Here is a 69920-nt window from a genome sequence, read left to right as displayed (position 1 = left end):
TATGTTCCTCAGTGACAGCATGGGAGGGGTGATAAGAAAGGTCGGTCAGTAGGAGCAGGTGAAGAACTTCAGACACAGGCCTCCTTAGATGGGCTTGTAGTCCCCTAGGTAGCTGTCTGAAATTCCACTATTAGAAATTCATTCCTTTGGGCTGAGCCATTGGAAGCTCCAGTCCAAATAAAGAAATTATCCAAGGTTTCCTAGAGATGATGAGCTTTTGTGAGCAGTGTGACTGGCCAGAGACACTCCTTGGGAGGTTAGGGGATCAAGGGAACACAGAGGTGCCTGGAGAGGTCTTGATTTCCCATCATCCTCTCACTGTGGATAGGAGTCACTGACTTCCCTTCCCCAGGATTCAAGCTCCCTGAAGACATTCTAGTAATGTCCATTCTGAGCCAAAAAGTCAACCGAGTTTTAGGACCTACTACGTGCAGAGCACTCTGGCAGGCTCCGGGGACGTACAGAGTGGAGAGGAGCCCTTGGTGCTGCCTTCACCTCAGCATTCCAACAGCAGACAGCAATGCCTGCTCATTTTCCTGTTCTCTGCTGGGCTTTCTGTGTCTCCCCCACACCGAGGGCACTTGGTTTCTCTGCCAAGATGCACCATCTGTGACCAATTTCCCGGTGATGGGAAATCCCAAAGCAATTTCCCATTAAAGATCACATCTGCTCTGAAAGCCATGCCATAAGTGTTCCATTCTTGGAGAAGTGTTTTGGTAAAATGCATGTGGGCCAGCGATGGTGGGAGAGCCACATGGTCTGAGGTGGGAAGAACCATTAGCAGATGCTTGAGTAGCATGGATTCCCCTTCCCAGGGCCACTCCTCTAAGAGCCATGGAAGGGTCATTGGGAGGGTCAGAGCTTCCCCCAGGATGGGGACTTCATCCCCTCAGCAGCATTCTCAACCTCTGCTTGCACACTGCCAGGGCTGGGAAGCTCACTACCTATCATGACCTCTCAGCTCTGGCATCTTTGGATATTGGCAGTCTTTCCAAGACTCCCGGAGACTTGGAGCTGAGGGCGCCTGGGAACAGTGATACGGGGGCTAAGGCCCCACCCATTCTCCTATCTCCCCAGCCAGGTGCCCGAGGTGTCACCCCACCTCTTCCTCAGCCAGCAGCCGGTGCCAATTCAAGTTCTCACTTGGCCCCCAAGAGGAAATACGAGGATGAGCCTCCCCTTCTCCTCTGAGGAGATGGCAGCTGTGGGTGTGGACTGTGGTGTGCTCATTTGGCTGAATCGTTTTCTCCTCTTTTCTGTTTGTTATAGGCGACAGCTCCCTGGGAAGGGCGGGGGGAGGGACACATTGGCAAATGGAGGGGTTGGAAAACAAAAGGCATCAATAAGAAATGAAGAAAAAGCCCTGCTTGGGGAAGGTCCACGGGCTTCGTGGGAGTCGTTCAGGAGCGTCTGGGAACGCGCGCGCGGCTTTGCCTCCTCTGAGGGAGGAGAGGCGCCCCTCAAAACCACGAAGGCTGTTGGTCCATCCGGGAGCTGCCAGCTTAGAAGACATTTCGGGGTCTCCTGGCCACTGAGCTCGAAGATCTGACGTTGCGGTAGACAGCTTCCTTGTGAAAAGCTCCCTGTTTTTGGTGGGATGGTGGGGAGGAAGGGTGTCAGAAGTGTGGTGTGTGCTTGCGCGTGCACACATGTGTCTGGGTGTGCGAGCGCATGTGTGCACGTGCGCGTGCCCTGGCAAGGTGGTCACCGGGGAGTCAGCGGGAGAGGGAGGGAAAGCTTATTGTCCCTGTCACCACCAGCGGCAGGGAACATCGAGTCCAACCTTCTCATTTTACAGATGGAGAAACTGAGGCCAGTGACTTGTCCGAGGACAGAGAGGCAGAAAGTGGCGGGGGCCAGGTCTTCGCATCCCTCCTGCACACTGCGCTGGGCCTTCAGGGGACGCAGAGATGAAGACCCTTCGCTCAGGGACTCAGGAAGGAAGAGAAGCCGTCGCGCGTCGTTCCGACACCAAGGACGGGCTTGGCTGCGCGTACACGTCTTTCATGCCCTCCGTGCTGCCACCGAGCTGGCTGGAGCTAATTCTGCCCACTTGGCCTTCATTCCCAGCTCCCCTGCCTTTGTGCCTCCCTCCTTCGCCCCCCCCCCCCCGAGCGCACCGAGCCTCACATCTGCCTCCCAGAGCACCCAACCCCTCGCCAAGCTCTGCTCCGCTCCGCTGTCATCGTCCAGGCTGCAGACGCTTACCGGCTGTGTGACTCTGGGCGGGTCATTGAACAGCTGTCTGCCTTGGTTTCCTTATCTGTGAAGTGGGGATAATAATAGCACCTACTTCCCTGAGTTGTTGTGAGGATCAAACACTAGTGACATTAAATAATAATAAGGTAAAGCTCTTAGCGCGGAGCTTGGCATATAGTAGGTGCTTAATAAATGCACATTCCCTTCTTCCCCCGTCTAGTGCCTCGCTCTGAAATTATTCTGCAGATAGTTTGTGTTTAATTTTTCTTTGAACTCTGTGGTTCTCCCATGACAGAGTATACAGACAAAGGCCAGGGACTGCCTTGTTTCCTGTCCTTTGTCACTAGCCCAGTGCACAGGGTCTGGCCCACAACAGGCACTTAAAAGATGCTTATTGAAGGACCCAGTGAATGTAGACAAACTGGCCGTGACTGGTCGGATGGGACTGGGTAGGGGAAGAAAGGGAAGGGCCAAAGATGGTTCCATTCGGTGACTGGGAGAATGGAGGCCCCCGATCTTGGACCACGGCCATCCAGAGAGAACCAGACCTGGGGGTTGGTCCAGGCTGCTCCAGGGGCCCTGGGGGAGAGTCCTAGCAGGCAGCTGGAGATGCGTGGGGAGCTCAGGAGAGGGTGGGGGTGATGGGCTAGAGATGGGAACTCACAGTGGTGAGAGCCGGTTCTTTGGTAATGGTCTAATCCGGTGCAAGGAGGCCAGGCCTGGTGGCCGGCTTCAGGCCCAAGCCCACCTGACTGGGCTTCATGGTCCAGGAGCATGGTCACACTCCCATGCCAGGGAGGAGAAGGGAGGAAGATGGAGAGGAGAGCACCTGTGGGAGGGCGCTGCATGGAGGAGTCAACCAGACAGGGTGTTGGGGACTCCTGGGCTGCCGGGGCAGACAGATGACCCGGCGTGGAGGAGGCACCGACTGCCCTTGAGCAGGGGAGGTGCGGAGAAGAGCTCTGGATCCTGCCGGGGTCTTCTCAAGGCATGTGGAGAGCTGCAGGAGAGGGCAGTGACAGAGAAGAGGAGGCTGAGGAGGCCAGGCGGTGCGGAGGAGAGCAGGAACGTGCTTGTTTCGGGAGCATTTACTGACAAATTTTGGTTTTGTTTTTCAATTTCTCTTCTATTCCAATTAAGTGCTTTTGGGGACTCTATGATGTGGTTTGCTGGCCCAAGAGTAAGCAGCCATCTATACCCAGATCTCTTCAGAGGTGGGGGGCCAAAATCACATGAGGTCCACTGACCAGAAAATACCCCCTGATAAACCTGAAGTCCCTCCCACCTCCCCTTCTCAGAGCCCCAGGGCAGTCAGAGAGGTTGGAGGCCGACCCTGCCTGGTTGGGTAATCCGGTCCCCAGGACCTCCTCTGTGGGCTTGGCTTTGGCATCTTTGAATGAGAAGGGCCACAGGGGAGGGTGGCACATCGCTCTTCCTCCTCCCTTTCCTCGCCCTTTCTCTTCCCACCTTTCCCTTTCTTCCTCTTGCCTTTTTCACCCACCCCCTCTGCTAAAACAGGGAAACCAATAGATGGATTAACTGAGAAACCACTCTAGTCAGCTGTTGCTTTTCCTGTGGGAATGCCAGCCTTGGGGTTTGGACTCCCCCTTTGTGTGTGACCTTGGGCCTGTCCCTACCCACGGACTTAGGATTCCCCATCCAGGAGATGAAAGTGCCCAGAGCTCTTCCCAAGAGGGAAAGAAAGTCAATCAATACCACATCATGCCTGCTCAAGAGAAATAAGTCAGTGGGTAAACCAAAGGCGTGAACGAAGCGCAGACATCAGCAGCCTCAGGGGAAGCCCTTTGTCGAGTGAGAAGTTCTTGGGACTTCCGATGAAGTGAAACGATGTCCTGCAGGAGGCATATACAGATTGGTGCAGGACACCGGACAGACCTTGTGGGCTTTCTACAAACCAGCCACCTGATTGGGAAGCATTTGCCAGCCAGCGGAAGCCTCCCGGCACGGCCTAAGACGGAGCAGCTCGGGGGCAGAGGGGAGGTAAAGGAGAAGAAGAACCCAGTCTCAGTCTTGGCCTTGTGGTCTCATCCTCTCCTCCTACCCATGACCAGGGGAGAACCTAGTGAACTGGGGGCGTGCCAGAGAGGGAGGATTTGGGACTTCTCCTTCAAGTCCTAATAGTGTTTTACCAAGACTCCAGAATGATCCCAGCAGAAAGCTACAGGAAGACTTCCAGAGCCTGGTGTGAAGGGGAGGAAAGGGCTTCCTGCAGCTGAGGATCTCCCCCTTTGCCTCATGCTGTCTCTAAGCTTGAGCCCACTTTCCCCTGGACTCTTGAAGTACCGGGAGGAGAGTGTGTTACAGGCGGGAGGGGTAGGTTGTGCCAACTGTTTGTATGAAGTGATTCCACGAACTGTTCCTGCCGCCACAGCAAATCGATCTTGTTGAGTCAGGCTCACCAACAGGTATCAATGATAGTCATTGTGGAAAATACACCAGTGGGGGGCCACTCCAAAGGTGACCCCTGAGGGCTCCCCTAGATCCTGGAGGGGGCAGGCTTGCAAAGGTTGGAGAGGGAGCCAGAGAATGGGATGCCCTTGGAAAGGAGGGGGCTTCCCCAGACGAATCAGCAGTGCCCTCCCTCCTGATCCCCACCCCTCCTACGAGAGGCTTTGCCAATCCCTCCAGCTGGTAGAACTTGTAACTTCTGGGAAGCGCATTATGTTCATTCTGTGCGTGTGTGTGTGTGTGTGTGTGTGTGTGTGTACACATGCTGTTCCCACCTCCATAGAGCATAGGCTCCCAGCAGACAGGGATGATTTGATTTTTGTCACTCTGTCCCTGTGCCTCATACAGGCGCCTAATAAATAATTAAATGGAATGTTTCATATGAGCCATTTTTTAGGTGCGCATGCCATGCATGTGTTTGTACATGTGCATATGTATGTGGATGTCTATGTTTTATGTAGGTGGATACATGTATTGTCATACACGTATTTGTAAGTGTGTACCTATAAACACTGGTATACACGGGAACTCCTTTAGGTACATGTGTGTAAACATGTGAGTGTGAGTGCGTGAATGTGAGTGCTGGGCATGGAGACACACTGAATAGTCAGAGTGATCGTGTGCTAAAGTATCGGGACGCCTGGGAGTTTTCTGGGCAAACCCAGGACTCTCACTTTCGTGGTCAGGGAGAGGAGCCCAAGGGAGAGGGATACAAGGCATCCTCTTTGTTGGGCGCTATGGCCCGTTGCAGTCTTCCTCCCCAGGATGCGCTGAGTGGGAATGTCTGGTGGACTCACATTATGATGATGGGAAAACTTGTCTATATTAAATAGCTGGTGCATAGGAATTGGCATGAAAGATATTCAGGAAATGAGACTGGAAAAGGTAGGGAGGGAGCTTGATAGATAACAGATGTCAGCCCAGCCTTCATGCTCACAGGTCCAATGAATGGACAATTGTTCTTTCTCCCCAGGCACCTTAAAGGCTAACAAAATAGATCAAGATGTCAGTCAGTGATCAAATGGGACCAGATAAGCAGAGCACCCAGGCCCGCCCAGCCATAGCCACTCTTGATTGGGTGGGCTTGCTGCAGATTTTAGAATCCTACCAATGGGATTTAAGATCTATAAACTGAGTCAGATCGACATAACACAGAGGGTGTCAGAAAAGACATTTAACTGTAACACAGGGGATGAGTACAAGCAGTTCATCAGAAGCAAGATGGCAGACCCAGATGAGGAAGGACGATAAGACCTCAGCAACAAGCAAGACCATTTCCTAAAAAAATTGTACCAATGAAAATAAATGGTTATAACAAGGAGATCCAAAGTTCCTGAGATCACTTTGGCCAGCTTGATGGAAAAAAACAACAACATGGCCATGTAGGGAGAATGAAGGACAGCCAACAGGCCTGAGTGCTCTTCTCCCATCTGCTCAGTGGTAAGAGATGGAGAGCATGTTGGGTGGAGGGCATGAATAAGAGTCACATGGAACAGTTGAGCACAAATGGGTGGAAATCTGAACCACTGGAGAAGGTTGAAATCATGGCGCCATTAGAGCACTGACTTATCAATAGATCATCGATTTTGCCTCTTAATTTCTTGTGAGATAAAACTGATTTAGCATTTATTCTCCCTCCATGATTCTGAAAAACAAAACACTCACTTATCTTCTAGGTGGTTCTTTAAAAGTTAGGTTGGGAATCAGAAGGCAACAAAGGCAGGACAGATCTTACTCCCTCCTCAGAGGATCCAGAGAAGACTGACACCTGAAATGAGAATCAGCAAGAGTCCATTTCCCTCTTTGGGTGGGCCCACTTTCTTTTTAAAGAATATTTATCTATGTTTGGTTTTCAACGTTCACTTTTATAATATTTTGAGTTTTAAATTTTCTGTACCTTCTTCCCTTCTCCCCTCCCCAAAGACGGCGTGCAACCTAATACAGGCCAAATATGTACAATCATATTAAACATATTTCCACATCAATTATGTTGTACAAAAGAATTAGAACCAAAGGGGAAAGCCATGAGAAAAGAAAAGAAAAAAAGAAAACAGGGCGCTTTGATCTGCATTCAGACTCCATAGTCCTTTCTCTGGATGTGGACAGCTTTTTCCATCGTGAATCTTTTGATTTGTCTTAGGGCGTCGCGTTGCTGAGAAGAGCTAAGTCTCTCAAAGTTGGTCATCACACAGCGTGGCTGTTACTATGTACAACATTCTCCTGGTTCTGCTCACTCCACTCAGCACCAGTTCATGCAAGTCTTTCCAGCTTTTTCTGAAGTCCACCTGCTCATCATTTCCTACAGAACAATGGTATTCCATTATAGTCGTATACCACGACTTGTTCAGCCAATCCCTGACTTATGGGCATCCCCTCAATTTGCAATTCTTGGCCACCATGAAAGGAGCTGCTAGAAATATTTTTGTACATGTGGGTCATCTCTCCATTTTTATAATCTCCTTGGGATACAGACCTGGCAGTGGTATTGCTGGATCACAGAGTATGCATAGTTTTATAGTGGTGGGCCCACTTTCAATGCTCTATCCCCAACATCATCCCCATGACTCACAGGAGTACCATAGCAATGGCAGTACTCCATTGGTTCTACCTTTGAGCTGTTGACCACTGTTCAGTAATCTTTCTACAGATACCTTCGTTCCTTCTCTTACTAGATAGTCCCAGCTCTATGGCAACTAGGTAGATTACCCAAGTCGCTGACAAAGATGCTAGGGGCCCAGGGTCCCACACAAGCTTTTGGGGGTACTCCGTTGTAGACTTCATTCATGACATCTTTGGAAGCAGCCAGTCAACCAGCTCCAAATCCATCTACTTCTATTATTGTCTAGTGCGCGTCTCCCCGTATTTTCCAAAAGAATAATATGAGATAGTTTGTCAAAAAGGGAGAGCGGTGAGAACTGGACCTATAATTTGATGTATATTCTGTTAAAATACAGCTAAACCATGGCTATGCCATCCCCTTAGTTACTAGTTTGGTGATCCCGTTAAAAAGGGAAAGGTTAACTTGTCACGGCCAGTTTGTAGAGCAAGAAATCATGTCGCCCTTTTGAAAAAATCAAATTTTATTTCTAACGCAAACAGACAAAAAATAGAATGGACATTTGCATCTTCATAATAGACCAGAAAAAAGTATTACGTCTGAGACAGGAGTTCCCTATTATGTACAGTTTGCTTTTCTTTTAAAATATATATTAAGATTAGCATGTAGCTGTCCAGCTTGTCTGTACCTTTCCAGGCCTCCTTTCTGTTCTTTTCTCTCCATTTTAAAGATAAAGATACCTTGCTGAACCTTTTTTCCTTTTTGCTACCCTATTTCTATTTTGTATTTAATTATCTGTGTGCATGCTGAATATCTCTTTCCCCTTCTCCTGCTACCCGCCCTGCCCTTTTGGAAAAGGAAAAGAAAAACAAAGCTCTTTTAACAAATGTTCAGAATCAAGCAAAACAAATTCCCATATTGGCTGTGTTCCAGAATGTACATGACATCCTACATCTCGATTCCATCACCTCCATGTCAAGAAGTGGGTAGCAAGCTTCAACACAGATCCTCTGGAATCCTCATTGGCCATTCTGTTGATGAGAAATCTTGTCAGTCAATGTTGTCTTTATGATTTTGTAAACTGTTCTCCTGGTTTTCATTTCACCCTTCATCGATTCATACAAGTCTTCCCAGGTTTCTCTGAAACTGTCTATTTCAAGTGCTTGCTGTCTCTTTCTGATCACCCCTTTAACTTTCTTTGCTAGATTTTCCTTTGTTAGGGTAGCTAAGTGGCACAATGGATAGATCACTGGACCTGGAGTCAGGAAGACCTGAGTTCAAATTTGGCTTCATACGCTTACTAGCTGTGTGCCCCTGGGCAAGTCACTTAATCTCTATTTGCCTCAGTTTCCTTAACTGTGAGATGGGAATAATAATAGCATCTATCTCATGTCCTGGCACATAGTAGGTTCACTACTATTATTATGTTCACTAACCATCTCTTTAAGAATCCAGTCTTGGATTTTCCCGGCAATCAAAGTTGAGTTCATTGACCTACAGTTTGCAAAATCTGTTCTCTTCTCTTTTTTGAAAATCAGAATATATGTTTCCTGTTTCCATTCCTGCAGTTCCCAGAACAGAGGGCCTGATGGTTCTTCCAGTCTGTCAGTCAACTGGCCAATAACCATTTATTAATCACTGACTCAGTGTCGAGGATTGGTGGGGCTGAGGATATAAAACAAAAGCAGCAGTCTCTGTCTTGAAGAAGCTTAGTCTGTCTGGTCTGTTCAGGGGCAACAATCTGTCCACACGGGAGCAGATACTCTCTATACTACACATAATATGTTTGTACTATTGTATGTATACAAATACTACACAGTCATTTTTGCCAGAGGATGCCAGAACAGGGGGAGTGAAGAAGTCTTCATGTGGAAGGAGCAGCTTGACTTGAGTTTTGAAGTGAACAAAAGATCTTAAGAGGTGGAGGTGAGGTGTGAGTCTCCTCCAGGAATGGAGAAGGCATAGATGGTACAAAGACCCAGAGATGGAGGATGGAGGGTCATCGGAGAAGACTGGATGAACTGGAGACCAGTAAGTCTGGGCATGTCTCACCATCTATAGAAAACCTTTACCTGATCCAACCATGCCCGCTAGCTATCATTCTATGTCTCTCCTCCTTTTCATAGCTGAAATCTTGAGGAGACCATTTCCTCTTTTCTTAACTGTCTACCTTCTGACTTCTGAACCATCATTCCACTGAAACTGCTCTCTCCAAAGTCACCAGTGATCTGACTGGTAACAAGATGGCTGACCTTGATGTTGACCAGGCATTTAGCCACAGGAGAGGAGCCTAATGACATTCAAAACCTCTTCTTCAGTTGGAAGTTCAGCTAGAGAGGGACTGACTTCAACCTGAGGTAAACCGTCAATGGTCTCAGCATTGATTGATGACGGTCTGTTAAGTGTAAGACTGAATTTCATCAGCCTTCTTACTGAGCGAAGAATCCTGCATCTCTCTAAGCTTCACTTGTACTTTACTGTTAATGGAATTAAATGCTGCCTTCTTAGAGACGGATGAACTATGCTGCTGGTAAACCCTGCGGCATTCTCCTTCTTCATTTAGCAGCATCATGAAAGCCAAGGGAAGGAAACTACACAGGAGGAGGGAGTGATGGACGGTAACAAAGCCCCACAGAAGTCAAGGAGGATGAAGCTGGAGAAGACCCCCAGACTTAGCCATTAAGTGATTCTTGGGGGGAACATCGGGTCAGGGCTGAGCAGATGTGGTTCGGGGCTCACTGGGAGCCCCTTCTTCAAGAAAGGGCTCTTGGTGCCATTAATGGGAGGTGATTTTTCTATGGTACTTTGGAGGTGGAAAAACACTGTATGTTCTGTCTCATTTGATCCTCACAACAATCCTGTGAGGTACATGCTATTAACTTCTTTTTATAGATTATGAACCCAAGGCTCAGAGAGGTTACTTGACTTGCCTATGGTCACACAGCTAGTAAGAGTCAGAGGTGGGTTGTATCCAAGAGACATGCTTGAAACAGAAAAATATACACACAGTTAAAATAAAGAGCTAGAGCAGAATCTATAATGCTTCAGCTGAAGTAAAAAAAAAGTCGGGGTAGCAATCATGACCTTAGACAAAGCAAAAGCAAAGAGAGACCCAATTAAAAGAGATAAACAGAAAAACAACTTTTTGCTAAAAGCCATCATAGAAAATGAAGTAATATCAAAATTTTTTACAGCAAGTATCTTTGAGAAAGACTTCATTTCTCTCTCTCTCTCTCTCTCTCTCTCTCTCTCTCTCTCTCTCTCTCTCTCTCTTCAGAAATTAAAGGGCTTTTATTTAAGAAGCTGGTTGTACATAAAGGGAGGAGACATTCCGCAAAAGGAGTTACTGGAAGGAGGCCATGATGCTGGAAACACTCTCAAGGTCAATCTTTTCCACAATGTTCTTGGGTTTAATACTCTCTCCTTGGCTGCAAATGAAGACCTGGCCTGCCTCATTGGAGCTCCAGCTGTATTTGCTCATCCACACTTTCAGCTGGTTGTCTCACAGATCTCCCAGCATCTCGGCCAGCAGCCAGTGGTCAATATGTTGATATGTGATGCCCACAATGTGGCAGATAAACTTTCGGACAGTCTTCAAAGCCTGTGATTCCATTAAAGAGAAGGAGATCCATGTTCTCATCTAGGGCACACCAGAAAGCTTGGAAATGACAGGTCTCCAGCAAGTCTCCCAAGTACAGCATCTGCCTGATGGGCTGCTCTTCTTGACGAGCTTGGTCAATCACACACTTGCACAGAGTGAAGTCCGTGTGGGGGAGATTGGTGAGGGCCTTCAGCAGAATCTGGGCTGTCACTGTGGTCTGGAAGAAGGCCAGGTTGAACTGGTATAGCTTGAGCATGGCCAAGTTGGCTTCCAGGTCATAGGCATTCTCCTTAGCCTGGGTCTCCACATGGCGCTCCAGGGTGGCCAGGTTCTCAAGATCGTACCTGTCGATGCCCTTGAGCAGCTTCCCCATGTTGGCCCTCATCTGCTTGAACAGTGCCATGTCCTCCTCATTTTCGCAAGCAGATGCAGACGCTGAGGCCGGGTCTGGAGCCGCAACAGCCTCATTTCTCAAATATATACTGAGTAAAGAACTAAGTCAAATTTGTGAAAATAAAAACCATTCCCCAACTGATAAATGGTCAAAGCATGTAAACAGGTAGTTTTCAGAAGAAGAAATCAAAGCTATCTACAGCCACATGAAAAGATACTCTAAATCTCTATTGATTGGAGAAATGCAAACTGAAACAAGTATGAGGTACCACCTCACACTTATCAGAAATGAAAAATGCTGGAAGAGAGGAGGAGAAAGTAAGTACGTTAGTGAAATGCTAGGTAGCTAGGTGCTTCTATGGGTGGAACACTGAACCTGGAATGTGGAAGACCTGAGTTCAGATCTGGACTCAGACACTTACTAGCTGTGTGACCCTGGATAAATTACTTAACCTCTGTTTGCCTTAATCCAGTGGGGAAGGAAATGGCAAACCACTTCAGTATCTTTGCCAAGAAAACCTCACGGACGGTATTGGCATGTTATGGTCTATGGGGTCATGAAGGGTCAAACATGAATGAATGACTGAACAACAATGAATTGCTGGTGGAGTAGTGAACTGATCCAACATTCTGGAGAGCAATTTGGAACTATGCCTAAAGGGCTAGAAAACTGTGCATAGCCTTTGACCCAGCAGTAGCACTGCTAGGGCTGTATCTCAAAGAGGTCGAAGGAAAAGGACTATGTGTACAGAAATATTTATAGCAGCTTTTTTTATAGTGTCAAAGAACTTGAAATCAAGGGGATTCCCACCAACTCAGGAATGGCTGAACAAGTTGTGGTATGTGTGACAGAATCCTATTGTGCTATAAGAAATGACGGGTGGGAGTGTTTCAGAAAAATGTGACGAGACCTATGAGCTAATGCCAAGTGAAGTGAGAAGAGCCAGGAGAAGCTGTAATGAAGAGCAACTGTGAAGGACTTGGCCGCCCTGATCAGCAATGATCCAAGACAATTCTAAAGGACTCACGATGAGAAAAGTGCTACCTGCCTCCACAGAGAGAACTGACCAAGTGTAATTTTCTCCCTTTTTAATTTTTTTGCTTTACTTTGTAACATGGTTAATGTGTAAATATGTTTTGCGTGATTTCACATGTATAACTGATACCATTTTGCTTGCCTTCTCAGTGGTTAGGGGAAGAATGGGAGGGAGAGAGAGAATTTGGACCTCAATTTAAAAAGAAAAGAATGTTTAAAAAATAATCAATTTGGGGAGGAAAGTCAGAGGTGAGACTCAAAATAAGTCTTCCTGATTTTCAGCTGAGTACTCTAACCACTGATCCCACATCACTTCTCCTAAATACAAAGTCCTTGGTGTCACCTCAAAGGGAAGCCTCTTTGAAGAAGCTTTGGGATCTAGCCTGTACTATTTAACATTTCTATCGAGGGCCTGGACACGTGCACAGATGGCATGCTTGTCAAAGGTACAGATGAAATGAAGACTCCTGGGAAGGACAGCTAGCACACTGGATGACGGTCAGGATCCAGAAGATTCCAGTATGTTAGAATGAGGCACTGAGCTAAGCACTTTACAAAAATTACCTCATTTGAGTGTCACAATAACCCTGCAAGGTATATGCTGCTATGATCCCCTTTTTACAGATGAGGAGAAATCAAGTGATTTGCCCACAGATTTGCTGAACAAGCTGTGGTATACAATTATGATGGAATATTATCATGCCACCAGAAATGACAAGCACAATGATTTCTGAAAAACTTGGACTTACATGAACTGATGCAGAGTGAAGTGAGCAGAACCAGGAGGACGTTGTACACAGTAACAGCAACATTGTAACAATGATCAACTGTGACTGACTCAGCTCTTCTCAGTGATACAGTGATGCAAGACAACCTCAAAGGACTCATGGTGAAGCAGACATTTGCCTCCAGAGAAAGAACTGATATTGTCTGAATACAGCCTGAATCAGACTATTTTTCACTTTCTTTTTTCATTTTTTTTATTTGAATCTTCTTTTACACAATGACTAATATGGAAATGTTTTATGTGGTTGCATGTGTGTAACCTTTGTTTGATTGCTTATTGTCTCAGGGAGGAGGGAAGGAGGGAGAGAGGAATAGAATTCGGAACTCAAAATTTAAAAAAAAACCCTAATGTTCAAAAATTGTTTTAACATACAATTGGGGGAAAATAAATAGTATATATTATAATAAAAAAAGATACATACAGACAAGGGAAGCAAGAGAAGGTATGAGAGTCACAAAAGTGACTAATGTCATGAGTTGGTGAGCTCAGAATGGACTAGAGCTGGCAAGAAAGCTAAAAGCAATAAAAAGGGTTTTAGAAAAGTTTTATTGGGGGAAAAAAGAGAATTAAAGGAGGGACGGATGGGACCGCTGCTTTGGGTAGATGGGGCAGTGACAATGCGTGGAAGACAGAAGGTGGAGCCGCTCAGCACTTCTGCTTTTGCTTGTTTTCTCCGCCAAGGAAAATGGCCTTTGGATTGGCAAGAACAGAGTAAACATCGCTAACAAGGAGTTTATACCAAGATAATCAAGACCATCACAAGACAGCCTTTGGATGTCTGTGATTAGTCAGTCACCTGGCCCTGATGACCTCCGTTCTATGGCAATAAAGGAGTAGTGTGTGGGGCCACTGAGTTTCCACTAGTGACGGCGGAACATTGTGGCCAACGGGCAGTGAGAGCAGAACTGATATTAAAAAGATGAGGCTAGAATCTGCAAACCACCGGGCCAATGGAGCTCAACTTGGATTCCTGGCAATATTCTAGAACAAAGTATTCCAGAGACAGTTAACGAATATGTGAAAGAGGAGGCAGGCTTCTTCCAGAACATGTTATGCCAGACTAACCTTATCTCCCCCTCTCTGACAGGGTGAGTGGACTGGGGACAGTCAGAGAAAAGCTGCAGAGAGAGCCAATGACTTGATTTAGCAAAGCATTTCATGACGTCTCTCACACTATTCTCAGGGACAAGACAGAGAGATGGGAGCCAGTTTCAAGCACAACAACAGCTGAATGATTGATTGGATCCGTGGAGGTTGGCATGGAAGGAAGTCCCCAGTGGAATGAGTGCTTCAAGGAGCTGATCTTGACCCGGCACCACTTCACATTATTTTTGTCAGTGACTTGGATGAAGGTGCAGAGAGCAGGCTCATCGCATGTTCACCAAGTGACACCAAGCTGGGAGGGAGAGCTAACACAATAGATGACAGAGTCAGGATTCAGAAGAAACTTGAGAGTCATGAACCTTGGCCCGAACCCATGTGGTTAAATTTAATATGGATAAATACCTAGGCTGGGGTTGTGGCACGAACAAGTACAAGATGGCAGAGGTGTGGGAAGGTAGAAGCATCTTGAAAAAGATATGGAGACCCTGGGCAAGTCGCTTAAACCCAACTGCCAGAAAAAAAAAAAAGATGTGGAGATTTGCATGGATTGTAAGCCCCAGGTGGACTGACAGCACAATATGGCAACTCCAAATGGCAGTGCTTTTTTGGGTCTCAGAGGGAGAGGTATGGTGTTAAGGACAGGAAGTGCCTGTGTCTCCTCATAGTGTGGAGATGGTCCTAGGATTTCTAAACTATAGCCATGCAATGGGACACGAGTTCTGGTTATTCCTGCTAATTGACTGATCAACAAATATTTATTAAGCACCTACTATATGCCAGGCAATGTGCTAGGTGATGGAGATACAGAGAAAGAAGTCAAATAATTGAGACCAACATGCCTATAGGATCACAGAGCTTAGATTCTGAACTAAAAGGGACTATGAGGGCCATCAAATTCAATGCACCTCCATTTTACAGATAAGGAAACTGAGTCACAGAATGTTTAAGTGGTTTGCCCAGGGTCACACAGCTAGTAAGTGTCTGAAGCAGGATTTGAATCCAAGTCCTCATGACTCAAAGCCAGTGTTCTATCCATTGTACTATGCTGCTCATACAAGAAAAATAAAGGCACTAACTGCTGGGGGAGCCAGAAAGACTTCCTAGAGAGCATGGAAGCCTAACCAAGCTGTGATCAGGTATTCTGCTCAATGAATGACTGAAAAAGCATTTATTAAACATTTACTATGTGCGAGGCAGAGGTGAGAAAGGGGTGTAGTCTAGGCATGGAGGATAATCCTGCAGGCAAAAGAAAGAGCATAGTGTGAGAGCAACAGCAAACTCATCCGAATACCAGGCAGCAGGACAGTTCCCCTGCCCTCAAAGAGCTTTCATTCTAATTCAAAGATTCTAATCCCCTGAAAACAGAAGATAAAGGGGAGTGGGAGCCAGAGAGGAATGTTCTGAGCCTGAGAGACCAAAGGTGGCATGGCACAGGGATGTCCAGGAAACAGTCAGTGGTGGGCCTGAGATTTGGGGCAAGATAAGGCAAAATGCTGACTCTTCACTGCTCAGGGTCACGGGTGGGACCTTCAGTTTTAAAGAGAGAGCTACTTGTGTCTGCTGGCTGGCTGTTAATAAGAAACGCACCGACAGGGGCTCATGTGCTATGTAATGTTAGGAATCTGAACCCCTCGGTGCCCCCTGGGGACGCAAGACACAAATGAAAGATAGTGGGAGAAAGAAGCCTGGAAAAGATGCTCCGTAGGGCATAAGGAGAATCACAAACTGTGAACATCTGTCTGCTAAAAGCCAAAGTCCCAGGCAGACAGCTGGGGTAGGGGTGCAGGACCTGAGATGTCATGTCTTTTATTGGTATTTCTGGGGCTTTGCACAATGCCCAGCTTCATAAATGCTTCTTGACTTGACTTGAGAGGCTGCACCCTGCCCTGAGTGGCCCGTAGGCCTCATGTAAAGCCTGTCAGGCCAGCACAGCAGCACAGAACAGCACTCAGACTGAGGCAGGGCCTGAGAGGGTGATGAGGCTTCCTGGGGCCAGGGGAGCCAGCTTGTGGCACATGGCTGTCTGGGTGCCTGCCTTTCTGAATCTGATTGTGTCCCCTATTTATTCCATCTCTGAGTTCCTGATGGACTGTAAATAAGACTGGCCTGACCCTTTGACTTGGGAGTGAAGATTGGCAAGGCTTCAGGGGAGGCCTCAGCCGTGGGTGACCACAACTCAGGGAAGGGAAAGCGCTCAGGAGCAGAATTCTAAAGACAGAAAGACTATCACTCCTGACAAGGAAGAAGAGGGGGAGCTGCTGGAAGGGACTGACATACACTCCCGAAGATCCCTGATTGGCATCTTCTCTCGGCCACTTTCTCCTACTATCTTCCATCTGTGTGCTGGGCCCTACAGGCTCAGATCCAAAGCCCTGCTTCACCATCGTCCTGGGGTCCCCAATTGTCTGCCTGGGACAACAGTCACCAAAGAATTGGGCCATTGTGGCTCTGCTGAAGTCGGAGGGTCCAGTTACTGAGTGTCAGCACCATCAAGGCGGCTGGGCCTCTATTCCTGACCCTCCAGGCCTCTTTCCTCCCTCTTCCCCTGTAGCCTCCTCACTCTGGAAGATGCCTCTGCCCCTGCAATTCCTTCCTCTGATTAGTCAGTCACTCGCAGAACTGCCATTTTCAGGAAGGTGTCCAGGCCGGCCACGTTCCCTCCTTCCTTCTTCCCTGGCCTCCTCTCCTAACTCAGCTGCCTCCCTGCCCCCAGATGTTAGCCTTCTCTTAGATGCTATCTTCCCATTAGAATGAAGGGTGCATTTTAGGTGCTTGGACCTTTAGGGACATTTAGGGGCAAAATCTAGCCAGAATATCCTGCCATCCCCCAGCCTGGAGAAAAGAAAGGCCAGATGGGTCCTGGTCACAATAAGGCAGTAATCTGGGGGGAGAGGGCTAAGGGGTAGTCAGACGAGGTGTTTCTGTGCCAGAGGAGGCATGGCAGCAGGAGGAGACCCCGGCTCCTCCCTCGGGGAGCTCTTCAGCTGGTTGGTGACATGGAACAAGCAGAGGACTCAGGTCAGCCTATGAGCTGGCCTGGGGGCGAGGGGCTCCAGACAGCAGGAGCTCTGGGGCCTCAACAAGAGGTCTCCCTGTGAGCCGGAGCAATCAGAGACAGGTCAGGAGGCCTACTGCTGAGCCCAGCAATGAGGAGAGAAGGGTCGCCTCTCTTCCCTCCATGATGGGAGGGTCCCCTGAGGCTGGGACAATGAGCAAAGGATGGTCCTCCAAGGACCTGGAGCTTGCCAGGGTGTCCTGGTGACAGAGGCTGGACACAGAACACTCAGCCTGCCGTCACCAGGATGCCGGGCTCGCCGTCTTCAATGTGGGCCTTTATCACAGAGTTAAAGTCAAGGCCTCGCCAATGACCCAGCGTCACCAAGTGTGACTCCTCTGGAGTCAGGAAGACCTGGGTTCAGATCCCGCCGCAGATGTGACCCTGGGCAAACCCTATGACTGCTCTTTCCCTCAGTTTCCTGAACCCGGCTCTGCCTCTGCACAGACATGCTTTGAATGTCTAGGAGGGATCTTGTAAGAAGCTCTGCCCACCCTGTGGACTGAAACGGTCTCCCAATCTGGTTAGTCTGTCTCGAGGCGGAGTCATATCTTCTTGTTGCAGGACGCGCCCCTTCTACCAAGATTCGCCAAGGACGTCCCTTGGGCCAGGGCTTCTCAGCCAGGGGACCCGTCAGCTCAGGACATCTTGACCCAGGCCCATCCCACCTCCTCACCCCCACCCCTGAGGCGCCAGCCCCAAGCACCACCCCATGCCCCCACTCCACCCTACCCCACCCCGCTCCTATGGACAGCTGCCCAGGCGGTGTGGGCAGAGGATAGACTGAGCCCTGGAAGAGTCCTTGCTAGAAAATAGTTTGAGAGAAATGTGGTTTTCTGGCTGCCAAGCTAAAGTGCACAACTGGGATTTTCCTCCATGAATGTTTGATGAGTGAGTAAGTGAACAAATACACGAATGAATGGGAGGAGCAACCTCTTCCCCCAGGGGGGATACGTCCGTGTGAGCAGTGATGGGAAAGTCTGCAAGAATGCGCTGGACCGGGGTCCCTGGTGGCCCCTTCCCAAGGCTCTCTCCCTCTGGCGTCCTGTGCTGCCTGAGCGTCGTTCCTCTGGGCTAAGAAGGTGTCTCCAGAAGGCTCTGATGAAATGAAGCTATACCACCAGGAGACGTAAGACTTGTTCTGGTGAGCTTTAGCTTAGCTGCCTGTCGCTTGGAGAGCAGGCACCCTGAGGAGGTGGAAGCTCAGGAGGGTGAAGGCAAGGGAATAGCTCAGCGAGTGGCAAGCCAGGAGGGGGCTGTGGGGGCACAGGGTGGCCTGGTGAAGACCCTGGGTAGCTGTGGGGAGGCAGCTGTAGCAGGAAGGGCAGCAGAGCTATCCAGTCCATACCTCTTGTCTCCTTCACCAAGTGCTTCCAGCTGGCTCTCCTCCCCTTCTACTAAGCGCTAGCTAGGCGTTGCCAAGCTGAGGTCCTGCAGGGCCTGCTTTAATGAAGACACCAGGGTTATTGGTAATTAGCCACAGGACTTGTCTGAAAGCATCACTAAGCTAAGTCTTTGAAATCTTGGGGTTTTCAAGGGCTTCTGCCTGGTTCACATTATCGTTGGACCCACAGGTCAGTCTTGACTTCCAAGTTGGGCTGAGAAATGCTTGACGGTCCTTCTGTCCTTCTGGCCACAGTGCAGAAGTGAGAGGGGTCCTCCATACCAGCATCCACAGATCCTGAAAACGGCCTCTGCCTGCAGGTAGCTCATGGGACTCTGGACAGACCTCGCCACTCCTCAGGGACATTCACAAAATGGCAGCTCAGATTGGACCCCATCCCCATTGGCTTTGCAGCCCTAAGGTGCTGCAGTTGTGAATCTAGCAGTCTGGCTTGCTGGTGGTCCCCAGGAGGGCTGTGTTGTCCACAAGAGTGAGTATGGACACCAGGCTGGGGGGAGGACAGCAGCACCTCCCATCCCACTGTGCTACCCCTCCCCCCCACATACAGAATCATAGCCATGTGACTTCATACTTTCTCCTCTCACCTCTTACCATACTCAGCCTACCCTCCTGTTGGGCTAACTGGCCCTTCTGCAGGAAGCAGGCACTGGTATGACCACTCTATAAACCCATAAACTGCTGGTAATCAGCCCATGTTTACCGCCACCTGCCAGAGTACTTTGGGAGCTGCTGGGTGGGGTGAGTTCAGAGCAGAGTGGATTTCTAGATCTGCCTTAGCCCTCAGCTTAGACTTGTAGAAAAGAGCCAGGGGTGGTGGGGTCCACATGGAGCCTTGCCCCAAAAAGATGCTTCTCTGCACCTGCTTCCTCCTGGCTCTAGCAGTGGCCTCGAGGGCCTGGAAGAACCAGACAAATCCCTCTTTCCTATGCCAGCCCTTCATGTGTATGGGGAGGGCCCCTAAGCACCTCCTACGGGGCATGGTCTCTGTCTGTCCTCTAGCCATCCCATTCACAAGACTTTGGGCACTTTCCCCATTGGTGACACCTGATAAATAAGACATGGCCCTCGGCTGGTGTCTGACCAGGTGAGGCAGAGGATAGCTGGACTAGCACCTTCCTCACTCTGAGGCCCAATTCCATTCATAAAGCCTACTGTCCTCGGCTTTGATGCCTGCTGAGCTTGTGGTCCACTTAGACCCCCAAGGGTTTTTTCTGATGCATCATGCTCTAACCACATCTCTTTCATTTTTTTATTTCTTCAGTTGGCCTTTTGAACCCAAGTGTACGACTTCACATTTATCTCAACGAAATTCTAGACTATGATAATAATACTTAGCATTTGTATAGCATTTTATGGTTTCCAAAGTGCTTTACAAATATTTTCCTTTGGTCTTCACAGTGATCCTGTGAAGTAGGGGCATTATCATCCACATTGTAGAAGAAGGGGGAAAGAATAGGCATTTATATAGCACCTACTGTGTGCCAGGCACTTGACAAATGTTACCTCATTTGATCACATTTTATAATTTGTTTTTACAAATGCAGAAACTGAGGCTGGCTAATTAAGTTATTTACACAGAGCTAATAAAAGTGACTGGGAAGGGTTGAACTCAGACCTTTCTGACTCCAAGTTTGGCGCTCAATAGAGTACACTACCTTGCTGGCTCAAACTTTTGGGGTCCCAGAGCTGCCATCCAGCATGCTAGCTCCCCCTTCCCTGTTTCAAGGTGTCCACAAATTACATGAGCAGTCCTGCTAGGTTTTCATGCAGGTCATTGATAAAAACATTGCACAGAACCAGGTTTCAAGCAGAGCCCTGGGGCACTCCACCAGAGACCTTCCTCAAGGTGGGTGTCTCTCTCCCTCTCTTGTCCGCACGGCTCTCCCAAAAGGCCGCCAGACATCTCCATGGAAGCTTCCTGAGAGCCTGTCTAGCGTCCCTGGCAAAGACAGGGAAGAAGGCCGTGGGGCCTGTTCTTCACGAGCCTTTGATAGCATGTGGTCCCTTACCATGTCCTCACGAGTCACTTCTTTAGCAAAGCCTTCTAAAATGGTGCCAAGGTCCCAAGTCAAGATCACCAGCCTGTGCCCTGAAGAGCTGCCATCCTTCCCAATGACTGCCCTCCTCCAAGCCTAGAGCGCCTCTCCTGCTCTTAAGTTTTCAAAGCTCCTCTCAGTGGTTCTGCGATCACATCCTCTGGGTTTTTCTCCCAATATCCTGGGATGTCCTGCTGGTTTATTGAAGACATCCACCCTACATGCAGCGAACGTCTGCCTCATAATATGGGAGGCAATGGCCCACCTCTTTGAGAGTGTCTGGTGTGAGGAGGAAGACCCTGCTCCCATCTCCAGAAAGCCTCCAGTCTGATGGGGAAACGCAGCCTTGGCCCTCAGAGAGGCCCTAGTCTCAGGAGCCAGGAGAGACCACACCTAGGAGTTTCTTATAGGACTCTGGCTCCTGATTAGAGTCCCTGAAGGACGCTGAGGTTGTGAACAGAAGTCTGGCCCAGGAGTGCTCTGGGCTGCGGGCATCCTGAGGAGGTGGGGGGCAATGAATGGTACCATGGGCATGAAGAAGGCAGGAGCTGCATGCAGGGTGAGCCCCAGACATTCTACAATGTTTGGTCCTGAGAAATCAATAGAGCTTCAGGGAAGGAAAGGGATGGGGGCCCAGATGGGCCATGGACCTGCTGGGTCCTTCTTTTAACTGCCGTGGAAAGGGCTGGGGAAGGGGCTCCCCATTTCACAGCTTCCACTGCTGCACAAGTGGACCCTAAGCCCCATCCAAGAGCTTGCCCCATTCTCTCTTTATTTCCCTGTCTCTTCAAGTCCACAAACCCCGAGGAGGCCAGAATTCTGGGCCCAGCTGGACGCTGGGAGGGGAGGAGGTGGCCATGGCTTTGGAGGAGGTATTGTCTTAGCACCGAGGAACTCCTTGCACTAGGAGAGCAATAAGCCCAGCAGGGACCCAGACGCCGCATAGTGTGAGGGAAAGAGACAGGAGCCCAACTAACCAGGTTTGTGGAACCAGACGACTGTTCCCAGTCCTGCTCTGGGAGGGCTTCCTGGAGGAAGTGAGCCAGGGCCTGGGGGAGGGACAAAGGCAGTAGTGACCCACCGTCTCATAGGGCTGGTGGTCTGCTCAGGCCTCCTGTGACTGCCCTCACCCTATCTGTCCCTGCCTTGGAGGGTCGCTACTCTGCTCTTGGACTGATGGCAGGGACTCCCCAGACCATGAGAGAGCCCAGGTCATAGGGTCACAGGGATCTCAGGATTCACCTAATCCAAAGCCCCCATTTTAGAGATGAGGCAAATGAGGCAAGGGAATTTGTCCAAGGTCATCTGAGTCGTAGGTAGAAAATCCACCTGCTTTGGATGCCAGATCCTTCCACCTCCACCCCACCCCCCAAGTCCTGGCTTCCCACTGCCTCCAAGCACTCAGACCTCCTCTCCCAGGGCTGGAGGCAATTCCTTCTGCCCTCCCCCTACCGTGGCTACCACCCTGCAGCTTGTAAAGGCTGAGCTCTGGGTCTGCCTTCTTCTGGAGACTGTTCCGAGGAAGAAAGCTGGTCCTGGCTTCCCCATCCCCACCCCGGAATGTGCCCACTTCAATCAATCAATCAGCCAGTCGATCAATCAAGCAATCAATCAATCCACTGGGAAGGCTGGGCGCTGTCCTTGGTGCTGGGGATACAAAGGCAAACCGTCTCCACCTCCCCCTAAAAGGAAAACAAACCGCTTTCTCGGGACTCACATGGTGTTGGAGGACCAACCATGGAACTATGTAGTGGGGCACAAACATAGACAAAGTAAATACGAGAAAGTGTAGAACCCTGAGGGCCGCCCCTCCTTCCCCTCCAGGCCTTCTCTCTTCATCCTGGAAGCTCACTCCAGCCCTGGGCATTCATACTCTGGAAGTGCCCTCCCAGGCCCTTCGGCCTCTCCCTCGGATTGGAGGGCTCTTCCCAGGACACCCATTCACGGAAGGTGCCCAGGCCAACCACAACTGTTTCCTCTCAGACTTTCTCTCCCAGGTCCTCTCACTGGTTAACTACGTCTCCCCATCCCACCCCCACCTTTTCAGCTCCCTTAATAAGCTTTCTCCACTCTTTAGAATGTAAGCTCCCTGAGGGCAGAGACTTTCCTGCTTTTGTGTTCCCAACACCTAGTAAATGATTAATAAATAAATGCTTGTTGACTGGCTGACTGAGAACCTGGAAGGACTGCCCATGAGTAACTAGGAGGGGATCAATGTCTGATGGGATTCAAACTGAAGTACTAAAGGGGACCCCAAGTATAGTCATTCTTAGGAACGGCTGGCCCACTGTGACCAGCCCATGGGCCCAGCCAATCTACCCCCTCCCCGGATCCTGAACCCTAGGAAACAGATGCTGGACTCTGAAGCTGTGGCCTGGGAGATGGGACTGTGCCCCTCCCCTTCCCTTGAGCTTGAGAGACAGAGCAAGGGACTTCAGCTTTCTGAGGTCTGGGGTCAGGACCTCTTCTTAGCTCAGAGCCCCCAGGCCCAGGAAGCCCAGGATTTCTGGGGCCTCCTATCCTCAAACTGTCCAGACGGGGTGGATAAAGCAGGACAGTTATGTAAGTGGAAGGAAGCACTCAGGACAGATCCTCGGGGCTGGGGGAGGAAGGACCAGAACGATTTGAGCTGATTCTTAATTGACCTTCTGATCTCGATATTGGATTTTTTGTTCTCTCCCTTAAATCTGGTCTTGCCCCATTGCCACCTTTGAAGTGAGTGTCTGCAAAGGGAGAGGAAATCCGGGACTTTGAAAGGGCACATACCTCAGGGAGGGGTGAGGAGAGGGCAGAACAGAGGAATGATGGATCTCACAGGCTGGGTTCCAAAACCCCTTCCTTGTCCCCTGCCAAGAGACTTATTTCCTACCCAACCACTTTCATCCTTTTCTCTCTGACCTCCTTCCCTGTGCCATTCATGAGACTTCCAGGGCTTGCTTTCTCTCTCTCTTTCTCTCTCCCTGTCTCTCTCTGTCTCTCTCTCCTCTCTCTCTCTTTCTCTCTCATCTCCCCTGCATGTCTCTCTCCTTCTCCCTTCTTTCTTCCCTCTCTTCCCCTTCCCTCCCTCTCTCTCCTCCTGATTGCAGCTATCCAATCACCTTCTCCTTTCCCTCTTCTTTATTTCCTCATCTTCCTCGTCCATTCTCTCCTGATTCCTCTCTTTCTCCTTTATCTTCTTTCTCAATTCCTTTTCTCTCACACTCCTGTTTCTCCCCTTCCTTCTTCTCCCTCCCCCCTCCCATTTCCCCTCTCTTCTTTTACTCTTCTTCTCTTTGCAAGGCCAGCATGAGGCTGGGGTGCCTGGGGGCACTGCCCACATTTAAAGGGTGTGTACAACACTTAGCCTCTTGGAGGAACAGCTGAGCTGAGTCTCCAGATGGCAAGGACTGTTCTGATAGAAGCTTCCCCTTTCTCCCCAGGAAGCTGGCACCCCCTCCCCCAGCCCGGTGCTCAGTAATGACTGGATGCGACTCTCCCACCCAGGTTCTTCCTCTCCTCTCACTTGCACCCCCCCTTCCCCTTTTTCCTTTCCTCTCTCTTCTCAGTCTTTTCATTTCTCTTCCATTCTCCTCTATCTCTTTTCTCTCCCTCTTTTTTTCCTCTCCCTCTTTAAAAACAATAACTAATATTTATTTAGCATCTACCTTGTGCCAAGCACTGTGCTAAGTATTTTGCAAATATGATCTCATTTAATCCACACAGCTCTGAGTGGTGGCATTCAATCATTTCTGTTGTGTCTGACTCTTCACGACCCTACTTGGGTTTTCTTGGCAGAGATACTGGAGTGGTTTGCCATTTCCTTCTCCAGCTCATTTGACAGATGAGGAAACTGAGGCAAACAGAGCTAAGACTTGCCCAGAGTCACGCAGCTAGTAAGTGTCTGAGGTTGGATTTGAACTCAAGTCTTCCTGACTCCAACCCTGGCACTCTATCTGCTGCACCACCCAGCTGCTCTTTCCTTTTTTTTTTCCTCTCCTCCTCTCCCCTCTTCTCCCCTTCTTTCTGCTTTCCTCACCTCTCCTGGCTTCCTTTCCCCTTCCCCTGCTCTTTGTCTTCCCTATTCCTCTCTCCTCCCTCCCCATTCTCTTCTCTCCGCCCAGTCCCAGCCCCAGCCAGAGTCCTCTGTCCAGTCTCCCTGGAGATGGCAGAACGGGCTGTCTTTCTCTGGCCAGGAAACGGGACAAGTGAATTTCATCCGGTGCACCGGGAGGGTGTGCCAGCAGCAGCAGCCCCTGGGTGGTGGGACAGCCCCCCCACCCAGGCAGGTGGGGTGGGGGGGACTCCCTCAAACCCCTGTGTCCTCAGCCAGGCTTGGCCAGCCCTGTTCCAAGTAGGGGGGAAGGGAGGCAGGGGAGAGGACGGGTGTGTGGGGGGGGCTTGGGGAGAGATCTAGCCCCTGCCTTGGCCAAGGGACTAAGCCCAGCTCGACCTGCCCATCCTCCCCTTTACCCCCAGTAGCCTGGCCTGTCCAAGAAGCCCTGCTGCTGGGCCTCTCTCCCAGTAACGGGGCAGCGGGGAGCAGAGCTCACCCTGCCCCCCAAGGGCAGAGGGCATCCTGGCGCCAAGGCCCGGCCCAGCCTTGCTACCAGGGCTCCATTCTGGAGAGGGGGGCAGATAGGTTTGAGGGGAAGGAGCCCTGGAAGGGAGGCACGCTGGCATTCCTCAGCCTGCACCAAGAGTCAGTTCAGGAGAATTTCAGAAAGCCTATTAGAGCTGCCAGCCCTAACCCCAGCCCCAGCCCCGGCCTCGGCCGGCCGCAGCAGCTGGGAAGCCCTCCCCAGTCTGGCTGGGGAGGGAGGGGAGGAGAAGGAAGGGAAAAAACCCAACAGTTGGCATTCACTCAGGCAGCGCTCCCTCTCCATCCATCTCTCCTCCTGCCTCCCTCCTCCCATCCTGGCCGGCCGGCCGGCCCCCAAGGAAAGCCAAGCCTTCCTCCTTTTGTGCTACACCCTCTCCCTCCTCCTCCTCCTTTCCCCCTGCCCGCCCCCCAAGGGCCCTATAAATAGCCCCAGAAGGCGGGCTGCTCTCCAGAGCACTGCTCATGCTCTGAGGGCAAGGACGGGTGTGCCAACCAGTTATAGCCACTGAGGCAGGGCAGGGCAGGATAGAGCAAGACAGGTGGAGCTCAGGGGCACCATGGCCAGTGAGTTCAAAAAGAAGATTTTTTGGAGGGCAGTGGTGGCCGAGTTCCTGGCCATGATCCTCTTCGTGTTCATCAGCATTGGCTCAGCCCTGGGCTACAACTACCCAGTGGAGGGTAACAAGACCTCGGGGGCCATGCAGGACAACGTGAAGGTCTCTCTGGCTTTTGGGCTCAGCATCGCCACGCTGGCGCAGAGTGTGGGCCACATCAGCGGGGCCCACCTCAACCCCGCAGTCACCCTGGGGCTCTTGCTCAGCTGCCAGATCAGCGTGCTCCGGGCTCTCATGTACATCATTGCTCAGTCCGTGGGGGCCATCGTGGCCACAGCCATCCTCTCGGGCATCACCTCAAACCTCCCTGGCAACACCCTTGGGCTCAATGGGGTAAGTGGGGGCCCTATGGGCTGGTGAGGTCAGGTGGGGCTGGACCCCTGCCCTGAAAGCTGAGGCTGTCGTTGCTGAGACTTGCCCAGAGGTATCCCATGGGCTCTGCCCATGAGGCAGACCACAGCCCTCCTGGGATGCTGTCCACCACCCAGCTTCTTTCTTTAAGAGCCAGGCTCAGTGCAGGACATGCTAGCCACTTGGCCAGAGCCCCTCTCCCAGGCCCTGGTCTTGAGGAAGGTGGACAATTGTGGGGCTTAGACGGCAAAGTAGACTGGTGGTCAATTCCTTCCTCCACTTGTCTGGGACTTTTCAGTGGCTCAATGCTCCCTCCACCACAGGTGGCTCACTGGGGAATTGGCCACAATCAGACACCATGGTGGGGAGGCCTGGGGGGGGGGGTGTCTTACTCCCCTGGTGCTGCTGAGCCCCTGGCCGTAAAATGTCCACAATGCACACACCCACCCACACAGAGACCGGTGGAGAAAAACAACATCTGGCCAAATTCGGTCAAAGAGCTGAGTATTTTGAAAACCATTAACCTGTCTGAACTCAGCCTTTGCCCCCCTCCTATTCCAAACTTCTGTGTATTTGAAGGGTGGGGCAGGGGGAGACCAGAAGGATGCTGACCTTGGAATTGTCAGGTGTTCCCCCTCCCTGGGCCTTGTCACCTGGGTTTCCTCTGCAAGAGATTCCAAACTCCTTGTTGCCTGAGAACGAGGTTCTGAACTGAAAGGAGAGCTGAGTTCAGGTTTAGAGTGCGGATGTTCTAATGGGGAAGGGGCTAGGAAGGCGGATTGGAGGAGTTGTGCCCCTGTTGTGAGTGGAGCGTGGGCCCCTGTACCCACCCAGACTAAGAATAGGATGGTCCAGGGAGGTGGTAGGCATGCACATCTAGCCTTAAGTGGGCTCTGTCGCAGCTCCTTATCCGCTCCCCAGATGTGGGGGCCAGGGTGACAGCTATGGAGAGGAATGTCTCTGGAGGGCTGATTGGTGAGCTGAACTGCCCCACCACTTCCCTCCCAGCGGAGGCAGCAGGGGCTGGGGACAGTGGGCGGGGTCCCTCCAGCCCATTGGTACAAGACGACTTCTCCTTGGCTCCAGGCTGCCCCTGGGCCCCCCGGAAGGCAGTGGAGTGTGGCACACACGGGGCATGGCAGCCAACAAGCTGTCACTGAAATCCCATTACAGGGCCTGGCCCTCACCCAAGGGACACCCGGGGTCCGAGAATGACTACCCCCCTCCCAAGGCACAGGCATCCCTCTGAGGCCCTTCCCCAAAGCCCAGATCCCTCCGAGATGGGAAGGGTGGCCCCACAGGCTGTTCCCAGTGCCTTGGGGTATGTCCTGTCGAGGGGCCACCCTGAACTGGCCTTCAATCGAGGGTGCCAGAGCACATCCCAGATCCAAGCCGGCTAGTGACATAAGAAATAACCAACTGTCTGCAGGCACTGTCCTGTTTCCCTCCTGGGACATCCCATTCCCCTGCCCCCCATAGCCGAGCCACATTCCAGGAGACTGGCAGGGGAACAAATCATGGCGGACAAGTAGGACAAGTCAGAAGTGATCTGGGGGACCCGTAGAAAGTTGGGAGGTATGGTCCAGGATATCAGAGCAACCCCCTCCTTTTATAGAGGAGGAAATTGAGACCCAGAGAAGCAGTGACTTGTCCAAGGTCACACAGGCTGTGGGCATACAAGCCAGGACATGACCTCAGGTCCTCTTTCTGCGATACCTGTGATGCCTTCTAGGTAGAACCAGAAACCAGGGAAGAGAGAGAGCAAAGGCTTTCCTGGAGGGGTGGGGGTGGGGGTGGTGGAAACTGGCTGAGCCAGTCAGTGGGGACTCCACTGGGAGCTGAGACCCTAACATGGGCTGCCGGGGTGTTAGGGGGCAGGGGGAGAGGCAGAGAGTCTTCAGGTAAGGAGCTGGGGATGAGACAGGAATGTGCCACAGAATGTTTCCAGATTGTAACCGAGACAGGTGTGTGTATGTGTGAGTGAGTGTCTAAACTCTCTTGCTGATGTCGGCCTCTGAGGAAGCCCTGGCTGCTGGCCAGCCACGGGGGAACAAACAGAGACTGCAGGCTTGTTAATCAAACCCAGCGGGCACCCCTGGAGGCCGGCAATGATTAGCACTTCAGACGTTTGGCCAATTCCTCGCTGAGCCCAGTTATTGAGCAAACGCCCTCCTTTTGGTGCAGGCTTGAAGATTAGCTAGCCAAGGCCCCTCTTAGCTGGAGGTTGGACTTTAGCCGGAATATGGGGTCCACTTCCAGACCAGAGGCAGGACACTGGAAAGTCTAGTAGTGTGATGACCAGGGGGCTAGCCTTCCCTGTGCTTCTCTCTCAGCCTCAGGGCTAACAGACCCTGCCCTGCACCCCTATCCCCCATCACAGGGTTGTTGTTAGGGACCAAGGGAAACAGAGATATATTAGTCAGATTGTGCAGATCCTCTTGTCCAACCCCCTCCTCGAGCAAATGAGGAAACTGAGGCCCAGAGAGAAGGCCCTTGGCCAGGCCTCAAAGCCGGATGGTTAGGCCCCAGGTTCCCCCCAGATAGTCCCACTTGGGTTGGATGGTGGAGCAAGACCACTCCCCAGAAGGCTGGGATGAGTGAGGATGAGGGTTAGGAGAGATGGGAAGCCAGGGAGGGTAGATAAGTGCCATCCATCATGCAGGAAACCAGTGGCTGGCGCTGAGGGAAAGTGGAGACAGAGGTGGGGATTTTCCTAGGGACATGAAGCGAATGGGCCACCCCTTAGCTCTGTACAGGAGGCCGGAGAGAGAGGGGCATAATTCTGCCCCAGCAGCCTCTGCCGGTCTGGGGCAGGTGCAAAAAGAGACATTTCTCTTCCCCTAGGCCATGGGGGTGGGCATTAAGCTCTTCCTGGAGGCCAGGAAAGAGGGTGGGGTAGGGCGGGGTGCAGATGGTGGGGTGGGGGAGGGCAGCCTTTATCTAGCACAGGGTTGTGGAGAGGCCCCAGAAAAAACTGCATTGGCCAAGGCTTTCTCCCGGCTCTGGGCTGCCTCAGTTTCCTCCTCTTTAAAAAGAGGAAGTTGGCCAGGGTGATCTCCCTGCTTGCGCTAGGCTTCAGGAGCTAAGCTGAGCTAAGAGAGAGCAGGACCCTGGCTTCTTCTAGAGTCCTCAGCCCCCATCCTCTCCTGGTACAAGGGCAGGGGGATAAGCTGACCTTCCCTGAGTCACATAGGTATCCCCTACAGTCTTCTGGCTTCCTGAGGCACCCCCTCCCCTTCATTTCCCTGAGATCTCAGGTGGGCTGGGAAGACAAAAGGCAGCTCCTCTGCTGAGTCACCTGAGCTGCTGAAAACCCCCTGCTTTGCCGGGCCTGCGGCCTCCCAGTTTCTCCCTGCTGCCAGCCCTGGATGCCTGGGTGCTTTGGAGGGCAGAACAGAGCAGGTTGGGCAGGGCAGAAGAAGAGGCCAAATGGCCAATAACAGAGACTGGAAGGGAGAAGGATCTTTCTAGCTGTCCTCCCTGTCAATGATTACCTGGGCACTTGGAGGACTTGGAAGGCCAGAGGGTGAGACGGGCTCGGGGGCCAGGGCCAAGGCAGGAGACTGTCTGGACTCACTCGCTCCCAACTTCCAGGAGCTAAGGAATATTCTGGAAGAAAGGTCTTGGGACCAAATGGCCGGGCAATAGGGAGCAAACGTGACGGGAGAGGGAGAGCAGTGGAGCTTGTCTGGGGAAGAGGCGACCGCAGAATGTTAGCCACCTGCACACCCCGCCCTTCTGAGGGAGCAGTCCCCCGGGACCCGCCTGGTCCATAAATGCTTGTTGACTGGCTTGCTGGCCCAATGCTCTAGTCAGTACACTGTCCCTGGGACTTCACTCTGGCCTCCCCACCTTTGTTCACAGCTTTCTGCTTGCCCGGAGAGCCCACCCTACTGTTACATCTATCCCATCCCACTTCTCTTTCAAGGCTCCCGCTCGGTCTCCTCCTCAGAGCCCCCTAGCCCAGAGATCCCCTCTACACACATATTTCTGTGGCCCTCTAGAGCTCAGGACAGCCCTGGGAGGCAGGGGCTGAGAGGGTCCTTCTCCCCCATTTACCAGAGGGAGCCAGGCTCAGACAAGCTTAGGACGAGATACTCCCAAGGGTGGTGGTGGAGATGAGATTCAAGTCCAGTGTGCTGACTCACACAGCTCCCTGGTTCACAGAACCACCCAGTCACAAGCTTGGCCCTCTAGGCGCCTGAGAAAGGCTTGTTGATTGACTCACTGATCCCCTCTGGGGAGAGGGTAGAAAGACAGGCAAGATCACCTTTGTAGCTGGAGAGAAGAGATGCCCCCCCCCGCCCCAGGAGAATGGAGAAGACTCTGGGGCAGTGGCCGGAGCAGGGCTGGACTCTCCCCAGGCCAGGCTCAGCCCCACATCCCTCCACCTTCCCAGATACCTGGGTTTCCTCTCCCTCCTGCTGTTGGACTCTTGAGGAAGAGGCGGGGTCCCATAGGAGAGGAAGGCTCCGCTTCCCCGGCCCTGTCTCAATAGTTCATGGGAGGTAGTCATTCCATTTCTCAAGTGCATGTGCTCCCTGCCTTGAATGCCCCCCTCCCCCCACCCCTATCCATCTCCCCTTCCTGGAGAACTTCTGGGGCTTTAGCTAAAATCCCACCTTTTTTTTAATTTTTGGCGAGGCAATTGAGGTTAAGTGACTTGCCCAGAGTCACACAACTAGTGAGTATCAACTGCCTGAGGCCCGATCTCCTTTTTTTTTTTTTGTGCTTAAAATCCCACTTCTTACCAGAAGCCTTCCTGATTTCCCTTCTGGCCAGGGCCTTCCCAGAGAGCCTGTTGGCAGCTTTTTTGGACATGGCTGTTTGTATATTGCCTCCTCTACTGGACTGGAAGCTCTCTGAGGGCAGGGGACTGATCTGACCTTCCTTTGCATCCTCGGCACTTACTTCATGCATAGTAGGCACTTTATAAACACTAGCTGACTGACATCCCCAACACTTCTTGAGACAGTCCTGTGGAAAGGCCGCTTCACTGCAGAGTTCCTGCCGGCCTGTGATTCTGACCAATCAGTAGGTAGATCTACCAGTGGGTGACCGACTTCCTGTGGGTCTGGGGCCCAAACACCCAGAGGAGCTCCAGGAGCCTTTTGTCCTGAGCCCTGGGGAGCCCGAGGCAAGATCTGAGGCAGGAGGCAGTGATGATGGTGATGGTGGTCGTGGTGATAATAACAGCCAACATTGCTAGAGTACCTGCTATCTACCAGCCATTGCGCTGATTGCTTTACAAATAGGATCTCATTGGATCTTTACAACAAGCCTGGGAGGTAAGGACTGTTGTTATTATTCCCATTTTACAGATGAGGAAACTGAGGCAGACAGAGGTGAAGTGACTTATGCAGGGCCACCCCGCTAGCTTCAAAGGGTCTGAGGCTAGATTTGAACTCAGAGCTTCCTCAATCCAGGCCTGTGGCTCCCCCTAGCGCCTCCTGTGTCTGGAGTCAGAGGACCTAGATGGGGTCAGGTTCTGCTCCTGACATGGGTATCCTGGCTGCTCTGGGAAGTTCGCTGATCTCCCCAACCTTGGCCATCTCCTGTGTAAGTCAAGGGGACGGCCCTAGGTGGCCTGAGGTCCCTCCCAACTGTCCCTGGGTCAGAGCTCCGCCTTGGGCTCTCAGGGGCACTCTCATGGTCAGTGCCTCCATTGCCCTGAGCCTCAGTGCTCTCACCTGTAGAACAGAGAACCCTGTGCCCACTGTAAGGAGGGTCGGCATGGGCGTGGTGGCTTGGCCTGAGCCCCTCCCAGTGGGCAGTGTGGGCGGGGCTGCCCTGCCCAGCTCCAGACTGCATCCTTTTCCCCTGGAAGGACCCTCTGGTAAGCTTGCTTTTGCTCCCTCCTTCCCAACTGGAGGAAGGCATCTGAGAAATTTGTTCCCTGATCGTTGGGGGCCTGGTGACCGAACAATGGAAAAACACTAAGGTTAGCTGCAGACATGGTTGGAATCTGGGCTCTGCTGTCTGCTCCCTGCCCGACTTGGACCAAGGCACTTCCCTCCTGGGGCCTCAGTTTAGCCATCTGTAAAATGGTCTCGCTGACCTCTAGGCCAATGACCCTCTGATTAGCCCCAGTCTGCATGAAGTTGCTTTTAAAAGTGGCATCCGGGGAATCCAGGCCGTCTTGTGCCAGGCAGGGCCGGTCGGGGAGGGGCAGGTGGAGGGCCAGGCTCAGGGAGCCTGAGGCTTCCTTGGAAAGAGCATCGCTGGGTCTCTGGGAGCCTGGGACCCTTCCAGGTGCTCTGGTGGGACTTCTCACAAAGGAAGGTCCTTTGAGCCACAGAGAAGGGAATGTTCTGCTGTTAGAAATATGTTTGCAAAAAAGCAATTGCAATATCGGCCCATGGGTCTGCCTCCGTTGCCTGCTTAACTTTGTGACCCTGGTCAGATCCGAGCCCTCCCCCGGCCAGCCCCTGCCCAGCCAGGCCAGCCCTCTCCAGGGCGCCAGGCTCCTCTTGGGCAGGGAGCCCACCGGAACCGGAAGGACCTGGGCAGGTGTGGGGAGGGCAGCTTAGCACAGGCCCTCGACCAGAGCCCCCATCTGCCCCGCAGGCACAGGGCTGGTGATTTCCAGCAAACTGACAGAGGGAAGCTGCAGGCAGTGGTTTGAGTGAGTCAGGAGGTAGGGGCACCTTCTCCCCAGTGAGTCACAGAGGAGCCAAGGTCTGGGCAGGGGTGGCGGCTGGGGGGCCAGTGTCACACATCTGGGCCACAGCCTCTGCCCAACCGGCATGGTCCACTTGGGCTCTCTGGACCCAGCTCCAGACAAGGTGCCTCCCCTCTAAAACTCATGATCCTTCTGTTTGTCCTGGTCTAGGCGAGATCCATTTTCAAATGAATCCGAGGAGGTCAAGGGCAGAACATGGAATTGTGGGCCATGCCCCAGCTGAGGGTTGATTGTGGCCCACATTCTCCCACTAAGCCTTGTGTGATTCTCTGCCATCAGTCTCCTCCCCGTAAAGGGAAGTACTTTGAAGGGTCCTAGGAGGGTCATGCACGTTCTTATGTTCTTATGTCCAGTCAGTCGTTAGCAATCCACTGACACCTCTGGCGATAGGCATTGATTAAGCACCCAGTGTATACTAGGCATCGGGTTGGGGGGGAGGCCCCAGGGCTTTTTCTTCCTTTAGCACTCAGCTGGCACCCAGCAAACCCCAGCCTGCATTGGGTCTAGTCCAGGAGTGTGTACAAGGATAGATCACTGAGGAGCCCACCTCTAATGAGGTCCCCCCAGTGTGGCCTCCCTTCCTCATGTATACAGGGCCTTTCTCTATGACCCTGGCATCTCTGGCTTTCACTGCACCCACAGCAATGTGCCTGAGCAGAGGGCTGGCCCTGAGAGTCAGCTTCCTCTTCTACTAAGAATTCTCTTGAAACAACCTCACAGGATTGTTTTGAGGAAACATCTACCTGGTAAACAGTACAAGGCAGTGCCTGAGTGAGCGTGTATGTGTGCAAGTGTCAGAGCCTTCCCATGACAGGCTGCTTGACTGGCCCTGGAGCTGTTGACTCTCTGGTTCACGGAGGGTACCAATGGGAGATCTGGGGCCCAGAAGGTTTATGGCCGGCCAGGCCCGGGCTGAGCTCCCATCTCCTGGAGGGCAGCTCCAGACACACAGGCTGTATGACTGGGTGATGGCCAGGGTCCCGGGAAGGCAGGAGTCAAGGCCCACTGGAGCCGGACGTGCGTGGCCAGGGCTGCTGGTGCCTTCCAAGAACGTGGGCACAGAGCTGGGGCTGCTATTCAGGACAGACTTCCCCCGGAGACCCTGTCCAAGGCTTACTCTCCTAGAAGGCGTGCTGCATGCCCAGCAGGGGTTTGCTTTTCAGGGGCCCAGGCCCAGCAGAGGCTGAGGCTACCAGAGCAGTCCCAGAACTGGGAGAGTGAAAAAGAGAAGAGGGAAAGAAGTGCGAGCCAACCACCTTCCTTTCCCTTCTCCTCCCTGGCCCTGAGGTGACCCAAGAACTGGGTCTAGTGACTGGTCTAGGGATCATGACCCATGATGCTAGTGGTGGGAGAAGAGAGGAGAGGGGAGAAGAGAAAGGGAGAGAAGAGGGGAGGGGAGAGGAGAGGGAAGGTAAAGGAAGGGGAGAAGAGAAAGGAGAGGAGAGGAGGGGAAGGGAGGAAAGGAGAGAAAGGGAGAGGAAAAAGGAGGAGAGAAAGGGAGAGAAGAGGGGAGGGGAGATGAAAGTGAAGGAGAGGTCGGAGAGGAGAGGGAAGGGAAGGGGAAAAGAGAAAGGGATAGGAGGGGAGGGGAGAAGAGAAAGGTAGAGCAGAGGAGTGGACTGGAGGAGAGGGTAAGGAGAGGGTAGGAGAGGAGAGGAGAAGAGGGGAAGGGAGGGGAGGGGAAGGGAGAGGGAAGGGAAGAGGGGAGGGGCAAGGAGAGGAGAGAAAACTGGGGCTTAGACGAATCTGGATAGACTAACCCTGAAGGAGTCAGAGGCTGGGGAAGTGTGGGCCGCTGGGAGGGGGCAGGATGGCTCTACATTTTTTCCATCATAAATGAGCCTTTACCGCAAAATGTCATCTGTTCCTCATTTTTTCCCCATCTGTTTCTGATTGGAAACACTAATTACATATCGCAGGCTCTCAGAGCCCAAACACAGCCAGTGTCCAAGGCAACAGTGGCCCCTCCCAGGCAGACAGACCCCCCCACCCCATGCCTGAGGCCAGTCTTGGCCCAGGCAGGGAGAGGGGAGCCTGGACCCACTGCCCCTCTGACTCCCTTCACCAGACAGGAATCTCTTGTTTCTCTCCGTCAGGGTTTGAAATATTACACAATCATGGAATCCTAGATCTGGAGTTGGGAACTGACCAGGGAGGTTGTCTAGCCCAATGCCCTTTTGACAGATGGGGAAACTGAGGCTTGGGGAGGTGACACGACTTGCCAAGGCCAGGAGGGCCTAGTCAGTCAGCCAGCAGTAATTATGCATCTACTGTCTCTCAGGCCTTGTGAGCTAAGTGCTGAGCATACAAAGAAAGGTAAACTATAGTCCCTGCCCTCAAGGAGCTTCCAGTCTAACCTGGGACAGTAAACGACCAGGCGAAGCACAGGAGAAATTGGAGAAAATCTCAGAGGCCAAGGCAGCCGGAGCACTGGGAAAGGAAGGAGAGGGAGGGACTTGAAGGGGACCAGGGAAGCCAGGAGGCAGAGGGGAGGAGGGACAGCTGGGACAAAGGGCTGGCGGTGGGCAACGGCCTGGTGTGTGAGGAGCAGCCAGGAGCAGGTCCCTGGTAGGGAGGAAGGTGGGAGGGAAGAGGGGCCGGTCAGGAAGGCTCTGAAGGCAAGCAGAGGGCTTGTGTTTGACGCTGGAGGTGATGAGAAGCCACCAGAGCTCACTGAGTAGGAGCCGGACACGGTAGGACAGGGTTCTAGGAAACTCACTTTGGTTCCCGAATAGAGAAGGATGGACTGAAGTAGGGAGAGACTGGAGGCAGGCAGGTTGTGGCAATAACGCAGGGAAGAGGAGTTGAGAGTCTCCGGGACCCACCCTCTCCTGTGCCCCTAGTTTTCCAGTGCCCCCCAATCTTAACCCTCTACACAACATTCCAGTCAGATCAGAACCAGCCCTTCTCAAGCTGTGGTGCTGTGGCGCCTTGTCTCTCTAGTTAGGTAGTGAGCTCCCTGTCACTGGAGACGTTCTGAAAGACTCCAGGTCTCCCCTGGGGATGCTGCAGACCGTATCCTTTCTTGGCGTGGGGCAGCATGCTCATGCCTGCTGGAGGCCAGTCTCCTGAGAGGAGGGGTCTGGAAGAGGAGAAAAGAGGGGAGGGTTGGCTGGGGTAGAACAAAGGGCCAGGATCACATCACCCTCACCTGCCTTTGATAGACTACACAGATGTGTGTCCAACGCATGCAATGACTAATGTCATACATGCACACATGTACACATATACACATGCATACACTCAGACACAGCAGCATAAGGCATGCATTCAGATAACACACAGACTCCTAATTCAAGCATGGTCTGACCCTGTGCATACTGGCCCTCCAGGGTAGTGGGGGCCTGGCTGGTAATGGCTACCCCAGCCCCTTCCCGGCAGGGTGCATGAGATGCCCTGTCTCCCACCCTGCCCACCCTACACATATCACAGGGCAGAGTTAGGGACACGGCCAGTGTGGCCAAAGCTGGTCCCTTGGGGGGAGACAAGGACCCCCAACATTCAGCCACTCATAGCTACCAAGCACCCAAAACCAAGCAGTTCCCTCTGCCCTGGAAATTCTGGAGGGGAACAGGGGTTTGCCCTGGGCATCTTCTCTGTTCTTAGAAAACAGGCCTCCCAGAGTTTAGGATTGTCCTGTGGCGTCTCCCAGCACCAGGATTTGCCCCACCCTCTGAGCACTGAGGAAAATATTAGCGCCTCAGAACGGCCGGAGAGCCAGGGCTGCCGCTGGCCGCCTCCAGTGTCGCCTGGGAAGTCTCCCTCCCCCTCTGCCCAACCTCCACGGCTGTCCTTCCTCCGATGGACCTCAAGAGGCCACCGCTTCTCAGGCTCTCAGTTTCCTCATCTGTCACATGGGGATAAACAGTATCTGCCCTACAACCTCATGTGAGGTTGTTCATGTTGGTATTAATTAATGTTGTTGTACGTAAGGAGCCACCCTTGATAGGGCTTGGATGAAGCAGCAGGGGACAAATGTTTCCCACTTATTGTCCCCCAGGGTACAGAAGCCTTAGAACCAGCCGGGATCCCAGGTGCAGGAGCAGTCCTGGGCTGGGAGTGGGGTTTGCCAAAACTTGAGGCAGCCTGTGGTGTGGGGGCTGGCTGAAGACTGTTAGCCCGGCTGGCTGGCCACACAGGGCAAGGTGGATCAGAGCAAGAGAGGCCTGTTGGCCGGGTGGATGGGGCTCCTTGACCATCTTAGAGAGAGGCTCGGGGTCACAATGCCCTGGCAGATGACCCCCACTGCAGTCAGGGTGGTGGCTCCAGAGTGTGCCCCATTAACCACGTGGGAACCTCAATTCTTGTGCACTCTTTGGACCAGTGGTGCTGTTGGCACAGACAATGGGGCACCGGGTTGGTCGCTTTCACCTGTAGCACTGCAACCCAAGTTGCCAGAATACCAGCCAAGCAGCAGGCCCGTCTGCACACCCATTGTCAGAGGTGAGGGTGGTGCTCCATGCTCTCCCCCTGCCCCACACACCAGGGCATCAGAAGCCTGGAATTATGGTCCTGCAGCCCCTACTCTCAGCATTACTAGTCAGGAAAATGAAACCTGGGATCTGGGGCTATTTCTTGAGTCATTATCCGGATGCGGCCCCTCTGCAGCATTCGCCCCAACCTTGAGGGGGCTCCCTTCCATGCCTGTCCTGGCCAAATTTGCCCCCTTTGTGGCAGAGGCACCATCTGTCCATCCTCTTAACATGTGGACCCAGCCACTGCTCAGAGCAGCTCTGCCCACTCTTCCTCATGAATTCTCCTCAACAGAACAGGAGAGGGAAATACTCCTTGGGAGGTCTTCTACCGGTGCCCCCAGGTAGAATTCCCCCACCGTGAAGTTCAGGGGAGGCTTCCTGGAGGAGGGGACAATGGGCTTTAAGTCACAGGGGATGGAGAGGCAGCCTGGCTGGACATGCCAGTGGGACATGGGTCTGGGTGGGGGCTGCAAGGGTGAAGCTGGGCTAGGAACTGAGAAAGGGCTGCTTGTAGTCTTGGTGGTGGAAGCCTTGGGACTAAAGGGCCATTAGTGAGGTCCCTGAGCCCAGAGGAGGGAGGCTGGGCAGCCGGAAGAACTGAGCCATGTTGTCTCCAGCTGGGGCCAATGGCCTGAGTGGTATCAAGGGACAGAAAGGCTCCAGGCAGGCTGATAACAGTCATTTCTGAGGAAAGAAATAGAAAGGATGAGGAGGAGGCAGAAAGCCGTCCCCCCTAGCCCACCTCCCAACCAGGGATTAAACCTGGGAAATCACAAAGCAAGCAGAGGGGGGTGGGGCCACCTCCTGAACACAGGCTGCCTCTTTGGGGACACACCTACTCAAGGGCCATTAAGGGCTCCCTATCTCTACTCGATCAAGTCCAGAGTGGTAGCAAGGCCCTGCCTCTGCTCTGAGCAACATTCCCTCTGCCTCCTCTTGAACCCCTCCCTGTCCCAGGGGTGAAGCTCCCCTGGCTGATGGGTGAGGAGGGAGTCTGGGCAGCAGGTCAGACCCTGGGCCAAAGCGCAGGCAAAGGCAGAGGCAGAAGCCTGAGAGAGCAGCTTGGGGCTGGCCCCAGAGGAGGAAGGCAGAGCCTTTCCCATCCAGGGCTCTGATGAATGACAGGGATGTGAGTCATGGCTGCCCAACAAAGAGGGGAAGAGAATTGTTTGGAAAGGTGACTCTAACTCAGGAGGCTAGGTGACCTGTCCCAGAGCCCAGGCATCTCCTCCTCTGAAAGCCTAGTGGTGTGGAAGCATCCTAGGGGGAGGCTGACTTGCCCCCCTTGTCCCCAGAGAACCGAGGCAGTGTAGACTGGGCTGCTTCTGTGACCACCCAAGACCAGGCAGGAGATGGATGAGGATGGATGACCTGATGGACGGGTCAGCTCCTGCATGGGAGGGAAGGCACACTGAGCTCCTCCTTCCCCACAGCCTTGCCTCTCCATTCCAGGTGGGAGTGTCCATACCTCCATCCCTACACTTGTCTCTGGGAATGGACCCAGCCTGGGCCAGGATGGAGCTCAGGCTGGGAGGGTCCTGCCTTGCCACAGGGGACCAGCCCTAATGAGCTCACAGCAGCTAAACTTTCCCTCCTGCTTTCCATGATTCATGTTTCTAAAAGTAACCAGGGCACAGTGAGTGCCAGCCAGACTCCATTTCCTATATGGCTCAGAGACAGGGGAGACAAAAGAAAGAGATAGAGACATGAGAAAAGACCACAGAGAGAGGACAGACAGAGAGACAGAGAGAAGAGAAGCAAAGACAACAAAAAAATGAGAAAACATGGAGAACAGAAAGAGAAAGAGAGAGCAGAGACAGAAACAGAGAACAGAGACAGAGAGATGGGAAGGTGAGGGCAGGGGTCAGGGAGCCTCAGGAAATGGGTGGGGTGTGGACAGCTCCCTGGCCAGGGACCTGGCTTCAGGTGGCCTCCCCTGCCTCTCTGCTCAGCCCCTCCCGCCTCTCTCCTTCACAGACTGATCCACCCCACAGATGGATTCCGAGCTGTCCCCACCCAGATGAGCTCAGCCTCTTCTCTCCCTCTGGGCTCCTGGGCTTCTCTGCTGGCTGCAGATAGCCCTTCCAGTCCCCAGCCTCAGACACCAGTTTTATCAGAAGCGCTGTGCATTTGGCTCTGGATGCGGCCCCTCCCCCCTCCCTCCTGCCCGCCAGAGGGCTGCTCTGGCCTCTCCCCAGCCACCCTTGGACTATCCAAGGATGGGTTACTCAGTTGTTTCAGTTGGGTCTGACTCTTCCGGACCCCATGTGGGGTTTTTTTCTTGGCAGATACTGGAGTGGTTTGCCCTTTCCTTCTGCAGCTCATTTTACAGATGTATAAACTGAGGCAAACAGGTAAAGTGACTTGCCTGGGGTCATACAGCTAGTCAGTGTCTGAAGCCAGATTTGAACTCAGGAAGATGAGTCTTCCTGACTCCACGCCTGGCACTCCGGGCACTGTGGCACCCCCAGCTGCCCAATCCAAGGATGAGCCAGCCCCCAAAGTCACAAGTGAATCCATTGATAGGGGAGAGGCTTAGGACATGGGGCCTGTAGTTTCCCTCCTGCAGGGCCGGGTGCAGGGCTCAGTTGGGAATCGTGGGTGCTTCTGGTCTTCCCTGCTCCCTCGTCTTTCATCAAAGCCTCGACAGAACATAAAGGGCAGGTGCCCTGGTCATGCTGATCCCAAGCCTGTGATGGGCCTTGAGAAAGGCATTGGTTACAAATGAGATAGAATGGGTGAACATCAGCCTGGTCAGTGCCACTGGCAAAGACATTTCTTAAGCAGGTCTTTTGTGCCAAGGCCATCAGTGCTGGGAAAGCCCCAAAGTTGAGCTCACACCTGGCCTCTCTCCTCATGGAGCCAAGGTCTAGTCCAGGGCTATGACATGATGACATCAAAGAGTAAGTGTGTGAGGGGGAAGGGAGGTCAGGGCAGATAGAGTCCCATGGCAGGCTTCATGGACAAGGTGGCCTTCAAAGGGTGGGGAAGATGTTCCACAGGCAGAGAAGGGAGAGTGGTCTCCAGGCCCAGGGGCCAGCATGGGATGAGAAGCAGAGGAAGGAACCTATCGTATCCCCCTAACAATGTTTTGGAGTCCTGAAGCTTCCAGCTAGAGGCAGGAGGTGAATGAATAGTGGCCGACAGGGATAATCAAGTCAGAGGGAGGGACAGGTCTAGGTGAGAAAGAGAATGAGCTTGGCCTGGACCAAGGTGCCTGATGGGACAAGTGCTCCAGATGTCCTGGAGATACAGGCTAGGAGCTTAGCAAAGAGACTGAGGCTAGATAGGGGGAGAGAGGGACTGGCCCCATTGAGGTGCAGGGCCAGGCACAGGGCTCCGGGGGAGGACTCCGAGGAGGAGTGGTCAGAAAAGCCTTAGTCCTGCCTCAGGCCAAGGGAAGGGGAGACCAGAGACCAAACGCCCCCAGCTGTGAGGAGGGGTAGGACTGTGGAAAGTTATGGCTCTTGGTGGTTAACCAGTCGGTGGAGAGAGAAGTTTCCGTGGAGTGACAAGCAGGGAAGCCAGAAGGCAGGAGTCCAAGGACAGAGTGGGTGGTACCAGAGGCGCAACATCAGACGCTCGTGTCTTTTTAAGAATAGAATTAGAGTCGGGGAAACCTCTTGGCGGCCAATTCCGCCAATGCCCTTACTTGAAAGAAGGGGAAACTGAGGCTTAGCGGCAGAAGGTGCTTTGCCCCCAGCCTCAAAGAGCAAATGGCGATTTTCTCGGTGCAGCCGGAGGCCAGAGGGATGGAGCTGAGGCTGGGGCTTGAAAAAAGAGGAGGCGTTTGGTGGAGCCCCGTTGGGGCACCCAGAATAATGCGGACGTGAAGCCAGGAGCTTGGGTTGGGCCCGGAGAGGGCTTCTTCCCTGTCCCTGACGCCCTGTGGTATATCTTGCATCCTGGCGGAGGGGGGGAGGGGAGCCACGATTCATGGTGGGGATCAAAGCTGGACTGAATGGTTCTGGGGCAGCCCTGGGGGGCTTTAGGAGAATATGGGATGGCAATGGGTGGGTGGGAGGAATCCGAGAGGAGTATGGGAAACAGGCTTCCCCAGCTTCAAGTCCCACTCATTAGGTTGTTCTGCCCTGTCTTCTCTCCCTCACAGCTCGCCAAGGGAGTCAATTCAGGCCAGGGACTGGGCATCGAGATTATTGGCACGCTGCAGCTGGTGCTATGTGTACTGGCCACCACGGACCGCAGGCGCCATGACATCACAGGCTCCGCTCCATTGGCTATCGGCCTCTCTGTTGCCCTGGGCCACCTCCTCGCGGTAAGCTGGTGGTACGGTCGCTCAGGTGAAGAGTGGGCCAAGGGTCTCCCGAATACCCATGGCCCCCAGAGGGTGGAGGGATAGCGCAAACCATTGAAATGTCCTGACGACCTCCTGGACAGGTCCTCCTCCGGAAGGCAGCTCCTCAGAGCCAAGAGACAACAACGCTGTCGGGCCCCAGGTTGGGGAGCATCCGGGCCCACGTTCTTTCTCTTTCCTGGTCCCTCTGTTTTCCTCCTCCTCTATCCCCGTCTTCCTCTTCTCCGTCTCTCCATCTCCAAGTCTTTCTACTTCTTTCTTGGGTTCTTATTTCTACCTCCCTCTCTGCCTCCACTCTCCGTACCTGTCTTCTCCCTCCCTCCCCCTGTCCTTTGTACATCCCTCCCCCCACCCCCCACCCCCATCCCTCACGCACAATCTCTGACCCGCAGATTGATTACACCGGCTGCGGCATCAACCCTGCGCGCTCCTTCGGCTCAGCGGTTATTGCCAACAACTTCGAGCACCACTGGGTGAGCATGTGGAGTCTCGGCCTCACTCTCTGGGGAAAGGGGATGGACAGGCTTCTTGGGTGACCGTGCGCCAGAAGGAGAAAGAGGAGGTGGCGGTGGCTTGCGGTCTGCTGGGGAGCTGGGCTGCTCTCGCGCGTTGGTGGACAGAGGGAGGCCTCAATGTGGACTGTGCCAGGCCCTGAGGTGAAGGTGGGGAATGCCTTTTCGCCCCCCCACACCTTCCCTGAGTGTCTTTGGCAAATTGCTTTCAGTCTCTGGGCCTCAGTGTCCTGGTCCGTGAAATGGGGATAACAGCTCATTTGGGGGCAGCTGCTGCCTCTCTGAAGCTTTCTTCCTCCTCTTCCAGATTTTCTGGGTGGGGCCCTTCATCGGGGGTGCCTTGGCTGCGCTCATCTACGACTTTATCCTGGCCCCACGCAGCAGCGAGCTCACGGACCGCATGAAAGTCTGGACCAGCGGGGAGGTGGAGGAGTACGACCTGGACGCGGAGGACATGAACTCCAGGGTGGAGATGAAGCCAAAGTAGAGGCAGCCTCCGCGGAGTGGGGGAGGGGTGGGCTTGATGGGCAGGCGGGAGGGGGGCAAGGGCGGGGGCTGGGGGAAGATGTCAATCTATGTTATAGACTCTACAAGCCCCTGACTCGGAGACATCCGGCAGACCCCCCAGGGCGCCTGGGCTCCTGGGGTGTTTCAGCATCTTTCTTTCTCTTTCCTTGCCTCCTGTTTCTCGAGCTGGGTGCCTGGAGTCCCCATGTTGGTGCTTGTTTCCCCAAGAGTGGGACACGAGAGAGGGAAGGGAGCACCTCAAAGCAGCCTCCCTGGGGCCCTGGACTGAGGTTTCCAAGGGGATTCTAGGGCGAGGCAGCTGAGCTATTTGTCTATGCCACACGATGTGAGGGGAACTTGCAAAGCTTTCTGCCCCCAATTGTCTCCCCCACCCTGACACCTGCTCCAAATTCTACCTTTTGAGGGGTGTCAGATTCCCCATCTGTGAAATGGGTGCACTGGATAAGTCGCCCTCCAAAACATCTTACAGCAGTAATGACACAGGAGTTTGTGAATACAGAGAGTGTAGATTGGAGAAGAGCTGAGGACCAGAAGTGGGGTCTGCATCCTGAGGCTTCTGGCAGAGGATGTGCCCACTCCTTCCCCACCCAACATGATCCTTGAGGTCTTCATTAAGCCCTCAGGAAATAATCCTGTCAAAGCATCTTTTTTTTTTCCCCTTGAATTGCATAGAGAATTTCTGCCGGTGGAAGTGTGCTGAGGCCTGAGGCACCAACTCTGCCTGGGCTTCTGTTCTGTAGCCTTAGGCCAGAGCAGGCCTGGATAACCCTGGCCATGCCCCAGTGCCCTTCTGTTTGCTGGGAGCCGGTCCGGGTCACCCTAGGGCCTGGTGGGGCTATCTCAGTCAGGGACACCAGCTGTAGAGACAAGACAACTACCCGCTCAGGCTGGTCCCTCTCCTGCTCCCTTCCCACCAACATTCCAGCAGGGTCTACACAGCCCGCAGACAGGGAGCTCCATCAGGGTAGACAATGGCCCCAAGAGACAGGAGCTGGGACCCCAAGTGGGGTCGATGCCCTGGACCCTCCCCTTCCCTTGCCTCCATGCCCACCCTCTCTGCCAGCAGCCAGGCCTCCGCATGCCTAGGCATCCTGAAGGAGATGGAGACACTCAGTCCAGGACCCAGGGGTGGGGTGGCATCCCAGCCGCCACAGTCTTTCCCTTTGCTGCTACGCACTTTCACATATATACTACAGGGGTGATCCTGCCCATTGGACAGATGAGGCCATTGAGACCAGGTGCCCAGGGAGTTTGGGGCAGGCAGGGACTAGAGCCTGAGGTTCCTCACTCTCTAGGGATGGAGTGATTGAGTGTCTATTCCCCAGGTACCCCTGGAGCTTCCTGACCATACGGCTGGGGGCAGAACCAGTGCCTTGCGGTCTATCCCTTTCTCTTCCTCACTTCCAGGCGGTGGTCCCCTGTCTCTGCCTGTGTGGCAACCACTGCCTCATTGGTATTGGAATCACATGAACAAATAAAGGTGTATGAATATTGAACACCCCACAGCCTCCTGGCTTTTGTCTAGTGCCCGCCATCGGAGGGGAAACTGAGACAGATTGGGATATGGCGCTTCCTCAGGGGCTCCATCACAGGTGATCTTCATGTGGACTAGAGGATGACTAGGATGGTCCAGAGCTGACCCGCCGCCTCTGAGAACCTGGGACTCCTCCTTTCTTCCTCTCTCCATTCCTCTCCCCACTTCCCCTACTCCCACTGAAACCCCAGGATGTGTGCTGGGGAAAATTTATTAGGGAAGGAGGTGGGAGATTAGGGGAAAGGGGTCAGCACAGCAGGACACATGGGGGAACCTAAAGGGAAGACCTTGAGAAGACTCTGCCCAAAGAAAATCTCAGTGGGTAGGGCTGTCTCATAAGGTAGTGAGTTCCCCATCCCTGGAGATCTCCAAGGGAAGCTGAATGACCCCTTATATAGGATATTGGTAGGGGGATTCCTGATCAGGTCACTGTGGTACTTTATGCTACTGGAGCGCCTTCCATCTCTGAGCTTCTGTGATTCTGTGAACCTGGGGGAGGGGAATCAGGGAAGGACGTCCACCAGGAGGAGTGTGGAAACAAGAAAGCTCTGAGGGGACCTGGGGAGGATGCACCCCTCCCCCATAACTCCTCAGCCTGCAGGCCACAGCACGATGTGGCAGAGAGAAACACCCTGGTAGGTGTGGGGCATGTGTGTGGGGATCAGCACACTCAGGGCCTTGTTTAGGCTTACATAGCAGAGATCATCTGAAGGGGACTCAGCCCAGGTCCTGGAGGCCAGGAGGCCCTGGTCATCTGGGCCAGCCTAGCCGCCCAGCAGGATTTCCCTCTGCAGTCTCCATGACAGGTCATCCTGCCTCTGCTTAAATTCTTCCAGAGACCGAAGAACACTCTGTCAACAGGCCAGAGGGTCACAAATTCAGACAGGGAAGGGTTAAGCCTTGTCCAACACCCTCATTTTACCCTTGAGGAGTTGGAGTTCAAAGGTGGTGAAATCACTTACCCAAGGTTACTCAGATAGTCAAAGGCAGAGGAGGGATTTGAACCCAGGTCTGCTCATTCCCCTGGGTGGCCCCCACATCCTGTCCCATTGCTGCAGGGTCCAATGGCTGGGGAGCTCTTCCCTGCTTGCACCTAGTTCTGGCCTTCCAGGTGCAAGAGAACAGGTCCCTGTCCATTCCCACCTGCCAGTTTGGGGGAGCACAAGGCACCGGTCTCACTCCCCTCCTGCCTAAATTAAATCTGTAAATTAACCTTGAAGGAGAAAAGATGGCAGACACCTCTAAGACAACTGACTCTGTTATTCTGTGAGAGTACAGCCCTGGCTTCCTTCCTGAAGCCATTATCAGTCATTAACACTTGAGTGTGAATTCCTCTATCAGATCCTTTCCTGACCCCTGGATAAGGTAGGGGGAAGAAGGAGGATACTAGGAAGCCCTGCTCCTGCCCTGCCTTCCAGGCCACAGCTGGAAAATGTGCTTTGGTAGCCTGGGGACCAAGGGCCCTAGAGGCTAGATCTGAAGGCCCTGGAGAGCTTATCCTGTTTTGTGTCCTCTGAAGGAACTGGAGAGATGTCCCTGGGCCTGGCCACCTATCAGGCAGAAGTGCCCACCACAATGCAGGACCAGGATGTGGATCCCTAATGACTTCCCTTTGATGATGTAGCCAAAAAAGGCACCTTGCGAAGCCTGAGGCCCTGCCTGGGCCAGGCCAAGAACGTACTGTCCCTCCTCCATGGTCATTTCCCCATCCCCAGCAGTGCATGTCAGAGCTGTAAGGCAGCTGTCTGGGCCTTGAGCCAGGAGCCAGAATCTGGCCATCAGACAGCCAGCACTTACTGAGGAACACGTGGTGCTCCTAGAGTCAGAGTCTCAGAGCTGGACAGGCCATCAGAAGCTGCCCCGTCCAGTCAGTTCTTGGACAAGCTGGAAGCATCCTTCCTAATGAGTGGCCTGTAGCCTCTCCTGGAAGACTTCCAGGGAGGGGAGCTCATTAGCCCCTAAAGCAGCCTGGCCCACTCTGGGATGCCTTGCGTTGTTAGAGTTTTCCTTGACTTGAGTCTTTCACTTTTTCAGTTTTGACTCATTGCTTCCAGCTCTGCCTTCTAGGACTAAACAGAATGGATGGGTGGATGGATGGATGGATGGATGGATGGATGGTGGGTGGATGGATGATGGAGGGATGATGGATGGATGGATGGATGGATGAATGGATGGATGGATGGATGGATGGATAGATGGATGGATGGATGATGGATGGATGATGGATCATAGAGGGATGGATGGATGATGGATGGAGGAATGGATGGATGGATGATGGATGGATGATGGATGGATGGATGGATGATGGATGATGGATGGATATATGTCTGGATGGATGGAGGGATGCACTTGTCAAGCCCTTTCTAGGTGCCATATGCTTCTCTAAGTACTGAGAATTTAAATACATGCAGGCAAGACCCTGCCATTGAGGAGATGACGCTTCAGTTACAGAGATGGCACCTAACTGGGAACTGGGGCAGGGCTAGGTACTTGGGCCCCAGCGTGGTTTGGAAATGACTGGGAAGCTGAGATGGATAGCTGGTTCCAAGCAAGAGAAATCAAAAGCTCCTGAATCAGAGCATGCCCAGAGACCAGTGTGAGAAGGGGACTCTCCCTCTGTGCCTTGTTCTTCTGGGAATGGGACCATCTTTGCCTATTGAAGTCAGATCTAACTCATAGGTCCCTTCTTTACTCAATCTAAACCAATCTAATCAATATTTATCATGCATTGTGCCAGGATTTAGGGGCACAGTGCCACAATGAGACAAGCCTCCCCTCCCCTCAAGAGAAGCGCTCAGCCCCTCCTCCCGTCTTCAGTAACCCTTCCTTTGTTCCTTCATTCCTTTCTCTCTCTCTCTCTCTCTCTCTCTCCCCTCCCTCCCTTTCTTTCTAGGACTCAGTCTCCCCATTTTACCCTGGCTAGAAGCACAGGGCACCTCCATGGTCCACCACTAATCAGCATGGGAGTTTTGACCTGTTCTGTGTATGATCTGAGCCACCTCATCCCTTCCTAGGCAAACCCTATTCCCAGGTATTCCTGACACTGATGCTGTCTGGTGGACTCAGCCCAGTGCAACTCAGAACTTTTGAAATCAAGCTATTGCCAGCCTTAGCCTTTTTGGCAGCAGGAATCACATATGTGAGCTACCATGCCTGCCTCAGTCTACCCCTGATTAGCTAGAGATAAATATAAATTTAAATTAGAGCGACCCCATCCCCATGTGGTAGGACAAAGGGCCAAAACTCTCCCTGAATGTTAGGAATTTTCCTAACTGGGGGCTCTGAGCTGCTGTGATCATCATACTAATTTTTCACTCAATAAAAACTCCACAAAAAAGCAGAGGAGCAGACCTGACTGCCATTGTATTGTCCCTAGGCTGAAAGGCAAGCTAATTATTGTAATGGGGGGGGGGAGCTGATTAAACCCACGAGGGAAAGGGGGTAGGATAGAAGGGGAGGTGCCGGGAGAAAAGACCACCCCCTACACCCTGCCTTCTCCCAAGGAGAAGGACAGGAAATGCCGAGGAAGGATGCCATTCTGCCCCTCTCCAGCCAGGCCCTTCCACCCTCTGAGGGGCCACCCGTTTCCATGTGTATCACATGCAACTCTTTCAGAATCTTCACTGAGTCTTTCTCCCTTCCACTGTCTGTACCCCAACTCAAGCTCGGGTCTCCCTAGCTCTAGCAGAGCCTTCCTCCCCCCCCCCCAGCTTCTCCCTCCCTTCCATGACCAAACCTGAATGTATGGGGTTGTTGGGAAGGCATCAACATAGGAAGGGGACAGGACCTTTCCAGAGACCATGTCTTACTGGGAAATCCGTCCTGGGAGGGGGAGGGGGTCATGAGTTCAAGCCCAAGAAAGGAGAGATTCTGAGAGGGAGAACCAAGCCTCAGGGAGATGCAGGTTGGGGAGAAACATTTAGTCAAACCTCAAGGCCTGGTCCCAGTGCCTGACCAGGATGAGAGGCCGAGAGCAGCAGGAGAGAGCCAGAGTGAGGAGTCACGCCCAAGCTCCTGGGCCAGCAGGTCTCTGGATGGATCAGACAGTGCCTGCCCCCTGGGAGCTCGCAGGCCAAGGGTGTGGCCTCTGATTGGAGCCCGGTTGGGTGCCCCTCTGCCTTTCCTCGGCTGCAGGCCCTTCTTTATGTCTACAGCTGCTCCTGCCTGGAGGAACCTCTTAGGTGTGTGTGATCTTGCACACCTGCGAGAGGAGGGGCTCAGACACCATCCCCCCCACCCCTTCTAGAGAGGAGACCTTGAGACTCAGCCTGTGGGAGTCCTGGCACCTGGAGGCTCCTGGTGGTTCTCATGTTTACTCCTCATTCTAGGTTGGAAAGGTCACAGGGTCCCCACCATCAGTGTCCCACAGCCAGCATGTCCTGACGGCCAGTTGGGAAGCACTCCCTGGAGCGTTCTCCTCTCTCCCCAGTAAGTCCCCAGACTTCTCCATCCTGGACTCCCTAAGGAAAGCTTGGCTTCCCATGTCCCCTTCTACCTCAGCCCCTTCCTTGCCTCCCATCTGCCTCCTCTTGGACGCCCCCATGTGACCGACTTTGCCCCAAGCCCTAAAACTCCTGGTTGCAGGTTGCTTAGATATGGTCTGCACACGACCAGCGTATCCCAACAGTCCTGGGTGACTCCATCCCCACGTGGCATGTCAAGTACCCTATGTGACAGAGCTGGGCCAAGCTGCAGGGAGAGGCACGTGTGTGAGAATCTGCGATCATGGTCTCACCAGCCCACACTGACCCAGCTCATGGCCCAAGCTCCAGGCACCTGGCCCCCTGCGCCCAACCTGTCTGGCTGCCCTCTCCCTCTATGGTGGCCTGGGCATACGTCCAGATTCTGCTGGGCTCTGTACTTGCCCAAAGCAGCATCTTTGCCCCCTTCCCCAGAGCCTGAGGGCTTGAAGCACACACTGGGTACTCAGGCCTTCACACTGGCTACACTCACGCAGATCAAGGTTGGCACACACACTTCTGAGATCCTTCTCCCAGACACACCATCAGTGTGTTCTGGACCCCATCCCATACACGCTGTGCTGATGTCATCACCACACTGCCTTTTCCTCTTCTTGGCCCCCCCTCCCTCGACCTTGCACCTGACTCTATCTATCCCTCCCTGCTCTGGCATAGATGGCCCTGTCATTCTGGGAGCCCAGGGTCAGTTTTCCTCACCCACATCTCCTTGATCACCAGCAACAGTTTCTTTTACCAGATGATGAGGCTGCCCAGAGACAGCCAAGGTCGCCTCTTGCAATGGGGTGAGGTTTCTCAGGGCAGTCTTCTGTCAAGGTTTGAGATTCTTCAGGTTGAATACTTCTGCCTTTTTAATGGAACTCTCCCCACAGACCCTCAACAGGTCCATGGATAAATTTCACTGTGTCTGTGAACTTGGACTGGAAAAAAATAATCTTTATTTTCATTAACTTCTATACTGAAATCTAGTATTTCCTTCAATTATTTAAAAACACGATTTTGAGAAGAGGTCCATAGCTTTCCCCAGACTGCAAAGGGGTCTAGGATATGAAGATGGTTGAAAACCCCAGGCTCAGAGGGCCTGATGCCAGTGACTCCCAGGCCTGGGGAGGAGGAGCAGGAATTGCAGGCTGTGACTGCCAGGCATGGCTCGGCCCGAGGGACCTGGGGCAGCAGGAACCGAGGCTGCCTCCCCTGGCCTGTGCCCAATTCCACTGCAGATGCAGCCTCACTCTTTTGTAACAGCTTGAGTGACTTTTGTGACAAGGAAAAGAAGAAGGACCACCCTGAAACAGGGAGGTCTTCCGGACCAGTGATGATGGTGATGATGAAGATGATGACAATGGTTGTGATGCTGATGGTTAAAATGATGATCATGGTGATGATGTTGATGAAGGTAATGATGAAGAAGATGATGAAGAAGAAGATAATGATGATGGAGGAGGAGGATGGTGAAAGGATGGCAGAGTCTATGGATTACAAATTGGTTGAGTGGCTGACTCCAAAGAGAACTCACTCAGTCATCAGCTCAGGAAGGAGGTCCCCAGTGGAGTTTCCCAGGAATCTGTGCTTGACCCAAGCTCATCATGTTTGTGGATGAGACAATTCGGAGAGGAGTCACAAACGCATAGAGTGATGAAGGGGAGGGTCAAACAGGTGTTGGGAGCAAGCGCCATGGGTGGAATTGAATAAGGAGAAATGCTGGAAAATATTCTCACATACTACAAGGGATCTATGATCTCATTGACATGGACATTCCCTTCCCCAATGCAGATCGCAGCCCATCTACCCCTGCCCATCCTGTGGGGCTCTAAGCTCACTCTAAGGGGTCCACCCATGTGCCAGAAGACTTCCTTACTTCTCCTGAGACTTGGAGGGTACCAGTCGGCACCAGCCTTGTCAGCTTGTCCTCGTGAGCTTTCATTCTTTCCAGGTGACCGGTCCATATTCTTTTCTCACCGTACATGTGTCGATGCTACCCTTCCTTGCGACTCTTCCTCATCAGCCTGCTCCCACTCACCCTGTGCCCTCTGAGTGCCAAGGAGTCCCTGTGAGCCAGCCTGTGGTTGAGCCACCCCTCTGTTCTGTCTTTGTCCCTCGGTAGCAAGAATGTCAATTACTGCTGTTCCTCGGTTTCTCCAGGAGCACAATCTGCTCATTGGGCATTGGACTAGATTCTTGCAGTTGGAGCACCAACCACCAAGTTTGTATTTGAAAACAGTGGGATTGTTAGCTCCCTCCCCTGCCCCTTCCCACCCCTTTGCCCCTGAAGGCACACCATCTCCTCTCTGTTTCACTGGTAGCTGACCATGGCCAAACAGTTCCTGACCAAGTGACTGGCCTCCTCTCAGTACTCAGCCAGGCTAATCCCATGATAATTCCATGGACACTGGCTTTGGGAGCTTGAAGCCCTCCAGTTTGGGGAGAACCGTGAATGAGACCTTGTCCTCCACTAGCAGTGCCTGCCTGAGCCAGGGCACCTCCACTGCCAGAGAGGAGGCATAGGAGCCAGAGGTTGTGGAGGCCAATGACAGTTATAATCACCATGACAATGATGATAATAACTCCTGTCCAAATACAAAAGCTCCATTGATGCACTTAAAAATCCAGTCACTTCCCAACGATGCACTCCCCCCTCCCACTTCCTTTTGAACCAAGTATGAAATTTAGCTGAATAGTTGCCAAGTGTTGGCTGGGGGCAGAAGGGACCTCGGGGGCTGTGTAAGCCGGCTTCGAGGACTTATGAGGCTGTCCAAGGAATGAGCCTTGCCTCCTTGGCTCCAGAGGCAGAGCCAAGGCAAGGCGGGACAGGGGAGAACTTTGTGAGCTATCCTGGCATGGAAGGGGCTGCTGACAGGGCTGCTCCGAGGGCTTGGAGCAGAGGCTAGAGAAGGGAGCTTCGTTTGAATTTCACTGGCACTCGAGGCTCTGAGATTCTGCTGGTCTGCAGGGCTCGGATTCTGACATGAAGATTCCCGGCTTCTCTCTTAACTAAGATTTCTCCATCTCTTGATGTTTGCAGAGTACTTGGCACACACAGTCTCCCTTGAGACTCACCAGAAAGGATGGAGCAGGAAGCCCCACTGGGGGGTCACCCTCAGTTTAAAGCAGGGCTCCCCCTATTTGGGGGGCACACATCAGGCAGGGAGTGACTCCAACTGTCCTGGAAGCCTGGCTGGAGGGATATGTGTTGTAAGCCTACTGTCAGCGAGTTCTGTACACTGAGACTCGGGGGCTCTTGGCTGACAGGCAGTCAGTCAGCCACCAAGCATTTATTAGGCACTTACTATGTTCCAGGCATAGTGGACATAGGACGGGAGAGTGGATACAAATCACAGTACTTTCTGGGGGAGAAGTAACTATAGTGAGCCCTCTGGCCCAGATATGGGGGTTTGGTGTTCTCCCATACACTCAAAGGGAGGCCATTTTGTCTGGTGGTAGCTGGCTGCCACCAGGGGCCAGGACTGGGAAGTCCAGCATGGCTGGACAGGAGGAGATAAAAGTCCATATCTAATGTCAGGGCTCCATCACTTCCCGAGGCTTCTCTTGTGCAATCCCTAGCCCAGACCCACTGGCATTGTCGGAGAGATGACCAGGTCTCTCTCCCACAGTAAGTCATGCACTAGGATGTCTTGCCTCTGCTGGGCTGCTGGGCTTCCCAGGTGCCAGCTCAGGGGCTCGAGCTCCTTAGGCCAAGGGCCCACTGTCTTCCTGCCTCCTTCAGGGAGCCTTCCCTCTGTTGGTGATCTCGGACTTGCCATCTTCTCCATTAGACTGGCAGCTCCTCCAGGTTTTCTTGGAGTCCCCAGAGCTTAGCACAGGGCTCGGCACATAGTAGGGGCTTCATCAATGCTAATTGACTGATTAACTTTCTGCTGTGGATTGGCTTTTTGTTGAGAATGAGCAGAACTGTCTCCATTTTCACAGGTCTCTTCTCTCTTTGCAGCTCCCACCCGTTCCCGCCCACCTTCTCCTAAGGGTTCTTCCCACTGGGCCACCAGCTCCCTTCTAATCTGGCCTTCACACTCGGCCAGATTCATCTCCTATCCCAGGGTGTGACCAGAAGGGGCCGTTTCCTGGACTATTGTGTTTAGCTGGGGCACCAGCATTGAGGAAGGACTTTGATAAGGTGGAGGAAGAGAAGGAGGAGGAGGGTGGGAAGGAGGAGAAGGAGGGGGAGAAGGAGGGGGGAGGGAGAGGAGAAGGAGGAGGGGAGAGGGGAGGAGAAAGGAGGGGAAGAGGGAAAGGAGGGGGAGGAGGAGATGTCTTCCTAGACAAGTACAAACATTCTTGTGGACACCTTGGTTGGGAGGATGTCTCCCTAGACAAGGGTGAACATTTCTGTGGACATTCTTGCTGAGAAGCTGGGAGGACATTCTCTAGGACACCCTTGCTGGGCAGATGCCTTCTTGGGCAAGAGTCTTGCAGACTGCAAACTCCTGGAAAGCAGGCCCCGCGTCTTTGCAGTTGTGTCTTTGCACCCCCAGGCCTTCTCCTGGTGCCTGCTCTTTTTGTTGGGAGTGGCCTGGAGAGGACGCAGGCCAAATCAGCTCTTCATTGCTTCACCCCTCCCCCCTCACAAACCACCTGAGTTTTCATACTGTCCCGAGGCTGGAAGCCTCAGTGTTTCCCTGTTGCTGATTCCTTTTGGACTCCGAGGTTCGGACAAACATCCCTCCTTTACTCTGGAAGAGGCAGGAAGAGCACAATGCGTCAAGATGTCACCCCAAACTCTGTTCTTTGCAGGGCCAGGGGGCAGGGGGCGGAGGAACCAGGACCGCCTCTCGGAGTCAGACCCAGGCAGCGATCCTTTCGCAGCCATGTACTAGCACTGGGCAGGTCGTTTCAGCCTGCTGCGACTCAGTCTCCTCCTCTGTGAAATGAGGTCGACAGTCCTCACACTCCCTCTTGGTCAGGCCTGCTGTAAGGAATGTCTCCCTGTCTCCACCTGGCTCCCACCTACCCCTTCAGGGTCATTCTGCTGCCCCGCCCCAACCCTTCTGACAAGGAGGACGCTATAGGCAGACCTCCCCGCACCACGCTCATGAGGGGGCCTAGAAGCCCGCGCTTGCTCCAAAGGAGTGGAACTACCAGGGAACATTCCAGGCGCCGTGAGGAGGCGGTCAGGGAGGGAAGGAGGCCGCGTTTTGGAGCAGAGGAGCCTGCTTCCCAGCACACCCGATGATAAGCGGTTGCTAAGGCTACCGGCAGATAGGACCCGCGCTCCCCTCCCCCGCCTCCGTTATCATCTCTGGCCAGGACGATCGCACAGTCCAGCCTCCCACCTCCAGTCTCTTCCTTTCCCAGCTCCTCCACCCGGCTGCCAGAGGCATCTTCCTATTCCCTCTCAGACAAAAAGTGGGCCGCCTCTCCCCTTCACTAGGCCCTAAGGCCCTTCCCCAGCAGGCCTCCTTCCGGTGCTCTGCCACCGCTGAACTTTTGCCGTTACTTCTACAGGACAGTTCATCTCCCACCTCCGTGCCTTTGCACGCCCAATGCCTGGGGTGCTCTCCTGCCTCAGTTCTCACCTAGTCTTACTTCCTGAGTGTGGCCTTTTCTGATCCTCCAAGTGCTGGTGCTCCACACCTCCCCCACTCCATTACAGTGCATAGGTTTTGTATTTATTTACATTTGTATGTGAGGTTTCTGCAGATAGATTGTAAGCACCTTGAGGGCAGTCTTCTGGGGGGAACTCAACCCCCATTCTCTAGGACTTCTATTCAAGAGCCCACTATGGGCCACGTGCTGAGATGCCCTCGGGGAAAGATGCAGTAGGAAGCATTCCTAACCTCAAAGACCTTGTGATCTGGAACTTAAAACTTTAAATAAAAATGTTTTTAAAAATTAAAAAAAAAGAGCTTATGATCTCAACTGTGTGATCCTGGACAAATCACTTCATCTCATATGTAAAATGTACCTACCTCCCTGCATTGTTGTGAGGAACCCTTGAGATCTGCCAGCAAAAAACACTTGAGGAACCTAAATGCTATACAAACTCTAATTACCATCATCACCTTGAATAGGGGAGCCCAAAATTTGAAGGGATGTGTGGGGTGTCAAAGTCAGGAAACACCTGGCCATGGGCATGGTTTCTAGGCTATTTTGTTCTACTGTTAACTCGAGAAGAAAGACCGTCCAGTGGGGATTGTGTTTTGTTGCCTTCTCGGTGAGTGGAGGGATGGTGGGAGAGAGAGAGTTTGGAACAGAAGAGAAAAAGAAGAAAGGAGAGAAGAAAGAAGAGGCAAAGGCAGGGCTGTTATCAGCAGCAAGTCTCCAGGATTGTGTGCTCTGCATCTTCCACTTACTGTGACCTTGGTTTGTCCTACATGACAATGAACATTAACCTCTCAATTAACTCAAGTTTGGCTGTAGCCCCAACAGTTACTTGATCCTAAACAGCTGCATGAAAAGTGATGCTTTCCAACACTTAGCTGTTCAGCATTGTATAGACCGAATGGGCCTTCCTCAGGCCTCCATTTCCCTTGCATGCCAAATGTAGCTAGTAAGAGCTTGGAGATTGCTGGGTAGAGATGCTCTGTCTCTACATCCCACGGAATCCAAAGTACATCAGTTGATCTCAATAGAACCAAACCTGCCTTCAGTCCTCGTGGGGATGAGTAAGGATTGCTTCACCCTTGCCTACAGACTGACCCCTGACCCTGAGCCACAGACTGACCACTTCCTGAGCCCAACATATGTCCCAAATATGTGCTTCAAGTCACAAGACCCAAGTGTGGGGATGGCTCATTATAGACCCTCATGCCTGCTCTGTTGGCTGGTGGGACCCTGGCACCATGACACCTCTGTGTTCCATAGGAGTGATCAGCAGGAACCCTTTCCCTCTTGGCGAGTTCTGGGCCATGGTCAGTGTCTCCATGGCCCTCCCTGACGCCAGAGGAGAAAAATGCCTGGACACTGATGTGAATGATTCGGCTTTTTCCATCTCTCCTTGTGGGGCAGAACCTTACTGGCCCATTAGCCTCACACGGGAGGGGCAGTGATTAATGTTTCATGGAAGGGCCATGCTTCATGCGATGCGTTGTTGTCTTTGGGTTTACAACATGATGAGGGCAATGAAGGAATCCTCTGCCAAGGAGGCTGAGGCCAGGGAGGGGGACCCAGCGAAGAGCTGAGTCAGCCCATGTTCCGAGCTCCATCATGCTCAGGACCAACCCCTCCCTTGGGGAGCCTGCCCAGAGCATGCATCTATCTTACCCCACACCTAGGCCCTAAGCGGGGAAGGGGGCTGGAAATGTCTATACTGAGCTCTCCATGTGCCCAAGGATGTGCTCAACTAAGCTGTGAGGAAGACAAGATGGACAGAAATCTGGACCCTGCCCTCAGAGAGTCTGGGGTCTGGGAAACAAGACCCACACCTGAGGAGAGTGGGGAAAATGGAGACTTCAGAGTCCTAACACCTTAGTTTGAATCCGAGCTCTGATGCTTCTGTGACCTCAATAAGCAAATTTTGTTAGCTGCCTGTAAAGTCCCTTACAGCTTTCACCCCGTGGAAGTACCAGCTTATGTGAGACAGCATATAAGGCAGGGAAGAGAAAAGAGACATTGTCTCACACTTATCGTCACAGGCTGCATCTATCTTTGCCTCTCCTCCTCTCTGTTTCTGTTTCTGTCTCTATATGTGTGTGTATCTATCTATCTATCTATCTATCATCTTTCTTTCTCTCTTTCTCTGGGACACCTATCTGTCTATCTATGGCTCTCTCTCCCTAGATATCTATTTAATACTGGATCTATTTATCTTTATTTTTGAATCTCTCTCTCTCTCTCTATAAAGATATTTCCCTGGATATATCTATCGCTGAACATCTTTCTATCTATGGATTTCTTAATTTATATCATTCTGTATTTCTGAATATTTCTCTCTTCTCTCTCTCTCTGTCTCTCTCTCTTTCTCTCTCTCTTCCCTCTGTCCCCCCATTCCTTCTCCACTCTCTCTTCTTTCCTCAGCACTGAGATTATTTTCTTTGGTCCAGTGGTCCCGAAAGTGGCAGCTGAACCTGAACTCTGTCCAAAGGAGCAAGAAGTCCCTGGAAGCCTTGTTGGCTGCCTGGGCAGGGCAGGGGAGGCAGCCCCAGCTTCTGGAGATCAGGGAGAGGGGGGAAGGCTCTGAGTGGCCAGATGACTCACTGGGCAGGCAGTACTACCCTGCTGGGAACGAAGCAGGCTCAGGCATTTGTGATATTCCTTGGAGTCACTGATTCCCACCTCCCCCAGCTCCCCCCCCCAGCCACTGGCTGTTCCTGTGCCAACAGTGTCCTTCATCCTTGTCTTGCCTCATGGAAGGGGAGTAGGTTGGGGTTCCAGCTGCTCTCCCTTCCCCAAACCCTGGGACCGTTCCTGTTGAGCTTGTGCCCCCTCCTCCTGCTCCCCCAGGCTGACCCCTTGCTCTCCCTCATTCCCACCTGTGCCATGGCGGTATTTCCAGCCTGGGATCAGCACAAGGGTCTGGGCCGTGGCCGGCATGGCCCAGCCAGACCAGCATCATCGCTGTGGCTTGAATGGCTTGGGGTTATGGGAGACAAATAGTGTGACCTCAGATGCATAGAGAAACAAAACTTAAGCAGCAATGGAGGTTTCACTGGCATTTTACAAGCTCTCTTGGCTTAGATGCTGTCCTCCTCCTGAGCCAGACTAGCTGCCACACGCCCCACAGGGTGTCAGAAGTCCCGCCCTCGAACATTTACACATGCTAAGAAACCATAGAGTTAATTCTCCTCAAGCTTCTATTGTCCTGCTTGGGGGCTTCCCAGTCTCCCTCCATCATTGGAGGTCCTTGGGGCTGCAGGGCACCAATGTAACAATGCTCTGTTTGAAACTCTCCTGTTCCTCTTCCTGGGCCAAGGCAAAGAGACAGTGGCTGGTGGGCTCCGATGTCTTCCTTCTCAGAGGACCCCGAAAGAACAGCCATTCACATCCTTAGGGGCTTCTCTGAGGGGCCTGAACAGGAGAAAGCCAAACTTGGGGCAGGCAAGGGTGACCCAGGGTGCAAAGCCCGGGTGGGCGCTGGCCAGGGACACATCAGACTTTGACACAATCCGCAAGCATTTCAAACCACTCAGTCTAGGGCAGGCACTCTGCTAAGTACCCAGAATATAGCTACACACGAGTGAAACAAGCCTTTCTCTCCAGAAGCTCATGTTCTTTCAGAGAGATAAGATCAGACAGGGTGGGGTAGGGAGAGACTTGAAAGGGCAGCCCAACAGGATCAGTAGGAGTCTACTGCCACAGCCCAAGAGAGCAGTGGTTAGGGGCTGCGGCTTGGTGGGCGGGAGACACGCAGTGACTGGAGAAAAGCTGGAGGTACAGCCACGGCACAGGTGGGAATGAGGGAGAGCAAGGGGTAGGCCTGGGGGAGCGGGAGGAGGGGGCATGAGCTCAACAGGAAAAGTGTCAGGGTCTGGTGATTTCTGCTCTGGCCATGCCCATTTGGAGCCAGGAGGGACGCCTGGGGGCAATTGTGTCCAGCCTCTAATGGGCCCGTGGGGATTTCTGAGGCGAGACTAGGCCTGGAGAAGTAGACCTCTGCCCTTGGGGAGCTCATGGAGTCTAGAGTGGGGAGCAGATCCACAGCATTAGAAGCAGGGTGCTGGGAGGCTGGAGTCAGGGAGCATCAAAGCTTCAGCATCTTGAAGATGGTCAGCTCTTGGAGGGCCCAGGCACCTTACTGATAGGGAGGGGTCACTCACTGCCATCCTAGGGTCTCTGGCCTTGAGGGCTCCTCTGAGGGTGGAGAAGACATCACTGCCCCTAGCTGGAGGTAAAAGGTGATCGTGTACTCTGGGAAGGCCCTGCCCTTGCCCCCATCCACATCATCTGTGAGTCAATTGACCTGAGAGTCAATCACCAGAGCTTTATTTCTGTGGGACCAGAGCAGGGCAGCTAGGAAGTCTAACCTGGAGAAGACTTCCCACATCTATTGAAACTTGATTTCTTCTGTTTGGTCGAGGCAGGACCACAAGGAGCCCAGAGGCAGACTTGAGATGGTGCCTGCAGGTCGGGGATGCCTGGGGGAGGGGACCCCTCCTGGGGGCCTCAGGCAGAGCCAATGGCCCTTTGGCAGGGATGGCATGAAGGGTGGTCTGGGGCTGGCATCGGCGGCTTTGGGGCCATGAGGTCCCTTCTGGGCAGATCAGAACTCTTTCCTGGATGGGGGCGGGACGTCCCTCGACAGCCATCTGCTCACGTGTGATCAAGGGCATGGGAAGGGTGGGGAAGCACCCGTGGGGGGCAGAGGAAGGACAAAAACCTGTTGGGCAGCCCTGGAATTTCCCCACTCCTCTCTGTGCCTGGGCAGGGAAATGACAAGCAGCCTTCCCCCTCCTGGCGCCCCCCACCCCCACCTCCTGAGCAGGGCTGAGGAGGGAGGCAGCTGAGTGAACCAGAGCCTCTTTCTGGAGACCTCCAGGGATTACGGGCTTGGAAAGTCCATTCAAATGCCTCTGCAAAGCTCCCAGCATGAGAGGCCCAGCTCCCTGAGGATTAATGGGATCACATGGAAAATCATTTCTAAGGCTCATTCCTCCACGTGGAAGTGGCTGTACCTCCCCTGCCCCCAGCAAAGCCTCACATTCTTTTTTTGAAACTAAAGTCCCCCTTGGGGATGCCAAGCCTGCCTGCAGGATGTGCTGCTGGGATGGTAGGCCAAATGCTCTGCAGCAGATACTGAGGGCAGCCAAAGCAGGGGGCCTCAATCTCTGTAGTCTCAGGACCCTTTTACATTCTTATAAAATTTTTATGACCCCCAAGCTTTAGTTTATATGGGTTACAGCTGTCAATACTTACTGTATTAGAAATGAAAACAAACATCTTAGTTTTATTGTGAAAATAATTTTCACTTCATGGAGCCCCTGAAAGGGTCTTGGCGACCCTCAAGAGTCCCTGGAGCACACTTTGAGGGCTGCTGGACTTAAGGAATAAGGACAAGGGTCACCAGCTCTGTCCTGCTGGCTAGGAGCCCTTGGGTAATTGGCATGGCCCAGTGCCTGCTGCAAGGTGCCTGATGGAGTTAAAAGACCGTTTCTAACCTTTGCGCAATAGCGAAGGCAGCTCTGGAGGAGAAGTCTCTGAGGCAAAAGCCATGGCGGTCCAAAGACAGATAGCTAGGGAGAGGTTGGAGATGCATGAGAGAGTGGGGATGATAGAGGGAAGGAAGAGGAAGAGAGTGAGCATTTAGCAAGTGCCTCCTGTGTGTCAGGAGCTGTGCTAAGTGCTGGGCAATATTTTCTCAGGGGAGTTGGTCTGCTGGAAAAGATGGGAAGAGATTATCAAGGGTGTAGCTAGGGGGGTTGGCCTTGGCCAGGAGAAGGGCCACCTCTTGATGGAAAGCAGAGGTTAAGGAGGAGATGGGGGAAGGAGAGGAGAGGATGATCTCTCTGGAGCTGTGATTGAACTGTGGATGCCTTTTCAAACATGAACTAATGTTTTACACGGAACTAACCAGTATATGCTTGTGTGTGTGTTAGTGGTAGTAGTAGTAGTAGTAGTAGTAGTAGTAGTAGTAGTAGTAGCAGTAGTAGTAGCAAGAATATGGGGAGGGGGGAGAAGAATGAGTTAGGGATGTCAGAGAAGAGATCCTGGTCCTGGGATGTGAGAACTTGGTTCTAATTGTCTTTGTTCTAGTCTTGGAGCACCGATCACTGGGAAGAAAAGCCAGCTATAGATTGGCCCATTTGGGATACTAATACATTGTTGGTGGAGTTGTGAACTGATCCAACCATTCTGGAGAGCAGTTTGGAACTATACCCAAAGTGCTTTAAACTGTGCATACCCTTTGACCCAGCAATACCACTACTACGTCTGTATCCCAAACTGAGAAAAAAGAGAAAAAAGGACCTATTTGTACAAAAAATTTTATAGCCAGCTCTTTTTGTGGAGGCTAAGAATGGGAAATTGAAGGAATGCCCATCAGTTGGAGAATGGCTGAACAAGCTGTGGTATATGCTTGCAGTGGAATATTTTTATGCCACAAGAAATGACAAGCAGGAGAATTTCAGAAAAAAACTTGGAAACACTAACATGAACTGATATATAGTGAAGTGAGCAGAGCCAGGAGAACATGGTCCAGTAACAGCAATATTGTTCAGTGATTGGCTGTGAATGACTTAGCTGTTCTTAGCGATACAATGATCCAAGACAATCCTGAAGGACTAATAATGAAGCATGCTACTTGCCTCCAGAGAAAGCACTGATATTGTCTGAATACAGACTAAGCATACTATTTTTAACTTTCTTTTATTCATCTTATTCTGCTATTTGAGTCTTCTTGTACAGAATAACTAATATGGAAATGTTTTACATGATTGCATGTGTATAACCTGATCTGATTGCTCACCATCTAAAGGATGCTGTAGATGAGAGAGGGAGGGATAGAATCTGGAACTCAAAACTTTAAATAAAAATGCTAAAAAAGCTTTAAAAATTAATTTATATATCTTTATATATATTATATATAATATATATCTTCTTGTGGTGGCACAGAATTGAAAATAGAAGGATTGAGGAATAGCTAAACAAGTGGTGGCAGGTATGGAATGTAATGGAATACTCTTCTGCTATAAGAAATGATGAGCAGGCAGATTTCAGAAAAGCCTGTTGCAAAGTGAAGTGAGCAGAACCAGAACGTTGTACACAGTAACAACAACATTGTGAGATGATCAACTGTGATTGACTCAGCCCTTCTCAGAAACACAAGACAATGCCAAACTCATGATGAAAAATGCTGTCAACGTTCAGAAAAAGAATTGAGGGACTTTGGATGGAAATTGAAGAATCCTCTTCACTTTATTTTTTGTAGTCTTTCATTTTGTTCTCTTTTGTCTTTCACAACATGACTAATATGGCAATATGTTTTACATGATTGCACACATACAACCTACATCCAACGGCTTAGGGAGAAGGGAGTGGAAGGAGAGTGAAAGGGAGAAAATTTGGAGCTCAAAATTTTATTAAAAATGAATATGCAAAATTGTCTTTGCATGTAATTGGGAAAATGAAATACTACTTAAACTGACCCATTGGCTATGCTGCCCCTCCTCCTCCCCATGGTACCTTCTATGTAACTGAGCTCAGATCTCTAAAAAGTTGTGCCTAGATATGCCTCTGTGCTTCCATGGCTCCGTGAACTCATCTTCTCTCTATGAGGCAGATCGCAGCCCATCCTGGGCTAAGCCCTCTCAGAAACTATCCACACCTGGGTTCACCCACCATGCTCATATGTGTGGAATGACCAAAATTAGAGGTTGGGAATTAAAGGCAGCAAAGGTTTGCTGCCCGCATAGAAAAGGTCAAATCATCCCTGCCCTCTCCCTCCCAAAAACCCCACCACATCAAACTAGAGGATGGAGGAAGCTTCCCTCATAACTCTGTCTGGGGGAGGACTCTCTTTTTAAAAATACATTGGTATTAGGGGCAGCTAGCTGGCGCAGTGGATAGAGCTCTGACCTTGGAGTCAGGAGGACAGGAGTTCAAATCCAGTCTCAGACACATGACACTTTCTAGCTGTGTGACCCTGGGCAAGTCACTTAACCCCGATTGCCTCACCAAAAAAAAAATCCATTGGTATTGATCTCTCCTGCTTGTCAGTCCTCACTCCCCTGTCTTGCTGTCCTCTGGTAGAGGACAACCCTAGAGTTACTTCCTTACCTCGATTGACTGGATTGTTTTCTGGGCTGGCAAGCTAAGCATTTTTAAATTCCCCAGGGGCACAGCTGATCTTTGGCCAGCCAATGGTGAACTGTCCTGATATCACCAGCTAAACCAATTGACTTGGTAAAGGAATAATGGGGCTGGTGCTTCACTGAACACAGTAACATCTTATTCCTGTTCCTTGCCCTCAGCACCCATTAGCTTTCTAATGGTGGTCTCCACCTCCAGTGCCTCCCCCTTTCTAATCCATCTTTCAAACAGCTGATGTGGCCATCCATCTTTCTCCCTGATCATCTCTGATCAGTCCTCTGCCCTTAGCTTCAGCAGTGCCCCCGTGCCTCCAGGACCAACCCCTCTCTGGCATCCCTGAAGGACCTGGCTCCAGCCAAGCCTTCCCTCTAATACATGCTCTCTTCTGGCCAAATTGGCCTATTTGCCACTCCCCAAGCTCCCCATTCCCAGGCTCAGCCAAGGTCTTGGCTCTCCCCAGTGCCTGGAACACTTCCTTCTCCACCTCTCCTCCTTAGAACTCCTCTGTTCTTTTCCAAGCTCAACTTAGGTGCCACCTCCTCCAGGAAGTCTTTCCTGATTCCACTCTGGTTAACACTCCCTCCACTTCAAACTATCTCATACTTAACTCTCTGTGCACATTTCTCCTTCTGATGGAATTTAAGGGTCTTGGAGGCAGGGCCTGCTTCATTTCTGCCTTTGGGCTTCATATGCAGGAGATGCTTAATATGCGTTGGCAACATTTGAATCTTGTCTCCTTTTCTCTTTCTCCCCAGAGGGAAGCTTGATATTTAGTGGGGAGGTGACCATCAGCACCAGGGGTGTAAGTGGCAATCTCTGCGCGTAAGGTAAGCAGCACCAACCAGGGCAAGCAGATGAGTGTGTGCCTTCACGTTGGCTTCAGGAAGCACATGGTGCAATCCCTCCAACACAGGTCCCCAGCAATCGCAATCCTGGCTCGTGGTGCTCTGTGGACTAGCACATGCTGGAAGCCACAGCTCAGCCTGGGTGTTTACCAGCTGGCCAGGGGCCCTATTAGTTCATACAAAAGACATAGCATCCAGCAGCATGGCCAGTACTATGACAAGAGAAGATTTCCTCTCTCCACGCAAACACAGGGAACGCTCTCCCAAAGGGGATCTCCTGAGAATACATGTGCCCAGGGAACATGCATGGAGGTTACATACCTGGTCAGTGTGCATACGTGGAGAGGACATGTGAAGGGGGCACAGTCACTTCCAACACTGGGTAGCCACCAGTATCTTCTGGTGGTGTCATTGAGTGCAATTCAGAGTCCCTGGAAATCAAAGTGCCAATACAGGTCTTCAGGGCTAGCTTCAGGTAGCCCAAGAAATGTTCTTTCCATCTCTGAAAATATGTTGGTCAAGAGCCTTGCCCTGACAAGGGCAGGTTGAGGTCTGTGGGTGCATAGCCATGGTGGGGGGGCTATGAGCCACCCCCCACATCCAGTCAGAGTGCCTCAGGCTAAGATTAGGTCTATTTTGGAGATGAGGTGTCTGGTGCTGATTAGAAGTCCATGTTTCTGGATAACTATTTGATTTGGGGTTAGGAAATTCCTTGAAATACCTACTTAATCTCTATTGGGATCCTCTGCTAAAAAATCTATGGTGTGGATTCTGAAAAAGGAAGGAAGGGAGGGGAGGGGAGAAAGAAAGAGGAGAGAAGAGGAAGAAAGGAAGGAAAGATGGAAGGGAGGAAAGAGGCAGAGGGAAAGAGGGGAGAAAGAGAAAAAAAGAGGAAAAAAGAAAGGAAGGAAAGAAGGGAAGGAGGAACAGAGGGAGACAGAGAAAAAGAGGGAAAAAGAAAGAGACAGAAAGAAAAAAGAAAGGAAGAAGGAAAGGAGGGAGAGAGGGAGGGAGGGGAGAGAGAGAGAGAAAAGAGGAAAAAAGAAAGAAAGGAAGAAAAGAAAGAAGGGAGGGAGGAAGGAAAGAGAGAGGGAGGAAGAGACAATTGCAGGACTGAGTGGAGGCTGGCTAAACCCCATCTGCTCCCAAGATCTTCCCCAGCAAGAGGAAAATTAGAGTGAAAAGACGACAAAGGTCCTGATCTCCACCCCTTGCTTTCCTTGGTATGCCAGGAACAAAGTCCTTGACCTCTCACCTCACCTTGGTGATGTCTTTCCATTTGAGAAGACTACAAGCAATAATGAAGGCAGGAGAGAGCTGGATTTGGCAGAGAGCCCTGCCCTGGGCACCTCCTACCTGCTGGGGGGGGGGTGTGTTTGAGCCTGGGCCTCTACCAGGTCCGCAGGCAACTTTCTAGGGTGAAGAGGTTCCCATCTCAGAGGGCGGAGGCAATTTCCACACAGGAAGCTCCCTACTCTGATGAATGCACCCGCTGAGATTCTGGAGACAGAAGACAAATTCAGCTGAGTCAGAAGACATAGTTCCTCTGGTCCCCTGCTTTAGGGAACAGAGTCTCAGGGTCAGGAGGGCCCCCAGGACCTTCTAGTCCCACCCAGTCTGGGGGATTTGACATCCCATGTTCTTTCTCTCCCACACTGCATGAGAATGGGAGACAGCACAGGTCTGAGGCTGGGAGGGGAGCTTTGATGCTCCCAGAGGGAGTAGGGGAAGGTGAGAGGCCAGGCCAGCTGGGGAGGAAGGGGGGAAAGGGAAATCTTCAGGAAGGCATGGGCAGGAATGAGGGTTAGGGGCTCTTTAAGCTTTGCCTCATGTCTCACTAGAGCAGCCTCACATCAGGCAAGGAGGAGGACATGCCTATAAGAACAGTAGGCAAGGTCAAGCATCTGGAGAAGGAAGTTCTCCATGGTTGCCTCACCAGAGCGCTGGACGTGCTATTAGGATATCTGGGTTCAAATCTCACCTCAAGCACTTACTGTAATCAGGGTCAGCACACCAAACCTCTATAAGCCTCAACTTTCCTATCTGTACAATGGGGAAGGGGACTCCTGGCCTCCCAGGGAGCCAACAAGACTGGGAAAGAGGCATGGGGGAGTCCATAGACATACAGATGCACACATGAGATTCAGAGCTGGAGAGGACCTTAGAGACCCTTTTACAAGGGAGAGAACTGAGGGCCAGGGAGGGGAAGGCAGTTGCCCAGGGCTACACAGAAAGAGGCAGTCAGAACGTGAAGTCCAGGCCTGTGACTCCTGCCCCAGGGCAGAGTCCCGCCCGGGGGTGTGTCTCCACCTTCCTGTGTCATGCCCTTGCCTCAGGCCTCTGGGGCCGGTCCCCACCGCCCTGTGATGAGACCCTTGGCCGTCCCCGCATCTGACAACCAGAGCAGACAGCTGGGGCCACCTGGCAGCTGGAGCCCAAGCAGCAGCAGACGGTGCTGGACAGCGCCTTAAGCTTGCCTGGCCCCTGATCCACTCACTGTATGTTCTCTTTGAACCCCAGATCCCCTCTAACCTCCAAGGTAAGGGGTACAGAGGTTACACAACGGGGGCCTGGGAAAGCCTAGCAGCTTTCTCGTGGCCATACAGCTCATAAATGTCCCGCTGGGCCCTGACTGCAGGCCCAATGCTCTCTCCATTAAGCCACGTTGTCTCTCAGCAGATTGGGAGAGATCATTTGTCTCAAACCACCCTCTGAGCCACCATTCTGGCCCACAACACCCACCTTACCTCCTCATCTTTTCCTGTTCGCCATGTCTAAGGGAGAGGGAGAGGCAGTGCTCACTCATCCCTTATCAAGGGAAGCTTTCAAAGGAGGCTTGGCTCCCCTGTGGGCTCCTGGCCTCTGCCCCATCCCCTAGGCAGGATGTCCCCTAAAGCTCTGTCCTGGGCCCTTTTCTCTTCCCCTTCACAAGCTCCCATAGGTTCCATGATCATCTCTATGGCCCTATATATCCAGCCCTAACCTCTCTCTTGACTCACAGTCTAACATCTGCAACTGCTTATTTCACTCTGCTGCCCATTTCTCCTGTGCTCTCTACTGCCTTGACAATCAAATACATTACACTGGCCTTTTGCCGCATCCACATTGATCACAGACACTTCAGTGTTGCCCCAGAATGAGGATTTGCCTCAATCTTTTTTTCTGAATAATGGTAGGCAACCGATTTTAATTCCATACATATAGAAATAGAATCAATATGTGTCTATATAAGACAACAGACAAGAAAAATAGTATTTATAATAACCCTACACAAGGAAAACCATTCTTGGCTTAAGAAAGATAAAAATACTCATGCCCTACTGAGATAATAAAAGAGCGTACCTCTCATCTCTAAGTAATGCTCACTCTGTAGACTCTCTCGCACTGGTGATGTGCTCGGGGCGTACAGCTCTGTTCCAAAGATCGAGGCCAGTGCCCTGCATCTCCCCATCAGATTTGTTCACATCTCATCAATTTTCAGTTTTCCATGGGACGGTCATTAGTCAGCTCCTGACCTCCCAGAACCCCCGGTAGCTCTCTGCAGCCATTCTGGGCCATGTGCGGGCACACTGTTGGATAGCTTTCAATTTGACCCACTCTGGCTGATCAGAACAGGGAGTACCCATCCTCAAAAGGCACCCTGATGTCGATGACCAGCAGCAGCCTCGTTACCATGACCAGCAATGACTAAGTCTGCTTGAAATGTCTCCTTGAAGCTTGGAGCAGTTGAGTTCACCAGAACCTTGGTGTTTTCTGGCACACTGATGGCCCTCGTTGGCTGCTTAGGGTGGCATGGCTGGACTAAAATGAGGATTGCAGGGACAGAGGATGTGGGGGAGCATTTCATTTGCCTCACGCTGATAACAGCACTCATCTCCAGACCCAAATTGCCTGGCTTCATTCAATGGGACACTGTCTAACCTGGGTCTATGAATGAAATACCAGCCTGAAAACTGAGTAAAAGATCCTTTCATCATAAAAAAGGTCAAGGCTGAAGCATGGTAGTGAAAGAACACACTTGACCCTGGGCAGACTTGTCTGTGAGTCATAAAACTGAGTTATAAAATTGCCCAAGGGCTTGGGGCCCCACCCCTTCTGGCATCAAGGGACATCATAGAACCGGAGTAAGAATGCCAGTAACTGCTGCCCACTGGGTTTCAGGACCAGGTTCCCCTTCCCCCACTCCCAGAGAGTTATTCATGTACATGACAAGTCTTCTGACCCAATGTCCCACTTGATTCTATGCCTCACCTTATCACTAAGGAAACGGGGAGGAAGCTGACCCAGGTCCACTGAGACCAGCAACCTCACCCACTTGTCCAATATGTACCAGTACCAATGAGCAGAAGTGGCAAATTCATTTCCCTTTGCCATTATCTAGGGAAGACACAAAGGTTGAATGTTGCCTTTTTTGACCTGTCTACTAGGTCAGGGATCAGAGGGAGAATCAAGTTCCTGGCCAAATGTGCAGTGTGGAAGTCCACCAGGATTCCAGAGAGAAGTGGCTGTTCTCTGTCCAAATCAAAATGTGTTCCATATCATTACTCTTCATGGTGCCCAGCCAACTGACCTGCTTTCTGTTCCTCATATACATACAAGTCTTGAACTCTCATCTCCATGCCATATGCTGGCCACACTCCATGCCTGGTGCACTCTCCCTTTTCATCTCAACCTTGAAAAAACCCTTTGTTCTTTCAGAGCTCAGGCCAAAGGCCCCTTCTACATGAGCCCTCCCCCACCCGATCCTCCTCAGCTTCTAATTCCTTCGCCATCCTAAAAGTGCCTCGACTGTACTTTTCACATAATTTGTTTTAGTTATCTGTGTCCAGTATTGTTTTCTCTGATAGAACATTTCATTTTTGTCTATGTCCCAATGCTTGCTCCTTGAAAAATGTTTGTTGACTGAAGCAGTGTCTAGGGTAGTATCAGAAGAAGTGAAGTCCTATCTATTCTCAGTGACAAAGATGAGGTGGCTTTGTTGGGTATTGCTGGAGAACCCCACCACCTCCCAAAGACCCCTCCCATTCTAGTGTTCCATGGCCAGAAATAGCTAGGTGAGAGTCACTCCCAGGAAGTCCTTATGAAAACATCCATATTACTGGTGAGAATGAGGAGAAAGAGGAGGAGGAAAAAGAGGACTGGGATGTGTGGGGGAGAGGGGAGGATTCTCTCCCATTAGTTAATGAGTTTGCCACATCATGTGGAAGTCAGGAGGGGGAAGTGAAGAACCTGTTCTCCAGGGAAGGAAATGTACGGGGGAGGGGGAAGGGGCCAGCGTAGCAGCTGGTGACCAGTGTGGGGGTAAGCCTGGGGATGCTGGGTCACAGCAGGGGGAGGAAGGGAGTATAAAGACCACTGTGGTCGGCCCGCTTCATAATTGCTTCTGCCCCGTTACAGGGATGCTCTTACTGAGGCCAGAGGCTGCAGATTCCTTTGGACACAGAAAACAGCTCTCCAGGAGTGAATGATTGAGCCTTGGACTTGGCCTGCACAGGTGGGCTCCATGCTCACTTGGCCACAGGGTCATGGAGGTGCAAAGTCTACTCGTGGGGAATATGATCAACACATTCAGGACATACATCTTTTCTCACCTGGAAGGGGAGGATGCATGCCACCCTCCTCTTCACCTCCCTCAGTGTCCACCTGCCAGCTCCTTCCCCATTTGCAGGCTCCGATTGGATCTTTCATCCCTTAGGACCCCGAACTTGGGGACTCTCAGGGCTGGAGCTGACCTGGGTCCCAGGGGAAGTGAGGCCCTAGAAAAAGCAAAGGACCTAGAGTTAGGAGGAGGAGGAGGAGGAGGAGGAGGAGGAGGACTGAGCATTTATACATCACTCAGTAAGCACTGTGCTAAGCACTTGTAGACATTATCTCACTTGAGATTCATGATAGCCCTGTGAGATAGATGCTGTTATACCCATTTTACAGTTGAGAAAACTGAGACCAATAGCGGTTAAGTGACTTGCCCAGAGTCACACAGATAGTAAACGTCCAAAGCCAAATTTGAACTCAGGTCTTCCTGACTCTGGGTGTATGTCAAGTATTTGAAGAGTTTTTGGGGAAGAGAAGTTAGTGTTCTTGTCCCTAAAGGTGCCAGGAGCAGTGGGGAGGGGGGAGGGGACAGGGAGTGTTAAAAGAGGCAAGTAAGTTCGAAAATCAGGAAGCCTCTGGATGATTGTACCTTTTCCTGAGGGGAAGGGCTACCTCAGGCAGCAAGGGAGGGGAGGGTTGCACCCTTACTCATCATTCCTCCCTGCCTCTAAGTAAGATGGGGATCTCGGGGCTGGGCTCAGACTGTGACTTCTCTGCAATCCTGGCCAAGCCCTTCAATGGCTCTCAGCCTCAGCTACCTCCTCTCTAAAATGGGACTTATGTGAAATGCCCCCGGGGGAACATGCCTTGTAGCTCCCACAGCTCACTAGACACAGGAGTTAGCAGCATGAAAGCATTTTAAAGGTGGGAGGGACTCTCTGGGACTATTGCTAACATGGTTGACATGAACACACCTCAATCCTTCATCAAGGGATCGCTGACCATAGTTCTGGGAGCACAGTAAGCCTTAGGCTGGCTCAGAATTGGGGTAGTGGGGCTCGGTTCTGCCACTGCCTTGAGAAGCGGCTTCTCCTCTCCTACCCTCACGTGCCAGACCTAGCTCCTGCCCCTGCCCCTG

At 52.2% G+C, this 69920-nt stretch overlaps 1 protein-coding gene, 1 long non-coding RNA gene and 1 pseudogene across 3 annotated transcripts in view; 2 read left to right on the top strand and 1 right to left on the bottom strand.

Annotated features, from left to right (window-relative positions):
• Positions 1 to 2416, top strand: part of LOC110192989 (uncharacterized) — a 3197-nt gene extending 781 nt beyond the window's left edge. For both annotated transcript variants that reach the window (XR_013485773.1, XR_002320338.2), the window contains 2 exons: positions 1270 to 1556; positions 1799 to 2416. This is a non-coding gene — a long non-coding RNA (uncharacterized LOC110192989). The remainder of the gene's footprint in view (positions 1 to 1269; positions 1557 to 1798) is intronic.
• Positions 2417 to 10549: 8133 nt separating this feature from the next.
• On the bottom strand, positions 10550 to 11244 carry LOC110192980 (eukaryotic translation initiation factor 3 subunit K pseudogene; annotated as a pseudogene).
• A 14416-nt stretch (positions 11245 to 25660) lies between these two features.
• On the top strand, positions 25661 to 44194 carry AQP1 (aquaporin 1 (Colton blood group)). The gene is made up of 4 exons (XM_020964433.2): positions 25661 to 26168; positions 41455 to 41619; positions 42051 to 42131; positions 42478 to 44194. The coding sequence occupies exons 1-4, from the start codon at positions 25779 to 25781 to the stop codon at positions 42655 to 42657; spliced, it is 816 nt and encodes a 271-aa protein (XP_020820092.1). The 5' UTR covers positions 25661 to 25778; the 3' UTR covers positions 42658 to 44194.
• Positions 44195 to 69920: the final 25726 nt, after the last annotated feature.

The sequence above is a fragment of the Phascolarctos cinereus genome, unplaced genomic scaffold (assembly GCF_003287225.1).
Source record: "Phascolarctos cinereus isolate Bilbo 61053 unplaced genomic scaffold, phaCin_HiC Scaffold_4;HRSCAF=312, whole genome shotgun sequence".
Classification (NCBI taxonomy): domain Eukaryota; kingdom Metazoa; phylum Chordata; class Mammalia; order Diprotodontia; family Phascolarctidae; genus Phascolarctos; species Phascolarctos cinereus.
This window is presented reverse-complemented; position numbering and strand designations above follow the sequence as displayed.

What these genes read in the sequence shown, in the direction of transcription:
- AQP1 (XM_020964433.2), top strand. Translation starts at nt 25,779, where the DNA reads ATGGCCAGTGAGTTCAAAAAGAAGATTTTTTGGAGGGCAGTGGTGGCC. An exon ending in ACACCCTTGGGCTCAATGGG is followed by an intron (nt 26,169 to 41,454) that starts GTAAGTGGGGGC and finishes TCTCCCTCACAG; the next exon opens with CTCGCCAAGGGAGTCAATTC. An exon ending in ACAACTTCGAGCACCACTGG is followed by an intron (nt 42,132 to 42,477) that starts GTGAGCATGTGG and finishes CTCCTCTTCCAG; the next exon opens with ATTTTCTGGGTGGGGCCCTT.